Raw genomic sequence first — 66,425 nt, forward strand, 5'->3', positions numbered from 1 at the left:
AGAAAATCTTTCCTAAAATGGAGGACTAATTGTATAGCTTCTTCTGACTTGGTTTCTTTGGAGTTGTACTTGCTTCTTTAATATTCTTGAGCCTCTGGACCAATCCTTGATGTAATATAGAAAGAAGAAACAGGGAAAAGATTTCTTACAATGGAAGACTAATTATATAGCTTCTTTTGACTTGGTTTTTTTGGTATTTACTTGCTTTTTTAATATTCTTGGGGCTTTGGAATAATTCTTGAGGAAACAGGTTAAGAAGAAACAGAGAAAATCTTTCCTAAAATGGAGGACTAATTGTATAGCTTCTTCTGACTTGGTTTCTTTGGAGTTGTACTTGCTTCTTTAATATTCTTGAGCCTCTGGACCAATCCTTGATGTAATATAGAAAGAAGAAACAGGGAAAAGATTTCTTACAATGGAAGACTAATTATATAGCTTCTTTTGACTTGGTTTCTTTGGTATTCACTTGCTTTTTTAATATTCTTGAGGCTTTGGGATAATTCTTGAGAAAATAGATTAAGAAGAAACAGAGAAAAGATTTCTTCAAATGGAGGACTAATTGTATAGCTTCTTCTGACTTGGTTTCTCTGGAGTTGTACTTGCTTTTTTAATATTCTTGAGCCTCTAGACCAATCCTTGATGTAATATAGAATGAAGAAACAGAGAAAAATTTCCTAAGATAGAGGACTAATTGTATAGGCTACCTCTTTGGAGTTAATTTCTTTGGAGTTTTATTTGTGGGAATTTCTGTTTCTCTGTTCGTTCTCAATTCTTTTCCTTATATTGTACCCTTACACTATCCACATTGTATTACAAGGTTTCTTCTATTCCAAATAATAGTAGAGATAACAATATTTAAGAGAATACTACCATCTGGCAAAATTTGATAAATGGAGGTTGCAAGAGAAGTACAATAACATATGTATCCACCCAATATGTACCCTATTAGTGATCCTGTAGTTCAAAGATTGAAATTACTCAGGTATAACTACAAAAGATCCACATAAAGACGAGGTCAGCACACCTACTTTCCTACAACATATCATTAGCATATATTTCCTACATAAGATATAAAAATGCAGGGTACACAACGACTCCAGTCTCAATTCCAATCAAAATCTTGCCGCTAATCGTGGGGAGCGCCGTTTGGAAAAATTGAAGAGCAAGAGAGAGAAGACGTAGGAATCGAGAAGGATCGAAGCGTCAACAGGTTGGTCCGGAAAGTGGCACCCTCGAGTCGATCGAGGGTTCGCACAACTCCCTCGAGGAGGCTCGAGCCGGGCTTATACGTCCAGCCGGAGTTGTTTAAGCGGTTGTACAAATAGAATACAAAGCACCGTGCAAACAACGGCTAAAAGGTTTGAGTTGTAACGCGCTCGAACGCTCTTGACGCGGGCAAACAGTTATCGGGACTGTCGCGATCCGGGCGTTCGTCTTTGCCTCCCGTTCCCGCGACGATGTTCTGCCGCCATTTTGCTGTACCGGGGGCTACTATATATTTGCTCTTTCCGTCCGTCTTCGACTCCTGGTACATTTTCCTTTAACGTCCACGCCGGGAGGAAAGACGAAATATTCGAAAGGGTGAGGCCCGGGTTAGGGTATTATCGGCATAAGATCGAAGACGTGGCAAAACGCGCTCCATTATCGCCTAATTGGATGAAGATGCACATCCCTTTGTGGCAGCCACGAGTTCGCAGGTGATTCCTACGGGAGGTGTAACGACGAGTCGCGTTTAATTGTTTTGCCCCCGAGATAATTGGCGGGGGCAGCGGCTGACGATTGGCCGTTAAGATGACTTAAGCATTCGCGGCGTTTAAGTGCTCCATTGTTGCACGACATCGGCGAAGTGACGGCCCAGCAAGGGCGGAGGCGCCCTTTAAGTAAGAGTTAATCGCCACCAACCCCACCCCCTCTGACCCTATCCATTCGTTAAGGTCTCCCGGGGGGGATCCAGGCCTCCCCCCCTCTCGCCCCCGTTTCTCTGTCCTGACGCGCTACTCGCTCGTGGGATCGGTATGGAGAGTCCTCTCTGCTTTCTCACGAATTCCGCGCGAGCTCCTTTCGGCGAGCCTCTCCTCGCGCTCGTCTTTCTTTGCCTGCCGGAAATTTCGACGCGCGAAAACGACTGAATCGCCAAGCACCAGCTTTTGTTTGACCCCCCCATCGGAGGACCAACGGAACAGCCCCCCCAGGATACTCCAGTCCTCGACTTCTACTCTGCTCATCCAACCTGCAAGTGGACTGTATTAGAATGGGACTAGAGGCTAACTCTACAGGGATCTCACTTTGAGGCATCATGTTTGAGCAACTGGTCTCTGTAAATACATTTGTAGACTAATATCACTCTATGCACTATTGAGGTGTGCAATATAGTGATTGCTGGATAGTACAATAAATAAACTGGTGTTCAATTGTAACTTTAATGACCATGTGTTTATGTGAATGGCTTTTTATTAGACCTGAATGATGTCAACCCTTATCTTACAAGGATCTTATATTGAGGCATCAAGTTTGAACTAACCTCTACAAATACATATTATATGCAAACTAATATCATTTGGTGTATCATTAAGGAGTAAAATAAATTAAATTATGAAATGGCATTACTGTGTGAGTATGTATTATTGAAACCTACTATATGATCCTATCTAATACTTTAATTTTATCTTGTGTTTTCAGAACCAAATCCATTTCTAACCACTTCCAACATTAAATTTCAACAAAATTCTAAATCTAATGATCCAAAATCCCATTCTAAATAGGAACAGAGACTTCTATGATGCCTACTCATAAGGAAACCACTATACCCAATCAATTATTAAAATGGAGGTCCTCAAAATCCATCTCTATCCACTTACAACAATAAATTTCCATAAAATAGTAAATCTAATGAACCCAAACCCCATTTTAAATAGCACCTGAGTCTTCTAAGATGCCATTTGCAAGAAAATCACTATTTCCAATCATTTATTTCAAAAGATTACAAAATGGAAGCCCTCAAAATTCATCTCTATCCACTTGCAACAATAAATTTCCATATAATAGTAAATCTAATAAACCCAAACCCCATTTTAATTAGCAAGGAGTCTTCTAAGATGCCATTTGTAAGAAGATCATTATTTCCAAGTAATTATTTTAAAAGATTAAAAAGTGGAGGCCCTCAAATTCCATCTCTATCCACTTGCAACAATAAATTTCCATAAAATAGTAAATCTAATGAACCTAAACCCCATTTTAAATAGCAAGGAGTCTTCTAAGATGCCATTTGCAAGAAAATCACTATTTTCAATCAATTATTTCAAAAGATTAAAAAGTGGAGGCCCTCAAAATCCATCTCCATCCACTTGCATCAATAAATTTCCATAAAATAGTAAATCTAATAAACCCAAACCCCATTTTAATTAGCAAGGAGTCTTCTAAGATGCCATTTGTAAGAAGATCATTATTTCCAAGTAATTATTTCAAAAGATTAAAAAGTGGAGGCCCTCAAATTCCATCTCTATCCACTTGCAACAATAAATTTCCATAAAATAGTAAATCTAATGAACCTAAACCCCATTTTAAATAGCAAGGAGTCTTCTAAGATGCCATTTGCAAGAAAATCACTATTTTCAATCAATTATTTCAAAAGATTAAAAAGTGGAGGCCCTCAAAATCCATCTCCATCCACTTCCATCAATAAATTTCCATAAAATAGTAAATCTAATGAACCCAACCCCCATTTTAAATAGCAACTGAGTCTTCTAAGATGCCATTTGCAAGAAAATCACTATTTCCAAGTAATTATTTCAAAAGATTAAAAAGTGGAGGCACTCAAAATCCATCTCCATCCACTTGCAACAATAAATTTCCATAAAATAGTAAATCTAATGAACCTAAACCCCATTTTAAATAGCAAGGAGTCTTCTAAGATGCCATTTGCAAGAAAATCACTATTTTCAATCAATTATTTCAAAAGATTAAAAAGTGGAGGCCCTCAAAATCCATCTCCATCCACTTGCATCAATAAATTTCCATAAAATAGTAAATCTAATGAACCCAACCCCCATTTTAAATAGCAACTGAGTCTTCTAAGATGCCATTTGCAAGAAAATCACTATTTCCAAGTAATTATTTCAAAAGATTAAAAAGTGGAGGCACTCAAAATCCATCTCCATCCACTTGCAACAATAAATTTCCATAAAATAGTGACTCCAATGAACCCAAATCCCATTCTAAACAGTGACAAAGACTCCTAAGATGACCACTCACAGGACAACCAGTATACCAATTATTTCAAAGGGTTAAAAATGGAGGTCCCCATACCGAAGTCCAGGACACCCAAACCCCAGTATCTCTCTTTCTGTCCCTTCGATCTCATCGATCGTTACCAGTATTAGTATTAATCGTATTCTAGGAGATAACGTCTGCGCTCAGAGCGGCGGAAAAACGTCGGTCCTCACGGCGGCGACGTTTCATCGATGGGAATGGGCCTTCTTTGTTTTCACGGGGGATCCCGTTGGCTTCCAGGCTACGGATTTCGAGGCGTCTCGATTTCACAATCCCGTGGACGTCGCGTCGCGTTAAGAGACCCGACGATCGTCGCTACCATCGGCCGGATCTGGCGACGGGAGACGCAAGAGATGGTTCCTTTCAGTTCGGACTTGTCGACAGCGGGGAGGGCAAGAAGGTAGGAAAAGAGAGTAAAGATTTACCTGCACGGAAGGTACCAGGCCCTCTCTGGGAGCACGGACAGGTAGGTGGATAGCGGAGCGGACGATCACTAAATTAAGCCGGATTAGGCTAATCTGGCCCCGCGGATCGTTAATTAACGAGGCTATTAGTCAACGGCGTTGACTATTAATTCGAACGATAGTCGTGTCTCGGCGATACGTTATGGCAATATCGTGTATTTGTCACTATCGTCCCGCTCACAAATTGGTTACAGCGCACCTGGAATGTCGTGCTCCTTCACGGAGGGATCCGTGTTCGGTGTTCGGTGTTCGCCTACTCTCTCTCCTCCCCCTCCCGCGCTCTATCCAACGGGCCCAGTGGGACCCGTTTCGGTGGGACCCGTGCGTTCGATCGCGTCCCACTGTTGGCCGTTTTGCGCGAAATACCTGCCACCGGGTCGTTTGCATGGCGGTTTCGATCGTTATCGGGCCCTCATCAACGTCGTTTCGCTATTAATTTATCGTCGTGTCGCCCGGGGGACCACACTCGGGATACGCTAGCGGTCGGTCGATAAATTATGTCCGCGCACGGATCGATTAATTTCACGAAATTGGATACTTTATAGGCGAAATGCTTTTCGAAACGATGGGAAACCGATCGATCGCACGAACAGGGGATTCCGGTAGCGTTTCTGGTCCCTCGTGGGCTCTCCCTCGATCCTCCTGATCTTTTACTCTCGAATTCGAGTGCGTCGATGAATGGGGGGGGGGACGTTGAAACTGTCACCGAGACCGAAACAACTAAATAGCTCATGCGTCCCATTCACGGCCAGGTAGAGATGCACAGCGGGGGTCCCGGTGGGTGTCAGTCGAGTTTAAAAACGGTGAATTCCCCTTTGACCGGGGGCTCTTAACTAGCGTGCATCCGGGGAAAAGGAGTCGTCCTCTCACCTGGCTATGACAAATTCGAGAGATATTTGTGGGCACGAAGGTGGAGCAACGCGTACGTACTGTTCGAAAAGACGGTCTCAATGGAAAATCACCTGGGGATGGCTAATTCGGAATTCCGGTACCTTCTTTAACGTCCGAACACTCTTCGACAACGGTTTCTGGGTCTCTTACTTACATTTTCGGCCGTGGGTTTTTGAAGAACGAGACACCAGGGACGCCTTTACACGTTCAAATATTCGATTTGTTATGTATTTTTGATTTCTGGGAAATTTTAATTCTTGAAAAATTGCAGAATGCACTCAATGTACTAAAATATAAGAGATACGTGAGATACGAATTGTTGTATTTGGATGGAATATTGTGATCCAAGATGGCCGCCGAAAGTGACCACGTGGCGTCTTCTGAGACGAGTTGTGTAGAGTTATAGTTAATATATCTACTGTTTTCATGTTTTATTATTAGACTGTGGATGTTTATGCATTTATGGAGAAATTATAATGCCAAGAAATCTGCATAATATGCAAAAATATAAGAGATATGTACGATGCGAATTATTGTATTTGGATAGAATATTGTAATCCAAGATGGCCACCGAAAATGACCACGTGACGTCTTCTGAGACGAGTTGTGTAGAGTTATAGTTAATACGTAAATTAAAAAATACTCGTTGTTTCCATTTTGAAACATTAAAATCCCTCAATTCGTCCAAAAGTTATGATTTTTTAAAAATACGCAGGAAAAGAATTTTTTTCTCAAAACTGCGTTAGATTTCGAGGGTATGTGTATTCACCAAAAATTATTGCAATTGACTCCTGCAATCAAAAATAATTTTTTTAGAATGATTCAAAATTTTTTAATTTCGTCGAAAAATTTGTCCATTTACTCGAATTTTTTTCTCGAAACTGAGTAGAATTTCGGGGGTACATCTATTTACCAAAAATGATTCTAATTGGTCCCTGCGACCAAAAATAATTTTTTTAGAACGATTTGAAATTTTTTAATTTCGACGACAAATTTGTCCACTTACTCGAATTTTTTTCTCGAAAATGGATAAGAATTCGAGGGTATGTCTATTGACCAAAAATGATTATAATTGACCCCCTCAAATAAAAATAATTTTTTCAGAATGATTTGAAATTTTTTAATTTCGCCGAAAAATATGTCCATCTACCCCTGGTCGATTTTACTTGAAAACTAGTTTTGCATTTTTAATAAATTTGTTTGATGTCCTACGGAAATATTGTCTAATACTTTTTTATAGGTATCGATGAGCCCTACTTCAGAAAAAAGTTTCATTAAAATATATTCGCTATTGTAGGAGTTATGGCCATTTGAAAATTGAACCATTTTTATGGGGTTTTCGTCATTTTACGGGGTTAAAGACCAACTTTTTCTATATTTTTAGAATTTCTACATATTCTTCACCAAAATACGCGTTATTTGCCTTTTTAAACATTAAAATCCTTCAATCCGTTCAAAAGTTATGATGATTTAAAGATACGCTTGAAATTTTGGAGTGACATTTCTGGCCTGAACTTATATTTTCAGTAAGGAATTTTTTTCTCGAAAATGGTTAGGATTTCGAGAGTATGTCTATTGACCAAAAATGTTTGTAATTGACCCCTGCAATCGAAAATAATTTTTTCAGAACGATTTGAAATTTTTCAATTTCGTCGAAAAATTTGTCTACGTTCTGAATTTTTTTCTCGAAAATGGTTAGGATTTAGAGGTTATGTCTATTGACCAAAAATGATGGTAATTGATCCTCCCACCTAAAAATAATTTTTTCAGAACGATTTGAAATTTTTCAATTTCGTCCAAAAATTTCTGTACCCATCCCCTATTAATAACGATTTGCATGAAGATCCACAGTCTAGTAAATAGATATTGTGAGCTTATTATTCAACAAAATTATTTTTGCAAAGGGTCTAACATTATTTCAGCATGATTAGAACTTCTTATCTTAGTGTCGTAAATGTTTCGACTGTTGAATCACGATTTCTTGTGAAAGTTGTTTGAAAGGCGTTCTTTTTTTTACGTTCTTTGGCCCTATGTGTTTCGTGGAACGAATCGTGAACAAACTTTGCAGATTCCAGAGAGCTTCCGCCCGCCTTTGACGCTTCGATTCGCGTTTACGATCGTTTGCCCGGATCCCTGACCGTCCGCGACGAGATCGAACACGCCACACAGCTCATTTAGGTATTCCCATTAACGAAGATGACTCGTCAAGGCGACTCTCGCTCTCGTAAATAGTCGACCGTGCGAACGGTTTGCGGAAATGACGCGCGACCGAGTGAAACGCGTGATTTACGGACCGTGTCTCAGCCACTTCTAGGAAACCGACGCTCGATGACGAGTCACCTGCGTCTTTGCCATCGACTCCAATTGTTAAAACAATAAAAATCCATTCCATTTGCTCCTCATAGAGTTCAACATTAAATTGGTAGGCCAAAAATATCAAAACTATTCCTCATTTCGATAAAAAAACCCTGTTTTTAAAGAGACCTTCGACCCTAGACCCAACTACACTATAGCCAATAACACCTATTATTGTTTTAGGGTACCCTTTTTTTTGGTTTTATGGGGCCCCCAAGTGGTCGTGGTTGTGATCCAATTGTTGAAATCGCCAACGTTTCCCGCGGCCTCGAGGGATCGACGGTGCACGATCGATCTTGACGCGTTTGATCGCTCGACCACGGTGCTGGTAGTTCGAAAATCAGCCTCGATCCTACCGAACGGGGGCTTCGAGGGGGTCTTCGACCCTTTCGGCGGGGCCCACTGTGGGAATCGTAGATATCGATGACGGCACAAGAACGCATCCCGCGGAGCGCTAATGGATCGATCCTGGGTGGCTCGATCGGCCCCGCGATCACGATCTTCGTGACCCGGGGATTTCGTAGGGGCTCCAAGTCGAGTGCGTTGTTATTAAGTTCAGGTACAATGTCCGTTTCGATCTCCAACGCTTCCTATTCTACGAGATCGGCCCATAAAATGAAAGTGTTTCGTGGAACTAAATGAATATTATACATAGAGGTTACATTTTTGTTCACAGAGTAGCAGAGGATGACTGGGAAATCTATAAGGATCTACAAAAGCAGAGTCACTAATATTAGTCATACAAAATTCCCTAGTGAATGGTACACCTGCATTCTCACACATGTACTTATATAGGAAATAAAATTGTCTTTTCACACAAAGGAATCTGTCTAATTTTGTAAGTAACCAACCTCAGAAATTGGGCCCAAAAAGGCCCCCAGTGAATCGTAGACTAATATTCTTTCACATGCTCACATGCTTCTCACAAAGGAATCTAATTTTGTAAGTAACCTATCTCAAAAGAATTATATTATACATAAGGCCCAATGAGGCCCCGTATTATTCGAAAGGCTAATTTCCTCGTTAGATGTAATAGGTAATTAACAATTATAAATAAACCTTAAAAATGCATTATATTATACATAAGGCCCAATGAGGCCCCGTATTATTCGAAAGGCTAATTTCTCCGTCAGATATAATGAGTAGTTAACAACATAAATAAACCTTAAAAATGCATTATATTGTACAAGACCCAATGAGGCTCCGTATTATTCGAGAGGCTAATTTCTCCGTTAGATGTAATGGGTAGTTAGCAATATAAATAAACGTTAAAAATGCATTATATTGTATAAGGCCCAATGAGGCCCCGCAGCATTCGAGGGGGTAATTTCTCCGTTAGATGTAATGGGTAGTTAACAATATAAATAAACGTTAAAAATACGACTAGAGAAAGATGTTAGCGAGAGGTCGTGCGGTCTCGAGGACGCGGACGAGGGTCAGCGGGCCCCGCGAAAGGGCCCCTGGGGGCCCCGGGTCCCAGGGCCGCGATTCGCCGATTCGCCTCGCGTGTCGCGTGATTAACGCAACGTTATTAAAACGTATATATCCGCGTGTCCGCGGGGCCACGAGGAAACGTACGACCGGCCATTAGCCCTAGCGAAACCGTGGTGGCTAATTAATCGGAGCAATTAAGAGGAGAAGCGGGAGAGGTCCCCCCCTCTTCTTCCCCGTTCGCTCGTTCTTCGATCTTCATCCTCTCCGTCCTCCCTCCCTCCTCCCCCGCGTTGGGGCCCCGAACCACTGCATGGATCCCCGCGTGGATCGTGGGCCCCGCGACACGATGATCTACGCCCCGTGCGTCCACGCCGATTTATTAATGCGCGCCCACAGCATTCGTTACCTTTTTTTCGCCGTGGTTCCGCCCGAGGGAAACGGACGACGCACGAGGAGATCCGTTGAAAAGAGACGTCCGCGGTCGGGGAATAAAAATTCGATCCGGGGCCCGTCGCTACGGGGTGGTCCCAAAGTACGGATCATCGATCAGGTTCGATCGACGCGCGTAACCGAGAATGTACCGTTCCGACTTCTGTCCGGGTCACCCCGGCGGCCTCCCCCGAGTTGTCGACATTTATTTTCGTATCGATAATCGGTCATTTTGTTGATGGGTCTGGGTTAGGAATTGTGGAGAGTCATGTAACGAATGGAAATTAACAATTACTATTATGGGTGGTGTAATAGGTATATTTGAAGTTATAAAGTGCTAAAGTGCCTCTTTCAATTATTTTTTCATTTATTTTTTGGGCATTATTAGTCATTTGGAAGTAGGTACTTTTGTTAGGAATTGCAGAGAGACATATTAAAAATTACAAATTATAGAGATGTAATAGGTAAATATTGTGTATATTTAGAGATATAAGGTGCTTAAGGGCCTCTTTCAATTATTTTTTCATTTATTTTTTGGGGCCTTATTAGTCATTTTATGAGTAGGTACTTTTGTCAGGAATTGTAGAGAGACATATAACAAATACAAGTTAAAAATTGCAATTATAGTGATGTAATAGATAAGTATTGTGGATATGTATACTTGAAAGGTGCTTAGGTGCCTTATTTGGGAGTTAGGCAGAGCTACATGTGTCTGCATAGGTTAGGTCTGTACTTTCCATAAGTTAGCATTCGAGCTCATATCATTCCAAGTATATATACTATATCTAGACACAAGGTATTATCTTATATTACATTACAAACTTGATTTATGATATTAAATGTGCAAATTATACAGTAATACATAGCTAATTCTCCATCCTTTATCAGCTGGACAAAGTGGGAGACGCCATCTTGGAAAATACGAACGTCACAACGACATCTGTCGGAACAAATCTAATACAGGATTGTTCTTTACTTCTTCATTACCATTTCTACTCAGACAATTTTGTACAGACAAATTTTATTTTTTAATCAAGACTAATACAAAATATAAACACAGAAAAAATGACCCAATAAGACCCAAAATAAATGACCCAATAATTTATAATAAATAAGACCCAATAACGTTGACTAAAAATTCAAAAAACTAATGTAGAATATAAAACAAAAGAGGAAGGGGAAATAACAGAATAAAAAACCCCCGAATAACGTCGGTCAAAAATTGAGAAAAATTGCAAAACACGATTACCAGACGGCGAATGATCGAAGGGTACAGTGTGCTCCCTTACTTTTTAATCAAGACTAATACAAAATATAAAACACAGAAAAAAGGACCCAATAAGGCCCAAAATAAATGACCCAATAATTTAGAATAAATAAGACCCAATAACGTTGACTAAAAATTCAAAAAACTAATGTAGAATATAAAACACAGAGGAGAGGGAAATAACAGAATAAAAAACCCCCGAATAACGTCGGTCAAAAATTGAGAAAAAATGCAAACCACGATTACCAGATGGCGAATGATCGAAGGGCACAGCGTGCTCCCGGATGGTCGATTTCCAAGGGCGAGTAAGTCCCTGGGCAAAACCTTTGATCGATTCCCCGGCTTGATCATTTTTATCGAGCGGTTGGCGTCGTTTCCGTCGAATCGTGTCTTTGCGGCTGTCGCGACGAAACGAAGACGTCCGCGTCGGTTTCCGTCCCCCCACGACAGACGATCGACGCGTCGCGGCACGCGCGCGCAAGAAGCGCAATCTTTCCGGCGAGATCGGTTCGCGCGCGCGGGCCCCACCGCAGGGCCCCGCCTCGTAAATTTTTTTTCTCCCGATGCCGCGAATCGGCAGGCCCGCTGCGTTCGACGATACGTCATTTCTTGGCGGATCCGGGGGCCCCCGATCCGCCGATCGATATTAACGCGTCCCGTCACGCGAAGAATGCGTCGACGCGTCTCTATTTCTTTTTCTCCGGGGCTACCACCCTTCTCGGTTCCCTCCCTCCACCTCGCCGCCCGACGGGGCCCGATTCACGAGCGACGGGAGCCCTCGAGATTTATCGACCGGTTCCGGGGGACTCGTTATTGTTCCATATCGCGTCCTCCGCGGACCCCTGAGCGTCGCCCCGGATAATTGCAACAGCACGCGCGTCGAATCTCGATTAACCCGCGACCCGGTTACTGAATTTACGCGAATATTTCGGGGACAGGTGGAATCCATGCAACCTGGCACCTCAAACACGTGCCCCATCTCTTCATATTTATTTTGTGTATTCTTCAAACACCACGATTATTTCTCCTCTTGCATTCTCTAACCAGTGCAACCTATTCCCTTGCTTTGCAACAAAATCTAGTCCCAGAAGTAGGGGGGGTCAAAATTCCATAAAACAGGAACTCGTTTTTATTAATAATATTCATTTAAATAATACAGAAGCCTTAAGAGGGTAGTTTGCTGTATTATTTATACCACTGCAAGCCTTAATAAATTGATCCTTTGTTACGATTTTGAATTTGTAGAATAAACAATCTTCTACTTGACTCGTCCTCAGGGTTTCCCATTTTCTGATTTTTTGAACAAAGGGGGTAAGTACACCCTTAACAGTCGTTTTAATTGAATAATTTCGAGACTTTGATCGAAAACAACGGCACGAAGGAACCCTGTTCCGCGAGGTCACGCGCCCCAGGACGGAACCGGGCCGACTGGCTGGCTCGGGCCAACGGGATTAATTAATATTAGTAACACTGGGGGAGGCCGTAATTAATTACCGGTCCGGGGCAGCCATTCGTCTTAATACGTGCTCGCTCGTTTGTTCGGCCGGGCAAGATTCGCTCGTTTGTTCGCCCGGGCCCAGATAATGATCGCGACCTAATGAAAACATTACGTTCGGCGATGGACCCATTACAAACCAATTATATTCCTCAAGATTTACCTTTTTCTTCCTTTCCCCGACATTCCTTCCTGGTCCAGGATCCGTGGAATAATATTAACGCGAAATAGTAGAATTTTTTACAATTTTAGGACGTCTTTCCTACGCCTCCACTGGATCATCTTTTATGATCAGCGATGTACCCATTAGAAACCAATTATATTCCTGAAGATTAAACTTTTTACCGAGATTCCTTGATGGTACAGGGTCCATGCAATGACATTAATACGAAATAGTAGAATTTTTTACAATTTTAAGATGTCTTTCCTACGCCCCCACTGGATTCTTTGTATTTTCAGTGATGTATCCATTAGAAACCAATTATAGTCCTCAAGATAAACCTTTCTACTGTTCTTTCTCGACATTCCTTCCTCGTCCATGACCCAATCAATAACATTAACACGAAATAGTGGAATATTTAACAATTCTAAGACGCCTTTCCTACGCCCCCACTAGATCCCCTTTATTTTCGGTGATGTATCCATTAGGAACCAATTATAGTCCTCATGATAGACCTTTCTACTGTTCTTTCTTGACATTCCTTACTGATCCACGATCCAATCAATAACATTAACACGAAATAGTGGAATATTTAACAATTCTAAGACGCCTTTCCTACGCCCCCACTAGATCCCCTTTATTTTCGGTGATGTATCCATTAGGAACCAATTATAGTCCTCATGATAGACCTTTCTACTGTTCTTTCTTGACATTCCTTACTGATCCATGATCCAATCAATAACATTACCACGAAATAGTGGAATATTTAACAATTCTAAGACGCCTTTCCTACGCCCCCACTAGATCCCCTTTATTTTCGGTGATGTATCCATTAGGAACCAATTATAGTCCTCAAGAGACCTTTCTACTGTTCTTTCATGACATTCCTTACTGATCCATGATCCAATCAATAACTTCACCGCAAAATAGTGGAATATTTAACAATTCTAAGACGATTTTCCTACGCCCCCACCGAATCCCCGTAGCCAGTAGTAACGCGTATCGATCACGTCGAGGCTATTATGCCAGCCGTTTGTCCAGGCAATAAATACATAAATGTTTGGCCATAACAGAAGGGATAATTCGGCGTGCAGTCCCCGCGGGTGGCGTGCCCCAGGTACAGAGGCCAGGGTCCCAGGTAGAGGCACGCGTTTTCTTTCCCGTGGAAGCCTCGGAACGGTCACACGTTCGGTGTAACGTATTTATTAAGTCGAGTGCGGCAAGAAACGAACGTGGACGCTCGGCGTCGCTGGATAGAGCTCCGTGGCGAATCTCTTCATCCGCGAATGCCTGGAAGTTTTCCCAGAACCTTGGACGACCACGCGGCGTTCTTCGAAAAGGAACCGACAAAATCGGGAGGGGACGCGAAAGGCGCGCGTGTTTTTTGCGAAATCAACGACGACGGCGGAAAATCACGGACCCTGGAGTCGTTCGTTCCGGAATATCAGGGTAATTTACCAGTTTTGCGGCGTTTACGTGCCGGCATTTGCACGTCTTTAATGTAACGACACCGGGGGGAGCAATCAGCGGTGCTGGCCAGCTCGGTACCGCGGCGCAAAAACCGTTTCGGAGACCAACGGTCGGAATCAATTGCGTTGTGAAACGGTCTGTGTCTCTGCTCTGGGGATTTCTATACCTAATGTGCACCGTGGAACGTTTCTTTAGGCTACAATTTATGATTTGCTGTGTTTATTTTGAAAATAATGAGACTGGCTGCTTTGTAACTTGGGGGAGTGAAGGTTGTGATGGAAGATGGAGGCAAACTGAGATTATTTTTAAGAGATTGACTCTATTTACTTGATGTAAAACTATTGTTACATGAATAGAATATGTTAGAATGCCTAGAAAATATTTTATAAAAAGTCTTTCATTTGATTTTAAGAATATCTACCTTATTCTGCATATTTCAATTGCAAACAAATATTGGAGAGTCTAACATGAACTATAACAACTAAAATTAATTGTTTGACTTGTAACAAAAATTACATCTAATAGTAATATAATATAATATAGTGAGATATAAATTGAAATAAATTACAATAACCTCAAATATCCTGATTTTAAAAATACCCAATTAATTAAGCTGTTATATGAATATTTAACTATGTATATGAATATTATATATTTTTAAAAAAATTATTAATAGTGAGATATAAATTAATATTGTAAAATAGCCTTCCCATAATAATTGTTTCAGATTTGATATGGTCAAATCAGAGAGAAAGAACGTAGATAATGGGAAAGTGAGTCTGACATTGCCCCAATCTCTCTCACCGAGATAACTAATGACCAGGTGTTCATCTTTATTAAGTCTCCAGGAACTTTCACGTGGGAATACACGGCGGCTGCAGGTGTTACCTTATATTTATCGAATCAATAATGGATCGCCATTTATATTTAAATATTTCGATAGCTGTTCGAGCTCCAAGGCTTCAAAGAACGAGGACCAAGCACATGGCCCGTTCTGTGGAGGAATGGTAGTAGTCCTTATCAATGTCTCAAATTAACTCCATTGACAGACTGGATACCCAGATCCTATTGAGATATCCCATTGAGAGTCTGTGGGAAGAATTTAGAAAACAAACGGTACAGAACCTCTCTGGGGGAAGCGTTAATTGCAGAATGGAGCCATATAACACCAGACACAAAGACTCAGTGGAGTCTGCGTCCACGTCTCATGAAAACCAACATCAAAAGATTTAGTAAAATATCCAGATAGTCCATTTTGTTTAATAGAAGAATTCACAAATTAATTGTTGACTGTAATTATAAAATATAAATGTTTAAAAAGGTAAGTTTGCCTCCAAAGGCATTTTCATGATTCATTGAAAGCTAACCACCTCACTAAAATATTGATAGACTCCATTTTGTTTAATACAGAAATTATCCAAATTAAATATTGACAAAATTTATTACAATTGAAAAAGTTTTACTCCAAAACATTTGGGGTGTTTTCTTGCCTCATCATCAAAACCTAACCCCCCAGTAAAATATCCACAAACTCCATTTTGTTTACTGCAAAAAGTTCCCAAATTAAATACTGAACAAATTTACTCCAATTAAAAAAGTTTTACTCCACATTATTTGGGGTGTTTTCTTGCCTCATCATCAAAACCTAACCCCCCCACTAAAACATCCACAAACTCCATTTTGTTTACTCCAAAAATCCCCCAAATTAAATATTGACAAAATTATACTCCAAAAAATCTGTGTTGTGTTCTCTAAAAGGTATTGCCTCCCACAGAAACACTTAAATTTCCCATATTGTCTCACGGTAACCGCATCTTGCGACATCCTGAGAGACTCGTGGGAATTTCCTCGTCCTTGTAGCGGAGCGATTCCAAAACCTAGCGACCTTGGTACGCGTAGGATCTCGTAGGAATGCGAGACCGTGGAGAATCGCTCGTGAGTCGAAATGGCGTTCTCTTAATTAAGGGTGGCCGTAGGAAAGCAGGTCCGTCCATCCTCATCGCCCCTCGGTGGATGTCTTTCGAAAGAAAGCTGACTACAACAGAGGGGCGAAGGGGGGGGGGGGAAGGGTGAGAATGGCAGCGCCTATCGTGCGCCAGGCGCCACCGTGTTCACGGTTCCGCTTGGTCCGGCATCGAGAAACAATAATTACCTCTCGCGGGTCCTTTGATGTCCACCGACGCGTTCGCACTCCGCCCAGAAATTCCCTCGTAGGTGTCCCGGGTGGTCGTAGACCGCGGTCACGCACACCGAAACCCATCCAGGCCAGCCAACCCGGTGGCGTTACGCGTTCCTAGGCGACGAATCGCGTTTTTCTTATTTGCACACCCGGGTATGGCTCGCCCTGGGTGGTTGCAGCGACTCGCGGGGGATCTGCGCTCTTCCAGGGGCCACTGCAACAAAGAACTATGTAGGTTATGGCCGTGGGAAAACTCTGGCCAAGATGGCGGTGGGTGGTCCAGTCCAGCTTCGCAAGAAACCATAACCTGACTTTAATTATACAAAAGTAACTTGGGTTATTTTATTTTGCTATTTTTATGAGGGATTCTATTTTTATTAATGAATTATATATTTAGCAAGTGTGGAGATACAAAATGGCTACTTACTCAGAGAAATTAATTTTCAATGGTAGACAGAAAATTATATAATTGGGATATTGAAAAAATTGTATAAATATTCTATTTCAAAGAAGATTGTATGCAGGACAGGTTGACAAAGTCTGAAGAAATTTGGTTGAGTAATTCATTTGAAAAAAATATAGTTACCAAAGATTTTAAGACTTAAAAAGTCTTTATAAATATATTTTATATATAAACAATGTTTGGACAAATATATAGATGTCACAAGCAATAACAAAGTAAAAAACACACAATTAATAATAAAAAATAATACACAAAATAACAATGTGGTGCCTCAAAAGAATGCACAACAATTCCTCTTGAATGCTTACAAAACCTAAACAACCTGAAAATCACTAGAACCGTATCCCTAGCATAAGTATCGATTTGCATTCTCGAAGGTTTTAGAATTCTAAACAACAAGAGCTCGTCGACTGGACACGAATTACGAGGGTCTCGGTTTCATGGACGCAAACGCAGGGTAATTCGTGTACACCGATATCCTGGACGAGCAACTTTCGCGAGAGTAATCTTCGAAATAGGATGAAAGGCTTTCCGTCCCCCCGAAACGAAAGCGAACGGAGCTGCAGGGATCATCCGAAACAAACGAGGCCTCGTACTCGACGGACCTTGCGTCTCTTTGTTAAACCTCCTCGGTTTATTCGGTTAGTTAATGAGGATGAACGTTAACCTATATTAAGCTAATCCATCCTTCGAAAGGATCCGCTGCTAAGAATCCTTCCGTGCCCACCTGCCACTGCAGACCTCCGTTTCGCGAGCCTCCGTCGACTGGGTCGATTTATCGTGTCGCCAGTGCGAATCGGGGCCTCACTGACCCACTCCGCCAATAGAAATCGACGTAGATACATTGCACAGCTAATAGACATGGATATTATTTGTAGTTGAATATTTCTGGTTTTAATAGCTAATTTCATTCGTCGAATGTGGGGCCCAAGAATGGTCAAGCATCTGAAAATAGCCAATTTCGTTCAAATTAAGAAATTTCTGAGGATATATGTGAGCCAGTGACAGTAGAATGGTGTTTCTGTAAGTTAAAAATATTTCTAGTTTACACAAAATCGATAAGACCCAATGGGCCTGACTATTCTACTTAGGGGATACGTATAAGCTCGTGACTGTGTAATAGTGTTTCTATAACTTGTAAAGTATGTTTATAAGTATTTCTAATTTATGTAAAATAGCTAAGACCCAATGGGCCTGATGAGTCACATTTATTCTAGTTACAAGACATATATGAGCCAGTATCTGGTGTAATAGTGTTTCTATAACTTTCAAAATAAGCTTCCAAATATTTCCACCGAAAATGGGCCCAATTTGCCCGATAACTGAAATATTGAAAAAGCAAGGAATCCAAAATGAAACGATTTGCACCATTTCACAGGAACGTGGGCGCGATATTTGCAAGATCGCGAGATTTGCCATTCCGGCGGGGCCCGATAGGAATCGATTTGACGCGCGCACGGTTGCCCGTGAAATCGGATTACCCGCTTAAAGATTCCGGGATTGTCTCGGGGGGCCCCCCATACGTCGAGGGTGGCGGAGAAGAGAGGAAACGAGCAGGGCGACATTGTTATCGCTAAGTCAAAGGTAGGGCCCCACCGCGCGTGGTAGCCGGCAGTCGAGACGGCGCGGGGCCCGATGGGTACCGGGGGCCCCCAGCACGCACGGGAGACAAAATATGCGGGGTGGTCCGGTCGAGTTTGCGGCGGGCCAGAGGCCGCAACTTCATTTACACCTATTCAGGGCCTCCTTCCTTCCGAACACGGGGCCTTTAGATTTACGAGCTATCTCGCTCTCCGACTCGCCTCGCCTCACCTCCGCACACCACGCCTGCTCCACCATCTTCTTCCATCCGCCGCCCCACCTTCTTTCTCGCCACGACACCACCCCGGGGGCCCCCCCTCAAAGCGCTACGGACCGCTTCCGATTCTTTTTCGTCCAGAAAACCGCCGTTACTTCTCGAACGCGTCCTTCTTACGAATCGTCGTTCTAAATCGGTAGAGGAACCGATAACCGGCTTGATTTACCGGTTGTTCGTACGCGATGGGGTTATCTGCGCTAAAAGCCACGCGCCAGATCCACTCGCCGAGATTATGGCGGTACGCTTATTTTTATCTGCGCACGAGAAGCTTATTTTCGTCGTACACTGTCTTGGATCTACGTCCTGGTAAATTGCAGGGTTGAATCAAACTTTTAAATACGAAAAAAGTATTTACTTCTAAAGTTATGACTCAAACCTATTTGTTGCGACTCGAGTGAAATTTGTTTGAGTTGCCTGGTAACATCGGAGGAAAAAGAAACGTGTTTTCTGTGGAGTAGTGTAATTTACCAGGCGCGAAGGTTCTCCGGGGGCCGTTGGACGTCTAATTTGAACCGTAACGCGGGGAATATGTACGTAGTCGCGGTGGTTACCGGCATTAAGTCGTTACCGTAAGTGTCGACTCGAGCGGGCAATCGACGGATTTGTCCGTCACGCGAAACCACGGCCACGCTCACGGCGATCGTGCCAGCTAACGACTTACTCGCCCGTGATTCGTACGCGTGATTGTTTCAACGCGTACCGGGGGAACCACCGGGAGACCTCCCAAGCCAACAGGGGCTATAACGTCGCGATTAAAACCGAATCGGCCTTTTTACAACCCCACGATTGCATTCCATACTCTTGAGAACACATTCTGGGTAAAATACAACAAAGAAAAGTGGATAGAAACGTTCGTGGGGCCTTAAAACATCCGCCATTTTACTTAATTGGTGGTAATTTTCAATATCAGTATTCGAAACAATATTTTCGGGCGTTGAAATCTAAGATAAACACTGTTACATTGATTTGAATACAAATTGCAGTTTTTAAATTTGAAATTTCCTGCGTGAAACAATGCAGAAATGACCAATATGGCCGCCAGGGTCAGGGATGCAAGAAAAATAATAAGAACAAATAAAAACGATCATTGACCCTTAAAGCATCAGTTATTTTACTTAATCGCTATAAATATTTAGATTTAGTACTTAAAAACAATATTCTGGGCCCTTGAAATCCAAAATAAACATTGTTAGATTGTTTTAAATGACAATTGCACTTCGTAACTTTCGAAACTTCCCGCGTGTAGAAATGCATAACAGTCAATATGGCGTGCAGGCACGCGAGGTTAGACGTTTTTTTAGTCGCGTACGAAGGTGATACAGAACAGTGGCCAAGGTGAGCGCTTTTTCCGTCATCCGCGTCATTTCGCCGGCGTCGTCGAGCGATCAATTTCGAGCCGTCACCGGGCGAAACGAAAGAACGCCGGTACCAGAAGGGTTACGCGAGCTAAGGACGAGGCATTCCCCGCGTATAATTGCCTGGGATTTCGCCCGGCCGAGCCTCGTCTCCTTTCCCTGCTCGAGTTTCCAGCGCGGTCCGAACGGGGCACGCGCCGACAAAAACGTAATCGCGCTCTCGTCGCCGCGACGATTTACGCCGATCAATCTCCGTAACTCTTCGCCCATGGCTCCCCCCGCGACTGTTCCCTGACCTCGTTCCCGAATATTCGCCGCTCCGACCTTTTTGCCGGCGGCCCGTAAATTGCGCTTTCTCGTTCGCCGCGTGGCTCTCCACGCCCCACGTACTTTCGTTTTCTCCCCAAAATTCCCCTCTATATTACTCAAAACAATCCCCTAGAATCTAGGGGAAATATTCATAGGTCCAACATTCATGGGAACGATCTTTGATGGACGACGAATTTTCCCAAAATATTCATGGGTGTTTAATGCATAGACAGAGTCTATTGTAACTGTAAAAGATGAAACCAAATTTTCCAGAAAAGTATCCCTAAGAACTAGCAACAAGTACTTCGTCAAAAGTATCATTTTTCAGGGTTCGTTGGCGCCCAAAGTGGCAAGGGTGAAGGTATCGATGGAGGGTCGAGGTGGTCAATTCCGCGTTTTCCGTCGCGAGAGAGTGTCTGGCGGCGGAATTCGCGCCGGAAGAAAGGACGCTCGGGCGCGTAGGATCGGGAAAAAGCACGTCGGTGGCGGCGCGGTTCCATGGCTACGGCCGCTTCTCTCCCGCATTCCGGAGCCCGCGGTTCCCACACGGACGCTCGCGCGCGCGCGCCCGCGTCCAGCGTGTGCACCGCCGCCTTTCGATTCACGCATTCTCCGGCGACGTCCCTACGTCGGGAAGGAAGGGTGACGGAAACGGTCGAGCGAGACGGACGACGAGGAAGGAGCCCGCTCGACGGATGAATCGGAAAAAAGAGGAGAACGCGAGAAGAGGGACGCTCCCGGAGTCGCCGGGAGGAACTGACAAGGACGGAGCGCCCGGCGAGAGGCGAGCGGCTCGGTCGGAGGGAGGGGGCGGGTAGAGAAGTAACAGGGGGCAGAGAGAGTGGGAGATATCCGGGAAGGTTCTCGCGTGGTGGGAGACCTCCGACCGAAAGTTCCTTGCGCGCTGACCACGAGGCGAGTGGTGGGGCGGGCGGGGGGCGTAGCCACCGCGAGCCCCGCCCACCGTTTCCCCTTGAAAGCCACGTGCTCGTCGGTGAGGAGCAGAGAAGAGATTATCTGTCAGAAGGTGGCAAGGTCTCTGTTCCCAGCTACGATCTAGCAAAACAAACGCGCCGCGGTTGATACATCCAGGTCTCCACAAGTAGATCGTAGAGCTACGGAAGGGCAGAGGCTGGACCGTGGGGCGGGGCGAGATTCGATCTGTCTTGGGGGGGTCCAGGCCGATCCGAGGGGAAACGAAGAAAACGGAAGGGTGGAGAGGACGAGAAAAGGGCAGAGAAGACCGGGAGAGCCGTTGGGTGGGAAGGAGAACGAGTCAGAAAACTCTGGGGGGAGGGGGGAGAAAGAAACGAGACGAGACGAGGATTCCGGTGGGGGCGTAGAGGGGAGAAGGTTTCCGTTCTCTCTCTCTGAAGAGAGATCGGCTCTTCCGCGGACGAGCGCGTGCAGTCGCCAGCGGAGGCCTATACTTGTCCGTCGAAGGGTATTGGTTCTCGAAGACGCTGTACCCCCCGAGAGAAAAGGAAACGACGAGGGCTCCCCTTCGGGCGCGTTCTGTCCGCGGGTCGACGCTCGTTCGCCGATCGATCGCGCGCGCGAGGATCACGATACCGACTGTTACCGGACGCGTCGCCGCGCGTACCATCGGGCCCGAGTTAAAACGAAAAACTGGTAACCCCGTGGACCCCGAATTTCGGGGGTCGAGGCCAGCTCCATTATTATCGAGGAGGGTTGCCAGGTAGCCAGCGCCTCTCCCACCACCGATTCGCCAAGGGTGACACCCACCCCTCGAAAAAAGCCCTTCGGGGGGTGAGTTTCCGTGTGGCTCTCGACGTCTCGCCGCCAGCTACAGTCACTCAATTCTCGGACCGTCGACATTGCGGTTCTTGCGATCGGAACTGGCCGGGCTTTGACAGCTGACGGGATACGTTTCTTGCGCGTGGGAATTCCCCCGGTACCCGGGATGATTTAGAACGCCGTAAAATCGGTTCCTCGTTGTGCGCTACCGGACGGACGACCCTCGCTATGTGCGCGGCCGAGTAACGTGTGATGTCCCCGCTGGACCGGTGAGTGACGGATTGGTGTGTGGTGTTTCGCCCCAAAAAACGACGATAACTCGAACTCGAGACGCCCCCCCCTTGCACCGGGAACTATGAGGCTCTGGGTGATCGTCGGCGCCCTGGCGGTGGCGATCAACGCCTCCATCCCCGAAATCGCCAGGAACAAGAAACGAGGCAGAGGATCCATGTGGTGGTGAGTCCATTAACACTTATTTAATACGTAAACAAACACCCGGTATTAGATCTGAATTCTTCGCGAAAAAGCGAAGGAGAGACTCTGGGCCCCCCCAAGAACAAGAACCGCGCCAGAGAATCAGCGAGTCGATTAACACCTATTTAATACGTAAACAAGTCCCACGGGTATTGGGTCTGTTTTACGACAGAATTTTTCTCGAAATATTGATTCTCGCAACTAGTCGCGTATTACAATTAACCTTTTCGCGTTAATTACGCGCGGGAAACGGGCGCGTTAACACCTGTCGCGGCGGGGCCTTGCATCTGGGCCCGACCGGTGGCTCGCGCGCGCGCGCGCGCGCGCCTTCTTATTAACCCATTAATCATAAGCCACCGGGTCCCGGCTGTTTCGATCCGCCGGCGATTTCTCGTAGGAACAAGAAAACGCTGGATGGGATATTAGATAATGGCTAACTTCATTAGCCGGGCAATAAATAATGCTCGCGTGTGCAGCCGGCGTGTCCCGTTTACAACCGAAAGAGATAGTCGCGGAAATATCCCGCGTAACGATAAACCGCCTGGCGATAAATCAGCGTGCGGAAGGGGGGGAATCCCCCGCGACTTTTCCAACCGCGAGTTGATTTAAGACGCGGCCACGCGCTGGTAATTATTGCCTACGAATTAATTAATCTAATACGACGGTAAATTTCGCGGCGCACGACCGTACCGGGACAACCTGCCCCGCGGATTTCGCAGCCGGGAGTAATTTATCGCGGCTACCTCGACGGGCGAAAGGCACGGATTGACTTTTCGGTGAACGTCGGCGAACGGTTCTACCGGCGTTCTCCAAATAGATATCGCGATCCGATCGGCAATATATCCGGCCGTAACAGGGGGATTACTTATCGCGTTAGCGTACCTGGTCTCGATTCTGGGTGGTCCCGTCCGCGAACGATACGAACACGGAGCGAAAAGGCGAAGAATAAATGGGGAAACTGTCGATGAACGAGATCGTGGAGTCGCTGGTGAACGGTAGCGCGTCGCGATCCCGGAAATTGGAGGCGTAGGTGGGTCGATCTCGGGGAAAAACACGCGGAGGATTGTGAACGATGTCGCGAGAGATTAGATTCCGGGGAATCCAGGATAGAAATGTGGAAATTGCGAGATGGACGATTTTTAGGTTTGAGAATTTGATGTTTGGGGGATTTTTGAGAGGATGGGGATCTTTTTGCAATGGCAATTTTTATTTTATTGTTTTTGGAGGAATTTTAGTTGATAAATATTTTTACTGGTGTGTTAAATAATTATTTTTTTAGTGTAGGGATTTATTTGGCTATATGAAATTGGATAGGAAAATTTTATCTATGATTTTAGTAGTAGAAACCTTATTTGTACCCCCCCTAAAACTCCAAAGTAGGATGAGGACAAAGTTGAGTAGCTACATAATAAGATAATAGTCCTAATAAGAATTGCAAATCCAGATTAAAATAGAATTTGAAGACCTTCACTTTGAGGAGGAATTTCATTTGACAAATATTTTACCACTGTGTTAAATTATTATTTGGGAATTTATTTGCCTCTTTATAAAATTGAATAGAAAAATTTATATCTATGATTTCAGTACTAGAAACCTTATTTGTACCCCCCTAAAACTCCAAAGTAGGATGAGGACAAAGTTGAGTAGCTACATAATAAGATAATAGTCCCAATAAGAATTGCAAATCCAGATTAAAATAGAATTTGATAACCTTCACTTTGAGGAGGAATTTTATTTGACAAATATTTTACCACTGTGTTAAATTATTATTTGGGAATTTATTTGCCTCTTTATAAAATTGAATAGAGAAACGTAGATCTATGATTTGAATAGTGGGAACCCCCATTTAATTTCAACCCCCAAAAATCCAAAATATGCCATTGATAAAATTGAGTAGCTACAAAATAAAATAATTCTAATAAAATTGAGGTTAATTACAACCAAATAATAATTGTGAAACTCACTGATATCAACCAAATATACCATTTTTATTTGGGACTTTATTTGCCTCTTCATAAAATTGAATAGAAAGATTTGTATCTATGAATAGTAAACACCCAATTTTGTATCCCCCCAAAACTCCAAAATCTGAAGTAGAAAAAATTGACTAGCTACATAATAAAACAATCCTAATATCAAACAATTACACAGAGGCAAAGAAATCTAAATAACAAATCAATTAACCACCAAATAATAATATTGAAATTCCCCAATTACGACCAAATATACCATTTTTATTTGTGAATTTATTTGCCAACCTACAAAATTGAATAGAAAAATTTATATCCATGATTTCCATAGTGGGAATCCCCATTTAATTCCAGAGTCCCCAAAAAACTCCAAAATAAGACTTACAAAAAATTGACTACATAATAAAAAAAGTCTTAATAAAAATTGAATAAAAAAAGAATGAAAAAGTGAAATAAATCCAGATTAAAATCAATTGCAATTAAATAATAATACTGAAACCCACTGATTATGACCTTATACACCGTTTGTGAAGTTACAGCCTTCTAATAATACCGTTAGAGAGATAACTTGTTCCTAGCCAAGGATTCCAGACAAAAGTTAATTGCTGCAAACAGAAATTATGTCCACCGGCGCAAAGGTTACCCAACGAGTCTTGGAGGTTTTTACCGAACCACCTGTTCCCCCCATTGGAAGAACATCTCTTAAATCTTCTAAACGGATGATTATGTATCCGTTCAAATAAGCCGATTATTATTCAATGAGTTTCTCTATTTTTCCCAGACATAACTCGCCAAAGTAACCCGTACTTGGCACGGGGATTATAATTTGTAACCAGTTGCAGAAGTGCGTTGCGAAACGGCGACTTTTCTAGGTTCGTTTATTGCAGATTATTGCAAAATGCACTTGGGCAACGTAAACCGCGTCTGCTGTAGAGTTGATTAGATAATTATGTCGAGCGTGGAACTCGTCGAATTTTACACGTTTTTCTCAACCTTTTTAGCTTCACCAAAACGCCATTTTTATCAAATTAAATTTTTGCGCCCTTTACTTCCAATTCATTAATCAAATTGCAAAAAGCTTTGTCAAAAATTTTGCCAGTAAACTGATTGCAATTGAGCTATTTTTACTTGAAATCAAATTTTGCACCCTTTACTTCCAATCCATTAATCAAATTGCGAAAAGCTTTGTCAAAAATTTTGCCAGTAAACTGATTGCAATTGAGCTATTTTTACTTGAAATCAAATTTTGCACCCTTTACTTCCAATCCATTAATCAAATTGCAAAAAGCTTTGTCAAAAATTTTGCCAGTAAACTGATTGCAATTGAGCCATTTTTACTTGAAATCAAATTTTGCACCCTTTACTTCCAATTCATTAATCAAATTGCAAAAAGCTTTGTCAATTTTGCTAGTAAATTGATTGCAATTCAGCCATTTTTAATCGAAGTCGCCATAAGCATTCTTTCCCCAGTTTTATCTCTAGTGCAGGTATTATAAAAGCCAAAAATAGAATCATTGCACTTTATAGATGCAAGGTGAAATATGGCTGGGTTTCACGGAATGAGTTTTACGACCCAGCTCAGGTTAATCCTTATCTCATAATCCAACACAAACATAAGATCAACGGCACAATGCTGCACACGAGAAAAAAACGAAAGTGTGTCATGGGGAAAGGACAAAGAAACTGTGTGTTTAAAAAAGAATATATAAACCAGGGGGGTAAATTAAAATAACACATAGGAAAAGGAAGAATTAAACAATGTAAGGATGTCAAGGAAGAATGGAATGGAAGAGTAATGTGATCGAGTTTACGAGGACTGCAAGAATGTAGACGCTGGACAGAGAAGAAGGACAAGTACCTTCAAACCACGGTGATCAAACAAGAACGTACGAGTTCAAAGTGGGTTCAGAAAGCGAGGAGGACGAGAAGGTGGAGGACAGGTTGGACAATAAGAAAAGTTTCAAATAAACTCGAACAGTAGGGCACACACAGACATCACAGTGACATTTGACTCTTGAGGGAGCTTGGAGGAGCTTGGGAAACGTTGGAACATTTCTTTGAAGGGGCACGTTTTCCACCTGAAAGTCTCAACCAGTCCCAACACAAACGTGACAGTTATTACAAGCACGTGGTAAATCGCTTGCATAAATGCTAAATAAAGGGTCACAGAGATGGGATTCTGAAGGGACAGATGTGGATCCTAATATTAGAAAGAAAGGGTTTGTCGCGATTGAGCTCATCTTACAAGTTGCATTGGAAAATGTAGGGTTGTAGAGAAGTTGTAGTAATGGAAGATAGTAGACAGTACATATTGTAAATGTACAGGAATTTGTGATGATATTTAAGAGAAGAAAATACTGTTTGATGTACTTGGAACTTGTATCTTTATTGTACATAGTATAGTGTTGATAGAGTAATAAAAGAAAGGACAAAATTGATTGAAACAATGTAGATTATTCAAAGTATTTTAAAAGTACAGAAACCTTGTAATAATATTTAAGAGAAGAAAATACTGGTTAATGTACTTGGGACTTGTATCTTTATTGTACATAGTATAGTGTTGATAGAGTAATAAAAGAAAGGACAAAATTGATTGAGACAATATAGATTATTCAAAGTATTTTAAATGTATAGACACTTGTAATAATATTTAAGAGAAGAAAATACTGTTTGATGTAATTGGGACTTGTATCTTTATTGTACATAGTATAGTGTTGATAGAGTAATAAAAGAAAGGACAAAATTGATTGAGAAAATATAGATTATTCAAAGTATTTTAAATGTATAGACACTTGTAATGATGTTTAAGAGAACAAAATACTGTTTAATGTATTATTAAGACTTGTATTTGTATGTATTGTATTATACTTAGGAATAAATGCATCTTTTCTATTACTTTTGTATGTGAATTCATGTTTTCCTCTGCAATTATACACTGGGAGAATATTTGCAACACTTTGATAGAGAAGTGATGGGCAAAATTGTGTTCAAATAACGAAATTGCCCATCTAAAGCAGAAGTTGACAAATTCTAACTTCAAAATAATGAATAAGTAGATAATTTTCCAAACTTAATATAGTCAACTTGAGTTTTAGAAGTCTTCCAACATTTTGATAGTGAAATGATGGGTAAAATTGTGTTCAAATAACGAAATTGCCCATCTAAAGCAGAGGTTGACAAGTTATAACTTCAAAATAATGAATAAGTAGATAATTTTCCTAAGAAAATATAGTCAACCCCAGTTTTAGAAGTCTTCCAACATTTTGATAGTAAAATAATGGGTAAAATTGTGTTCAAATAATAAAATTGCCCATCTAAAGCAAAGGTTGACAAATTTTAACATGAAAATAATGAATAAGTAGATAATTTCCCTAACAAAATATTGACAACCTTAGGTTTAGACGTCATCCAACACTTTGATAATGAAATAATGGGCAAAATTGTGTTCAAATAACAAAATTGCCCATCTAAAGCAAAGTTTAATACATTCTAATCCCAAAATATTAAATGAAAAGACCATTTTTCAAACAAAACATAGTCAATCCCAGCTTTAGAAGTCTTCCAACATTTTGATAGTGAATTGATGAGTAAAATTGTGTTCCAGTAATAAACTTGCCCATCTAAAGCAAAGGTTAACAAATTTTAACCTGAAAATAATGAATAAGTAGATAATTTCCCTAACAAAATATAGACAACCTTAGGTTTAGAAGTCTTCCAACATTTTGATAGTGAAATATTGGGTAAAACTGTGTTCAAATAATAAAATTGCCCATGTAAAGCAGAGGTTCATAAATTCTAATCTCAAAATAATAAATAAATAGACCATTTTTCATACAAAACATAGTCAATCCCAGTTTTGAAGACTTCCAACATTTTGATAGTGAATTGATGGGTAAAATTGTGTTCCAGTAATAAACTTGCCTATCTAAAGCAAAGGTTGACAAATTTTAACCTGAAAATAATGAATAAGTAGATAATTTCCCTAACAAAATATAGACAACCTTAGGTTTAGACGTCATCCAACACTTTGATAATGAAATAATGGGCAAAATTGTGTTCAAATAATAAAATTGCCCATCTAAAGCAAAGTTTAATACATTCTAATCCCAAAATATTAAATAAATAGACCATTTTTCATACAAAATATAGTTAACCCCAGTTTTAGAAGTCTTCTAACACTTTGATACTGAAATAATGGGCAAAATTGTGTTCAAATAATAAAATTGCCCATCTAAAGCAAAGTTTAATAAATTCAAATCCCAAAATATTAAATTAATAGACCATTTTTCAAACAAAACATAATCAATCCCAGCTTTAAAAGTCTTCCAACATTTTGATAGTGAATTGATGGGTAACATTGTGTTCGAATAATATATTTGCCCATCTAAAGCAAAGATTGACAAATTTTAACCTGAAAATAATGAATATGTAAGTAGATAATTTTCCAAACTTAATATAGTCAACTTGAGTTTTAGAAGTCTTCCAACATTTTGATAGTGAAATGATGGGTAAAATTGCATTCAAATAATAAAATTGCCCATCTAAAGCAAAGTTTAATACATTCTAATCCCAAAATATTAAATAAAAAAACCATTTTTCAAACAAAACATAGTCAATCCCAGCTTTAGAAGACTTCCAACATTTTGATAGTGAATTGATGGGTAAAATTGTGTTCCAGTAATAAACTTGCCTATCTAAAGCAAAGGTTGACAAATTTTAACCTGAAAATAATGAATAAGTAGATAATTTCCCTAACAAAATATAGACAACCTTAGGTTTAGAAGTCTTCCAACATTTTGATAGTGAAATATTGGGTAAAACTGTGTTCAAATAATAAAATTGCCCATGTAAAGCAGAGGTTCATAAATTCTAATCTCAAAATAATAAATAAATAGACCATTTTTCAAACAAAACATAGTCAACCCCAGTTTTAGATGTGTTCCAACATTTTGATAGTGAAATAATAGGCAACATAGTGTTTAAATAACGAAATTGCCCATCCAAAGCAAAGGTTGACAAATTCTAACCTCAAAATACTAAACAAATAGACCATTTTCCAAACAAAATACAGCCAACTTTAGCTTCAGAAGTGCCCAAAGGAAAACCTTACAAGCATCTTAGAATAATATCCACTGAAACTGTGAACAATATCTTTCGAATTGGTTGCAATTTAGCAATAATTGCTCGAATCGCAAGGTTTGGGAGCGCGTGGCCAGGTCGTTATTAGCCCTCCGGGGTCGATAAATTATTTCGGTGGTCGCGGCGTGTCCGCTGGCAAAAAACACGTGGACAAGCTAGAAGGGGGAGCCCCCACCGAAGGGTGGAGAATGAGGGACAAGCACCGGGCAGTACCGTCCGGGAGAGTCGTCCCTGAGCTTTTCTGCCCGACGTAAATTACAAGCAATAGATATATCCTAACCGGTCCGGAGCGCTGCTTTATTTATGGGCATCGCTTATCGAATGCATCGTCGTATAAGCGTTCTCCGCGCGAGATTCGCCGATGCGTTCGCCCAAGGACGAGAAGAAATTACCGCCGTGCGAGAAACAACGCGAACCGCGGCGCGATGACGCCACGGGCCCGGCATGCGGCCCAAGTAATTACGTCCAGACTCGCGATCCGATCCGAGATTCCCCGATTTCGCCCAAATTCGATCGCCGGAACTCTCCTTCGCTCTCCTTCGCTCTTCTCATCAAATAATATTAGGCCCTCGATAGAAGTTTCATCAGAGATTGTCAGTTGGTTTCCGGTTGGCGTTAATCAGCTTCCTGTAAAAGAGAAATATATTAATATATATTCATTTAAATAAAGTCCTTTAAACTATATTTGGAACGACATCTCTGAAGTTTGTACTCTATATTGTTATTAACCTTCCATCCAGATGGCGCTTCAGAAATTCAAGATGGCCGCCCTGAAAGAAAACAATTTTCTATATTTTTCTACTCTACTTAAGCAATTTTCTGTCCCCCCAAATCTCTTTTCTCTATGAATTTATGTATATCATATCAAAATAAAATATTTTATAACCTATCTTGGTGACACAATTTTTTTTTTCCTTAGAAATTGATATATTACATAAAGATAAAAGAACTTACCATCTGTTTGTGGCGTATAAAATTAAAATTAAATCTTTTGTGTTAATAATCTATAGTTTACAATGGGGTTTCCTGCCTCTTAAAAAGTAAGGTTATGGATTATTTTGTATGAAGTGTGTTGAATCGAATATATCACATAAAGATGAAAAATCTTTCCATCTGTTTAGATTATTCTAGTCTTAGTGGCGTATAAAATTGAAAGTAAATCTTTTGTTAATAATCTATAGTTTACATCCTCTTAAAAAGTTAGGTTATGGGTTGTTTTGTACGGAGAGCGTTGAATCGAAGATGCTGGAGGCCCAGGAACCGAATTGGTGTGCTCGTTTCGACTCACCGGGCAGCCTACACTTCGCAGTGGAGCTTTTACGAGCCCTGGTGCATCGTAATTCGGTTTATTTACACGGCGCCGAGAGTGTCAACGAGAAATCTCGGCCGCGGCTGGCAGGCTTTTCGCGGTGGCATCGCGTCCGGGTTCACGTCTGTCTTGTCTGCCCGTCTGTCTCTGCTAGCCGTCAAGAAAGTCGTTGACAACGAAGCGTCGACGGAGACTCGACGACCGTGATTAGCTGTTTATTATGCTCGGCGACGAGAGATCCGATCCCTGCTCGCAAGGGATACACTAACCTCCAAAAGTAGATCGTTCTAACCTATACCGAAACTCTAATTCTCGCCACCTGGACCTCCACCTCTTCCATTTCATTATTATCACTCGAAAACATTAAATAAACTAGTAATTATAATAGTCGAAAAATTTGGACGCCATTTTCTATATCTGCAACATCTTAGCTGGGCCCTATAGTCTTGCCATCTTAAAGAGTTAATAGTGCATTCAGAAAAGAATTTAAAACAGAAACTATATTTTGTGGGGATTACCCAATTAAAATAATGGAAAACTTGATAGATCATTTTGTTTCATTTAAAGAAGGTTCTATAGTCCTGACATCTTAAAGAATTAATAGTGCATTCAGAAAACAATTTACAATAGGAACAGTCTATTTTCTGAGGATTAAATAAACTAGTCCACAATTAAAATAGTTGAAAAATTGAGACGTTATTCTGTTTCCTATAGTTGCAACAACTTAACAGGGTCCTATAGTCCTCACATCTTAAAGAATTAATAGTGCATCCAGAAAACAATTTACAATAGGGACAGTCTATTTTCTGAGGATTAAATAAACTAGTCCAGAATTAAAATAGTTGAAAAATTGAGACGTTATTCTGTTTTCTATAGTTGCAACAACTTAACAGGGCCCTATAGTCCTGACATCTTAAAGAATTAATAATGCATTCAGAAAGCAATTTAGAAGAAGAAAGCTACTTTCTCGACATCATATTTTCTAATCTATTTTCTGTAAATAAAATCATTCAGTTTTTTTAGGAATTTTTGAATGATAAAATTAATATTTCCTATTACCTATTTAAATTTGATCAAAAATGGCGTTTCAACAGTTACTTTTGGTAGGACAAATCAGAACAATGTTCCAATGTTTTTCCACCTGCATTTGCAAACCACAATTTGCAATGTCTTAAAAAGTAGTGATTGTTGAATGAATAGGTTTTGAAAAAAAAAATCCACGATGCTAGGGAAATACACGGCGTACCAAACCATGCAACATTTCAATCTACCAACTTTCCCTAGCTTAGAAAGGAGTCCGGCCCAGTTTCTGGAATCGCTTCGTGTGTAATATCGTCGACGAATCTGGCCATTTAATTGACCTTTTCCCGGGTCTGTCCCGGCCTTTAAAAATTCGTTACGTAACGCTCGTCGGTAGTCCGTGTTTTGCATGTATAAATAGAACGGCGACAACTATTTTTATCTGTGTACCAGGGACAGTGTACACCACTTACCCATGGACAAATAAATAAATCGTAACGAACAAACAAACGTTCTGCAACGGGAACGAGAATTCTACGAATCCGTGACCGGTAGGTGGTCCTGAACTTTTGAATGTTAGTATACCGATCTCTGCGTAGAACACGCTCTACTCTGGCAGGAAAAATAATTAACCGTTTTCCGTGGAACTACTGCACGGGGCTATAAAGATTGACCCTGAACGATCCTCGCTATGTAAATCAAATAAGTCTCTCCGATCGTAAAATCAGCTTCAATATTATTAATCCATCGCCTTGAGACTTCAAAATCAGGCGTAGAAGAAATAAGAGAAATAACCTAAACCATACCCTACAAACTTTCAAATGTCAAATAGAATTATTTAAAAAAATAAATTTATTTAAAAAGTTGCATTGTAGAATGACAGAGGCTAGTAAATTACGCAAAATTTTCCTTTGGAATTTTTTTCTAGCTCCACTCAGAGCGGAGTTATAGCCCGACGAAGAAAAAAAGCGACAAAAGTCGAGGCGTGCGCCAAGAATTTTTTACCAACGATTATTTCGGAAACGAAGCTTCCTACGAAAAAATGTCACTCCACGTTTTCGACGTATTTTTACGAGCTGTTTCGGAATATCGTGCGACTTTTTGATTCGGTGACACCGTTTACAGTTGGGACGAGGATCGCGGCCGTGGTCCCGCGCGCGATTCGATTCTCTAAAGTTTGCACGTTCTTCCCACGAAGGGACGCGAGCAGAACGCTGTTAAGCGTTTTTCTGCGCGACGCTCGATCGATCGAGACGCGAATTCTTTCGCAGGCTGAACTCGCGCGGCAGCTTGATTTATATATACCCGGCTACCGTTGACCGAAACTGTTGAACCAGTTTCGTCTTTCGAACTAATCCTTCCCCGTGCTCCTTCCACCCCTCTCCCCGCCCTCCTTCCTGAATTCCCCTTTGTCTCTCTCTTTCTCTCTCTCTGACGAGGGATCGAAGCGCGTAGTTTTTACGCGCAAACCAAATTAGCGTCGATCGAACGCACGAGAAATGCCGATCGCCCCCGGGGGCGATTGAGAAACGCGAAACTCGATCGAGTTTGCGCGATTCGCGCGAAAGAAACTTTTAATCGCGCTAGGGTCATCGAACTGTTTAACCCTGTCATTACAAAATCCCCCCTCCACGCTAGAAAAAGGTCCTTTTGCACTTTAAACAAGTGTTGGAGGTTGAGAAATTAATAAATATACGATTTCGTGCGAAAGATTCTCAAGTGAAACAGTAGGGTGTTAGAAGAATGTAATTACATGTCCGCCATGTTGGATTTTTATGACTTCTATTCGATTTGTGGAAAGATTGTATGTAAATGGAGGAAATTCATGTGGAATCTAGTATTATTATGTACAAAGTTTGAATTCTTTACGATAAATATTTTAATTCAAACTTGTGATGTTTATTGTTTGCTATATTTTGACACAAGTGCAAAATGATGAAAATTAAGGTTAGGATTGTACCACGAGCATCATGTGAAGAATCGTGGAGGTTAAGAAATTAATAAATGTACACTTTTGTGCGAAAGATTCTCAAATAAAACAGTAGGGTCTTGAAAGAATGTAATTACTACTCCGCCATGTTGGATTTTTACGATTTCTATTTGATTTATGGAAAGATTGCACAAAAATGGAAGAAATTAACCTGGAATCTGGGATCTAGTGATAATATAATCATAGTTTGAACTCCTCACAATAAATATTTGAATTCAAACTTGTGATATACTTGCTCTATTTTAACACAAGTGTAAAATGGTCCAAATTAAGGTTAGGATTGTACCACAAGTACAAAGAATCGTATCTGCATTCCAAATAAGCGGTGAAGGTAGAAAAATTAATATCTACATACTTTTGTACGAAAGATTCTCAAGTGAAACAGTAGGGTCGAATTAAAAATTACCTATATTCCTCATCAGAGTTAAAAATCAGCTATTTCCCAGAAGAATAAACATTTTAACCAGTCTATTACTGCTTCTAATGAAAGTATAGCGTGTCGTAGAGTCTCAAATTAAATCCTGAGGGGTTAAGACATTTCGTCACCCTAGTTGCCTACGGTGCAACGGTCTTCCCTCGCGTTTGGAGCTTTTTTTAACCGGTCTGAAAGCCCGAGCAGAGCCTTTCGGAGGATCTGAACGACTCTGTGACGTTTTTTTTTTCCAGGGGAATCGCGAAGGCTGGCGAGCCAAACAATTTTTTGCCGATGTCCCCGGCCTCCCTGCACATGGACCCGACGGTTTACGCGACCTTGAGGAGAAAGCAGAGGAAACTGGCCAGGGAAAACCCGGGGGTGCTGATGGCGGTCGCCAGGGGCGCGAACCAGGCGATCGCGGAGTGCCAGCATCAGTTTCGTAACCGTCGATGGAACTGCTCCACCAAGAATTTCCTCCGTGGGAAAAATCTCTTTGGCAAGATCGTCGACAGAGGTGAGCTCACATTTCCTTTCTCTTCGTACGCCGGTTTCCTTTTTTCTGGCCCGATTGGCTATTAGGTACCCCGAGAAAAGTAATTTACCCTTCTTTGGGCGAAGTCTCTTTTTCTCAGCGATTGTTTAATGGTATGGTGACATTACCCGCGCCGTTTTTGCCTCGATTGCAAAAGTCACTGGATTTATTGGAAATTGGATAATGAAATTGCTTGGACATCATCCTTCGTTGGTCTTGCTATGGCTCGTTTAGAATTTGTTAATTATTAGTAGCCAGAGCTTGGGATTGTTTCTTATTTTTTAATTTTATATTTGAATTTGGTATGGTTTTTAATATTTTAGGAGAAGTTTTTCTTTGTCTAACCCAGACCTAACTATAGTCACAGAGTTTAGAGTCTGTTAAATATAAATAGTCAACACTTGGGATTATTTTTAACTTTTAAAATTTGTATCAGATAAATTTGACATAATTCTTGATAAGAATAAAATTCTAGGGAAATTTTTGCCTTATCTAATCCAGATCTAACTATAGTCACATTAGAGCCTCTTAAATATAGTCAGTCAAAACTTGGGATTATTTCTAATTTCTAAAATTTGTATAAGTGAAATTTGACATAATTCTTGGTGAGAATAAAATTCTAGGGAAATTTTTGCCTTATCTAATCCAGATCTAACTATAGTCACATTAGAGTCTCCTAAATATAGTCAGTCAAAACTTGGGATTATTTCTAATTTCTAAAATTTATATCAGAGAAATTTAACCTCTTCACTCCCTTGGCCACATATGTGGACGTATAGTTTTTTTTTTTTAGAATTATAGTTACTGTCAATAATAAATAGACCAAAAAAAAAAGTAAAAATGCAAATTTAGGGAATATTAATGCACACCACATTGCAAAAGAAAAAATTATTTCAGAAAAAGATGTAAAAATACATATGTAGTTAGAAAATGGACTGAGAATTGAGAAAGTATATTGTTTGAATAGAGTTAGTATCCTACACCACTAAATAATCGCTTTAAAAGTCCCATTTTACTGAAAACGTAAATTGCCACCACCGATACCTAATAGTTTAATTCAATTATCGTTCGAAGATTACGTCCGATGCGAGCTCTGCTAATTGGACTGAGCAAAATACTTTTAAGCGCTCCAATAAGACCTAGCCACACAAACCTGACTTCCACGAACGTTCAATTTAACATTTATATCGAATTATTATACAGGAAAATCTCATCAAAAAAATATTAAATTCAACTCGTTGCACGATATGACTGCTTTTCCAACGCTCACTGGGGGTTTCTCGAATTTGTTGAAACGCCTGTTCAACTCTACAGTGAAGTGTTTCGACACTTTCAAAGGGCCCTGCGTGCTCTATAGTCTTCGAGTGTCCCATGTAAATGAAAATCCAATGAATGGCAGCCCCAACTGTTACTTAAAAATATCAGACATTCGTTTGCAAACAGTGGAAACAAAATTTCTTACAAAACATTGATACACAGTTAAAACGGAAGCTCCAAAAATAAGTCCCAAAATTGTTGGAATTAAAATGATTAATCAGATTTGACTAAATATAATATATTAATCACAAAACAAAAGCTCCATAAATTTCGTAAATAATTCAAATCCGGTGTCTATTTAAACGTCCATTTTTCAATTTGCTCGTAAGTCCCAAAATTGTTGAAATTAAAGTAATATTAAGGGTCGAAGTATTCTGAGATTTTCATGGTTGGGACGAACCATCGGATCGAGCTCGAAATCAGAGTTGCCAGGAAGGATCGAGATTCGTGATAAAACGACTCGCGTGTATATATAACGGACTATAAGGTGGACTCGTTTCACGTTCCAAAAAACAGCCCATTGTCCGTGGTCGTCTGCGACAACCGGTATTCCCGATAGAGATTTACAGGAGACGAGTCTCGAGAAAAGGGACGAGGATACGGACGACGAGGAGGATCGATCTCTCGCGCGATCGATCCCGGGACGCTCGAGCCTACATCCTTATCTCGCGCGATAGCGTGCATGGACCGCTTGGCAAGGGGGGTAATCGTCGAACCATACGCGGTGCTCGAGTTTCAACGCGGTAATATCGTTAGCCGATCGATTCGCGAAGCACCGTAGAAAACTAGCCCTTTAGCCGCATAATTAAAGTATGCGTAATTAGATTACGGGTTAGTTAAGTGTACGTGATAATTTCGCGTCAAATCGGTCACAACGTGTATCGAGGTTGCATTTGCTCGACAGGGTCGGGTTTGCGATTTTTTTCCGGAACACCTGTACAAGATATTAATTTGAAACTTTTTTCCCTAAATGGTGGACTCTTCAAGATATTGTATGAATTTTTCTGAGAATTTTGCTTCGATAATGGGGAAGTTGTCAGGGGACTTCCGGTGTGGGGGTCAAAACTGATGATTCCTTTGATTCTTGAGAAACCATGAATGAAAATAATTATTTTGCTATATAGAGGCGTTGTTCTATCTTGAGACACTGTTTTACTGTTTTTGGTTACTTTGGATAGTTAATAATAAATTAGTTATATAACTATTTCTAGGTCAGTTTTTCTCAAAGACACTAAAAGTCTACAAACAGTATTTCTGATGCAAGTTACTGTGTTTACAAGACCCATACATCTATTTATTATTAATTTGAAACAAAATGGAGGACAATATTTGCAACGAACGAAATAAATTGAGATGTTGTTATTATCTGTTATTTAATGGCGATGGATTAGGGTATGTGTATTGTCCTAAATGTCCCCAATCTGGTTTTGGAGTATTTCGCGGGCAGCCAGACCGGAAGATTACTCGAAGACGAAAGGGTGTCGGCCCCAGTGGGGTTGTAGTGGGGAGGGGGGGACGAGGGGATCGAAAGGGGCGTGCCCTTGGTCCGAAGGCCCCGGGCACGTGCCCTCCGCCGACCAGATGTATGTTTTGCAACCTGATAATGGACCTTCTCGTACCAGTTCTGGCTCCCCTGCGGCTCTTTTAGATCTCGTCGATGCGATTGTAAGCCGAGCTTTTTCGCTCGGGCCCGACTCCCCGCCCCGGCGCGTCCAGTGTCCCCATATGGCCACTTATCGCGGCAGTAAAACCGAAAAAAATAATATACGATAAAAGCACCAGGGATACAAAATAGCGAGAGGAAGAGATCGACGCGTTAATCCGACGAGTAACCCTTGCGCGACGCCACGCACCGACGCGCCCCTTCACGCACCCCCTATCGTGTTACGCGCCTTTGCTCCTAATAGTTTTCTCTATTATGACGACAGGGATTGGACGAATAGATTTTTTTTAAACGTCCCACAGTCGCAGATGCCACCTCTCGCATTTAAATCGCCGCTGGACGTATTAGCATCCCCCCCCACTTCGACAACCCCCCTTGTCAGAGCGATATCGTTGCATCTAATTTTTCTAATGAACCCATTCTTCGTACCCCCATCAGTACCATTTATAATAGAAGGAAAATAATTAGATTTTTTTAGAACTAATTTTCTGACATTTTTGGGGAGGTTTTTGGTGGGAGGGTTATTAGTTTGTTTGAATAGAATTTTTGTGTTGAATATTGAGTCGTCTAGGAGAATATTTTTTGAGTGTAAAATAAGTTAATTTTAAGTTAAATATTGAGAAATGGAGGAGGCCTGAAAATGATATAGAAAAGGGGATTTTTTTGTGGGGCACATGTATAAGATATTAATTTGAAACTTTTTTTGCTGAATGGTAGACTCTTGAAGATGTTGTATGAATTTTTATGAGGGTCTTGCTTCGATAATGAGGAAGTTTTCAGGGGACTTCCGGTGTAGGGCCAAAACTGGGATAGAAATAAAAGTGAAATTCTGATAAAATATAAGTGTATAACGTGGTCTAAAATTCAAAATTTTACTTTGAGCTGTCTCTTAGTAAATATTCTTTAACTACAAAACAGCTCCAAGTCAAATAATGAAAAATGAGAGAACTTGAAAATGGGAGTAGATTTGATCAGTTTCAAAATTCCAAATATTTCTTGAAATTAATTTGAAAACCCCCCAGTGCATACAAAGCCTAGATTTACTATACTCAAATAAATTTTTACTTTGTACTTCCCCAAAAATTGAAATGGGAGACCAAATAAATTTTTCCAAAAAGTAAGCTAGTAGAAGCGAATGGCGAGGGATTACGAAATAAATTTCCGTTTTTACCCCCTCGTTGGAGATTCCCCTGGTCGAGGACCTCGACCTTTCACCCTCCGCGATCGGGGAGTACCAGTTTCTCCGTTTCTCTCCCTCCCCCCGTCGCTTTGTATCTTTTGTCTTCGAGCCGATCTTCGAGATTAGATCTTGCACGAGGCTCGCGCGGGGTTAACGCAGATCGCAATCGTCGATCCGTAATGCTTGTACTCGTCGTATTTGGAGAATCGAGAAGGGGGATCGGGCAGACTGGTCGTCGCGCGTCGACTTAAACGGTCGTTTCCGGATTATGCAGGGCTGCGCGATTACAACGGCCGACAGGATCCTTCCGTTTCTTTTTTTCTCGACTGTCTGTCTTCCCTTTCGCGCACGTTCGATCTTCCTCGACGCCCAAAAACAAGCTAAAAAAAAGGGTTCAACCCCATTCACATTTTCCATATTTTCGAGTCGATGAAGAGTTTAGAAAATGGGGGGAAGCAAACAAAATGTACTACAATATATATATGAGTCGAAGTTAATTGCGTTTGCGTTATGAAAATAATAATTCGATCCTTCGATTTGTTGACCGTCATGGCGGACGATAATCGAACTGGACGCTGAATAAACAGACGTCGAAACAATCATGGAACTTTCATTATAGAAGTTGCAATTGGAAAAAAATATACAGGTTTTGAGTTTATATATGTGTCTAATTAAAGTGTTGTAAATATGGGTAGTAAGGGTTAATTCAAAACTGCAAAACACAAGGTCAAATTTTAGAAAAATAAAAACAGGTACTGATACGTAAAATTAAAATTGTGGACGAGAATTTTTTATTAATATTCACTCTTGTGGAAAATATTTATTAATAAATATTAAATATTAATTATTATTTTTATATTGAAAATATAATATTTTATTTTAAATTATATAAATATTTAATTAGAAATATAATAAATTAAGCTTCTAATTTAAAATTTAATGAAAATATTATTCGTTAATATTTCTTATTTAAAAAATTTATTTATCTTAATATTTTCAATATTATACTTTTAATTTAAGCTATTTAAATTATATTATATATATATAAAAAATATATAACTAATTTTAATTTTAATTTATAAAATTCAAATAAATAATAATAATATAATATATAAAATTTAATAACAATTATTTTTGGGTCGTTTGAATCGTTTCTGCGTCCCAAATGAGTGGTGGAGGTTAAGAAATCAATAAATATACGCCTTTACTCGAAAGATTCTCAACTAAAACAGTAGGGACAATGTAAATAGTAATCCGCCATGTTGGATTTCTACGATTTCTATTTGATTTGTGGAAAGATCGTATGAAAATGGAAGAAATTAATCTGGAATCTGGAATCTAGTAATAATGTAATCAAAACATGAACTGTTTACAATAAATATGAAATTTAAAATTTTGACCACCATGTTTACTGTTTGTTATACTTCCACACAGGTGCAAAATGACGCAAATTGAGGTTAGGTGAAGAATCATACGCCTCACGTTCCAAATAAGCGGTGAAGGTTAAGAAATTAATAAAGTAATTTGCCTTTGTTCGAAAGATTCTCAACTAAAACAGTAGGGTCTTAAAAAAGAATATAATTATTAATCCACCATGTTGAATTTCTACGATTTCTATTTGATTTGTGGAAAGATCGTATGAAAATGGAAGAAATTAATCTGGAATCTGGAATCTAGTAATAATGCAATCAAAACATGAACTGTTTACAATAAATATGAAATTTAAAATTTTGACCACCATGTTTACTGTTTGTTATACTTCGACACAGGTGCAAAATGACGCAAATTGAGGTTAGGTGAAGAATCGTACGTCCTGCGACCCAAATAAGTGGTGAAGGTTAAGAAATTAATAAAGTAATATGCCTTTGTTCGAAAGATTCTCAACTAAAACAGTAGGGTCTTAAAAGAATGTAATTATTAATCCACCATATTGGATTTCTACGATTTGATTTGTGGAAAGATCGTATAAAAATGGAAGAAATTAATCTGGAATCTTTCCTAGCAATTATATAATCAAAGTTTCAACTTTTTGCAATAAATATCGAACTCAAATTTCTGACTACTATGCTTAACTCTAGAACTACTGACAATTATGGTGTATTTATTCGTATCAAAGGAACTAAAACGACAGATACTTGAAGAACTGTATAATGCAATGGAAACAAATATTTATTCTCTCATAAAAAATTAAATTTTCAAAAAATTCCAATTAAATAAATTTGTTAAAATTTTTATTAGAAACTATGAGTCATTTTGACCAGTTCCAGTAGTTCCAGTGTTAATATTTGCTATAATTTGACACAAGTGCAAAGTGACGCAAATTGAGGTTAGCTTCTCTCATAAAAATCTAAATTTTCAAAAATCCAGTAGAACAAATTTCTCACAATTTTCATTAGGACTCACGAATGAGTCATTTTGACCATTTTGGTAGTTCCAGTGTTAATATTTGCTATAATTTGACACGAGTGTAAAACAACGCAAATTGAGGTTAGTATCAGTGAAGAATTGGGGGTTCCCAGGTTGTGAGAAGCGAATATCTCGCGGGTGTCCCCAGCTGGAGGAGCGGCACGATACTTTTGGAGGCGTTTGTACTCGATATTATAGCTGGTAGTGAGTAGGTTTGCGGCCTGTAATCATTTCGCCGCCAAGAGCCACCTACCGCATCGGTGTCTACCCTCGGTTTCGTTCGCTTTTCTTCTCGCTCGCACACGTTCCGCAGGCGTTGCGTCCTCTCGGGTACTCGCGTGGAAGCGGAGCCAAGAACTCCGCAGCCTAATTGCTCGGTAAACTGCGAATCTCGCGAGAGCCTCCGTGCAGATCGCGTTTCCGTCGATTTCACGGACCCCGGCGTCGATTCTGCCGCGGAACGAACCCGCGGCCGCGCGCATCCGGCTAATATTCCCCTAAAAAATGCTTCGAAGAATAGCCTCAGAAATCCCTAGCGAAATTCAAAGGGTCTTACACACCGTACGTGTCTTGACAAACTTCATTGAATAGCTAGGTTAGATCTGAAAAGAAAATTTCGAGGGAAGTTGATGTCCTTTTGGGGCTTGTAGAATTTATTTAATGTTGGTATACTTGTTTTTTAGTAATGTTGTGACTTGATGCAAGCATCTGTGATTTGTGTTACATCAATGTTCAGATACGGGATCCAGTAGAATTATTCCATGTTCGTTAGAAAAGTATAAAACGAGTTGCAAGAGATGAGCAGTCCAGTTTCATAGGGATAGAAATGTTCATTTTACGAATCATTTACGAATAACAGTAAGACATATCTCTTTGCGTTGAAATTTTAAGTTAGAATGCTCTAATCTTAGATTAATGTTCTTAGTCTAAGTGAAAATGTTCAATTTACGAATCATCTCTGAAACTTAAAATTACGAATAATAGTAAGACTTCCAAAGTTATCGCCCCAAAGAAGTTCAATTTTTCTTAATATTTCGATTATATTTATCGTTCAATTCACGAACCACATACGTTCATTTTACGAATCATCACTGAAAATTCAAATTACTAATATTAGTAAGTTATATATCTCTCTAAATTATTACTGCAGGTAAAGGAGGTCAATTTTTCTTAAAATTCTGATCATATTAATTGTTCAATTTACGAATCATTTCTGAAACTTCAAATTACTAATAATAGTAAGAATCAAATCTCTCTAAGTTATGGTGCCAGATGAAGTTAAATTTTTCTTAAAATTCCGATCATGTTTATTGTTCAATTCACGAACCACGTACGTTCATTTTACGAATCATCACTGAAAATTCAAATTACAAATAATAGCAAGTTACATATCTCTCTAAGTAATCGCCCCAGATGAAGAGGATCAATTTTTTTTTTTAAATCCTATTACAGCTCCAGGCGTAAACAAACGTTTGAATTTCGCGCGCCTCCTAAAAAAGCGCGGGCGTTTTAAGTATGTGGAACCCGTACGGATCAATTTGAGTATTTCACGAGTGTTTGCGTGACTTTTTCCCCATCCCGTTGACCGTTATCTCCGCCGTCGAGCTACCTTTTTGCGTACAATGGAACTTTCCCGCGGATAAATAAATAAATAAATTCGATCGATAGCGGAGCAGCGTGGCGCGGGTCGCGTCTTATACGGAGACCCGGTTCGGGGTTTTTGCGACGGCGTTACACCGCCATAAATCGCGGCCTATGATGGGCTACATGTGTCGACGGCACGCCACGATTTCTTGCGAAAACGTGAGCCGCGAGCCAATGGGCCTGTCCTCCCCATCCATCGGTCCCCCGTGATTTTTACATCTTGTTTGCTTCCACGGTCTCGGAGTACGAGTTCCCCGCGAGTGACCGAGGCCTATATGGCGGTCGCGTTTTCGCGCCCCTCCTCCTGCCCCTCGTAACCCTCCCCCTCTCCCGCCCCCTCGTCATACTACGACCAACGGAGTTTGCATTCAACCAGTCGATGCAGTTTTTCGAGGATCGACGTCGATCCGCGCGCCACACGACGACGACGTCGTTTTACCCGGTCACGCTCGGCGGTAGCTATAATTCCTGGCGATGCTATCGCCCCTGGAATTTCACCGCGGACGACGAACAACGTCCGTCGTAAACTTGCGTCGCGATCATGTCGCTCGGACCCATCTCGAAGCTGACGAGTCGACGGCGCTCGTTTCGCGCGGATACGGAATCCAGTTTGCTCGAGATTCCGTGAAAACGATGCATGGAAAGTCGATTTTTAATTTTGTCGTCCGAGAAAAAGGGGGATTCCATATATTTTGGTACTTAATTTTTGTGTGAATTTTACATGAATTCTAATTTTATTTATCGATGAGTGTTTGCCCTTAAGATTCCATGAAAACGATGCATGAAAAGTCGATTTTTAAATTTGTCGACCGAGAAAAAGGGGGATTCCATATTTTTTGGTACTTAATTTTTGTGTGAATTTTACATGAATTTTAATTTCATTTATCGATGAGTGCTTGTCCTCAAGATTCCATGAAAACGATACATGGGAAGTCGATTTTTTATTTTGTCGACCGAGAAAAAGGGGGATTCCATATTTTCTGGTACTTAATTTTTGTGTGGACTTTGCGTGAATTTTAATTTCATTTATCGACGAGTGTTTGCCTTGCGACAACGCCTCCGCCATATTTGCACGGGCCAGATAAACCACAGAATGGCCTCTGCCCCGGGATTATCGAGCCTCGCTTTCCTCTTTCTCGAACTCCTCGATAACGATTTTTTCGCTCCAGGAATTGTGCTCGAGGCGAACTCTTATCTCCGAGTGTTTGACGATCGTAAAATCTTCGGGGAAAAGGATCGACACGCTTCGAGGCCTCCACCATTCTTGGTTGGGCAATGATCGATTCTGTATTTGGGTACGAAAAATTCTATAGAAACTTCTTGACCCGAATATAGTGTTTAATTTGACTCGATCGAACTGTGATGGGGGCGGCCATCTTGAATACCTCGAACGAGACTCTGACCGACTCTAGCTTTAACAACTGAATTATTTAACACGTCGACTCTTCGACATTCATTTTACAAACAGATGAACACCGTAACTAACGATTATTTATTGCTTCATTGCAAAAATATATATCTAGTATCTGCAACAAAGATGTACACGTTATAATCATTCCATGATTAATGACGAATAAATTAATACTTTCCAGGCGGTTACATACTAGTTATTGGTTAATCGCGACGTCTTGACGATCGTAATCATGCCCAGTGCTATAATCATAATCGATCAGATTAAATCGTCCCTGAAAGACCTGCTCGACGCGTTCCCGGGGCGACAGTTTCATCGGTTCTGACGGCCGGGGATTCCTCGTGGCGCGTTTTTGCGAGAAAAGCTCCCACCAGCCGTGTAATCCGCTCCGTCATGCCAGTCCCGTAGATGATGACGAATAATATCTGGAACAGGCGAAATTTAGACGAGACAGGTCGGGGAACCCGGGCGCGTTAACAGAGTGGAACGGCGTAAATCTTTGGCCTACCTTCGAGCGAACGCGACGTTCGTTCGTCCTAAGGTATACACGTGTATCCCCGATCCTGGAAAGGACTCGCTACCGTCGACCGCTTTTCGCCCCCGGGCTTCACCTTGGAACCGGGGATTAAGGGAAAATCGTTCCTTTCTTACCTCGCCTCGCCTTTCTTCCGGTCGTTTCGCCCAAATGGCCCACCCGAGCGCGGCGGCGGAAAACACTCGTGACGAATCGCGGATCTCGCTTCGAAATTGGACAGGGTCGATTATCTCTCCCGCGCGAAACGTTCCCTTTCTTTCGGACCACCGAGCACCCGGTTTGACGTCTCATTTCCACCCCGATTTCTCCACGCCACCTGGCGCACCTGGGGGGGGGTGTTTTTTTTTAAATCATCCTCGAAAGAAACGAGTCTTTGGAAGGAAATAAAAGTCGTTCGATGGGGGCGCTTCAATGGCGATCATGGGGCAGGATAGATTGGTTCCACTGTTTGGTAATTTGGGGTCGCGAATTTTTTGGAGCAGGCGCCAAATGGAAATTAAAAAATTTCAAATCGTCTTGAAAAAATTATTTTTGTTCGTGGGGGTCTATTACGATCATTTTTGGTGGATACACGTACCCTCGAAATCCTAACCATTTTCGAAAAAAAAATTCGAGTGGAGAGCAAATTTTTCGTGAAAATTAAAAAATTTTAAATCATTCTGAAAAAATTATTTTTGATAGCGGGGGTCTATTACGATTATTTTTTGTGAATACACGTACCCCCGAAATCCTATCCACTTTCGAGAAAAAAATTGGAGAATATGTAACATTCTTCGACAAAATTAAAAAATTTCAAATTGTTCTGAAAAAATTATTTTTGGTTGCGGGGGTCTATTACGATCATTTTTGGTGGATACATGTATCCCCGAAATCCTACCCACTTTTGAGAAAAAAATTCGGTAGTTGGACCAATTTTTTGACGAAATTGAAAAATTTCAAATCGTTCTAAAAAAATTATTTTTACCTAGGGGGGTTAATTACAACTATTTTTGGTCAATATATATACCCTCGAAATCCTAACCATTCTCGAGAAAAAAATTCCTTACCGAAAACATGATTTCAGGCCCGAAATGACACTCCAAAATGTTATGTGTATCTTTAAAACGCCATAACTTCTGAACGGATTGGACGATTTTGATGTTTCAAAATGCAAACAACGCATATTTTAGTGGAGAATATGTAGAAATTCTAAAAATATTCGAAAAGTTCTTCCTTAACCCCGTAAAGTGACAAAAACCCTATAAAAATGTTTCAATTTTCAAACAGTCATAACTCCTACAATAGTGAAAAAATTTCAATGAAATTTTGGGGAGAAGTAGACCTCCTATATACCTACAAAAAAGTATTAAACAAAATTTCCATACAGCATCAAACCAATTTACTAAAAATGAAAAACGAAATTCTAAGAAAAATCGACAAAGGAGGGCTTCCCTAAATTCGCCGAAAAAAAAAAAATTTCAAATCTTTCTAAAAAATTATTTTCGGTTGCAGGGGTAAGTTACAATCATTATTGATGAATAGGAACACCTTCGAAATCCTAATCACTTTCGAGAAAAAAATTCGAGAAGGTATGAAATTTTTCGACAAAATTAAAAAATTTCAAATGATTCTAAAAAAATTATTTCTGGTTCCGGGGGTCGATTACAATCATTATTGGTGAATAGATATACCTCCGAATTCCTACCCATTTTCGAGAAAAAAATTCGAGTAGGAGGCCAATTTTTCGTCAAAATTAAAAAATGTCATATCGTTCTAAAAAAATTATTTTCGTTTACAGGAGTCAATTAGAATCATTTTCAGTGAATAGATATACTTCCGAAATCCTACTCAGTTTCAAGAAAAAAAATCGAGTAGATGGACAAATTTTACGCCCAAAAAAAAAAATTCCAAATCGTTCTAAAAAAATTACTTTTACCTAGGGGGTTAATTACAATCATTTTTGTTCAATACACATACCCCCGAAATCCCACGCACTTTCGAGAAAAAAATTCTTTACTGAAAATATAATAAAGAAAATCAGGCTAAAAAAGTACATTGGATAATAACATATGTATCTATACTCCAATTTTCTGCCATTGCTCCCGTCCCGAGCAATATATATATTTTTCAATTAATATTTAACCGAAGCTCGAACCGTTCAGAAGACAATGAAGAAATTAGGGTGACCGGTCACGTGGGTCACCGTGATACCGTTCATCGAACTTCCACGTCACGGATCGCGATAACGTCGCGCTATCTGCACGGATGATAAAGGTGGTAATTTGCGAAACGGCCCGTCCTCTCAGGTGGCTCGCGATACCTCGGAGTCGGCAGGTCGCAAAAGGTGCCGGCAGGCACCTGCGCCTCATGCAGATAAGGTCGAGGTGCCTCTCGGGTCAGCCCACTCGGGGTTAAGGTCGAGTTCTCTCTCCTCCCCCCATTTCTCCGCGTCTCTCTCCCTCTCGTTCTGGATTCCTCGTGCGCGTCCTTCTCCGTTCCACTCGCGGGTTCCTTCCACACCTGCGCGCACCAGAGATCCCGCAGGTAGTCCATGGGGGCGAAGGATTGAGACGTTCCCTGACGTCACCCCTCCCTCGCTCGCCTCCCACGTTACCCTCCACCGCGAAACTTTTGTCCAGCTCACCGGAAGCACGTTGCATTTCCACTTTTTGAAGCATACTGTCTTCTTGGAGCCTCACATTTTGGCTCACAGAGGAGTAGATACAGGTCATTATGTGGATACTCTAAAACTTCATTTTGTAACGTTTGTAAACAACTGTATATCAAAGTGAACCTATTCTGATTAGGTTAACACACCTTGGTATACTTTAAAGCGAAACAAACAATAAGATGACACAACTTTACCTTTTGATCCCCTTGGCACACCCAGTACCAATGCATCAACCCTGTTGAAATTGGGAAGCTTCGATCAATTTCCCCAAACTGTCATGTACCCGAGCACAGATTAGAGCTCACGGAGGACATCTGTGCGTGGTTTGGTTGCAGGTTTTCGCGAGACCGCCTTCATCTACGCCATCACGAGCGCGGCGGTGACTCACAGCATCGCGAGAGCGTGCAGCGAGGGCAGCATCCAGTCGTGTTCTTGCGACTATACCCACCAATCGCGCGCACCATCCGCGTCGCGGGACTGGGAATGGGGTGGCTGTTCGGACAACATCGGCTACGGCTTCAAGTTCTCCCGCGAGTTCGTCGATACGGGCGAGCGCGGGCGTAACCTGCGCGAGAAGATGAACCTGCACAACAACGAGGCAGGCAGAGCGGTGAGCTAACCACCATCATCGTCCTCCATCGCGATCCCGAACTCTTCCTTATTGTTTCATTTGTCTCTAGCACGTGTCATCCGAGATGAGGGAGGAGTGCAAGTGCCACGGTATGTCCGGCTCGTGCACGGTGAAGACTTGCTGGATGAGGCTGCCCAACTTCCGCGTGGTGGGTGACAACCTGAAGGACCGTTTCGACGGGGCGTCGCAAGTGATGGTCAGCAACTCGGACCGCGTACGTGGAAACGGAAACGCAATTGTCAGTAACTCAGCCAGCAACTCTGTTCACGGTCACAGAGACGGCCTGGGTCGTCGACACAGGTACAACTTCCAGCTGAAGCCCTACAACCCTGAACACAAGCCTCCAGGTCCTAAAGATCTTGTTTACTTGGAACCATCGCCGCTATTCTGCGAGAAGAACCCAAAGTTGGGGATTCTGGGCACTCATGGCAGACAGTGCAACGGTACCAGCATGGGTGTGGATGGCTGCGACTTGATGTGTTGCAGCAGGGGCTACAAGACCCAGGAGGTGACCGTCGTCGAGAGATGCGCCTGTATCTTCCACTGGTGCTGCGAGGTCAAGTGCCAGCTCTGTAGGTTCAAGAAGACTATACACACGTGCCTCTAGGTTTCTCCTTTTCCTCGAAGAGACTACCTCCTTCCTGGCGAAGGACGTGAACGTAGTCTCTCTTGGTTGTCCGAGACAAGGTGGTCCAGGTGATCCTAATAGAGGCCTCGTTCCCCAGTATTACGTCGAAAAACACGATCGATGACCATGTATGTATCCATTTACGACGTTCCACGGACGCGTATCAAAGACTGAGGTGAGCGGTTCGCGATCGTGAGCTTAGAATCTTATTAATGTAGTTAAGGAAATCCTAGTTTCGCTGTACATAATTTAACCAGAGATGGTCGACGTTCTGCGATTCGAGAATTTTTTCGATTTCCGATCAAGGGTAAATTTTTTATGCAGAATTTTGCCCATCTCTGGGCCCCAAACCCATTGATTTTTGTACCCTCCGGACTCGCCTCGCGTCGTCTTTTCCCCCCCAAACGAGCGCGAGGTACATTAGACTCGTTATTTATTCCGATCCTGAACGGATCGCGTACTTGTATATACGCATAGATTATAGCTATATAGATATGAATATACAGATGTATAAATATATATGTATATTTTTTTTTTTCGACACCCGCGTTCGTCAAACCGTCGCGATTAGGAATACTCGTTTTGTAAATAATCGACGCTCCTGTTCGCAGAGGGAGGGGGGGGGGCGGGTAAATTATTTTTTTAATGCGTCTCCGCTGCACTCCCCTCTCTGGGATGCGTACGCCCCCGATGAGCGCGGCGATGTCTAAGCTTAGGGAGATCCCCAGTGTTAGATCCTACGGCGAGAAAAAAACGGTGATTATGATTCTTGCACGCACAATACGACGGCTTGTCTGGAAGATTGTTTCTTGTAATTTATAAAGATGAATAAGAAGTGGACAAATAAAGACTTAGTCGAGTTTAACTGCTCGGTGGTTGTTTCATTTTTCCTCCCTTGGTCCCGGAATCCTGGAATTTTAGAAATAATATTAATTTGGGTAAATAAATTTTGGATGCAAATATAGGAATCGTTTTCGAAATTTTTTAATTGCAACTTCTTAGATTTATCATAAATGATGTTAGATTTATTTTTTGGGCCTTGAGGAAATAGGTAGTGACATTTTTCCAAGAAGATTCACTGAAATAATTAGCAAATTTGGGACAAACAAACATAATTTTATCAAACAAAATGGTGTCACTTATCCGGGTAAGGTACTTCTCATCCATAACTCCCACAATTTTTGAAATTTGTAAAGGAACTAATAAAATATCACGTGTGCCCGGATAACTGAAATGAAATAGTGTCACTTATCCGAGTAAGGTACTTCTCATCCATAACTCCCACAATTTTTGAAGTTTGTAAAGAAACTAATAAAATATCACGTGTACCCGGATAACTGAAATTAAATAGTGTCACTTATCCGGGTAAGGTAATTTTCGTGCAGAATTCGAGCAATTTCTTCTGTAAAAGAGCTAATAAAGATCGATAGATCGACAAAAATCCATTCGATAAGAATCGGAGAGGATTCTAAGGCCTAGCGGGAGGAGGTCGCGAGACGATTGGAGGACGAAGCGCGCACCACCGGCGGGGACCTATCCCCGCGAAATATAGCTGACTGGTTCTCCACAGCTGGACGACTTCATAACTCCTCGGCGAGGCGAATATCGTGGGAGGCCCGTGCCCCGAAGAAGACTGGTTCGACTCTTTCTCTCTTCCTCCACGTCTGGGGGCTGCCCCTTTCGCCCCCGCGGCCGTTTCCCATCGCGTTCCATCCTCCTACGTTTCTGCCTTGTTTCGTTTCACCACGGCCGCGCGCTGTGCTGCACGCGATGATAACGAACCGAGGAATCCCGCAGGAATCTCTGTACGGGATAAAAGGATTCTGACCGCATACGAACAGGCATCCGCGCTAATGGTTCCGACACTCCCGCCTCCCCCCGACCCACCCCCTTCACCGCGATTCTTTCTCCTTTTTCCACGCTCCTGTGTCCTCGTTCCTTCCCTAACGATCGGTATTTCCAGTTGTAAGCGCATTCCGCGGGTCGATCGCGACCTCGCGCCGCGCTTCGATCGATTCCCGGGGCCCCCGAAGGACGGGGGAACAGGCCCCGCCGATTCGAATCGATCCTCCGAGTCGCAACGTACGCGCGATGGAATCGGTTGGCACCAGGAAGGGTGGAAGTTCGTCCCCCGCGATACTAAAACAAATTCTTGGTGGAGCTCGGGGGCTCCCAGCGTGTCCCGGCAGACAAGAATCTCGAGCAGCCGGGCCCACTTCTCACGGCGGCGCGTTTGATCTCGTCCGACCACCCCCTCGTCTCCATCACGGTCACTCGAGCAACGGCAGCGACCACGCTCTCGCCCTCCCTCGGGAGCTTTTTACCCGCTGCTCATCCGCCCCCCCCCCACCCTCTCCTTCCCCCGGACGCGTCGACAGGACTGGTCCCGGAGAATCACCGAGAGATATGCCGCGGGGACCAACCCGTGAATTCATTCAGTTTTACTATTATTACGCATACCGTCACGCGTCCAGCTCGTTCCACGCTACGGAATGTTACACGGACGCTGGACCGTCCCGAGGGAGCCTGCCACTCGAGTGTCTGGGCCCCCGAGCTCCACGACGATCTCTCGCGTTAAGTCTCGACTTTTATTGCCGCCATGTAGGGCCCCAAAAATTAATCCGGGGTAAAAATCGGTACCACAAAGGAAAACTGCGTACTTTCTTGGTCCTAGCACTTTCTTCCATCGGAGAATACTTTGGGACTATGATATGGTGTATTAGAAGTCTATAGTTGGACCATCTTAACGATTTATATAGTCCATACTTCTTAGCTTGCATTGGTTTTAACCTGAACCTACGAATTTCTTTCAGAATCTTTACAAGGGAAGTATAACATATTCTGTAAGTTTTTAGCCTATAAGTCCTATAGTCTAGTCCATAATTTATAGTCTATTCCATAGTATTTCTATAAATCTAGTTCTATGAGGCTAGTGCCACAAGTCTATACGTCTATCCTATAGTCTAGACTATAAATCTAGTTTTATAAGCCTAGTTTTTTAAGCCTATAAGTCTATACAGTTGCACCACCTTACCAATGTATAGTCTACACTTCTTAGCTTCCTGCATTGGTATCAACCTGAAGCCACAACTTTCTTTTGGAATTTTTTGCAAAGGAACTACAAGACTTTTTGCAGTCAAATTTACAGAGTTTACTCACACACGGTTGACTGATATTCCAAAATTTTTTGGGCCCAAAATAGTCAAAATTGATAGCACCACATCCCTTCAAACTCAGTCCCTTTTAACCAAGCTTCTTCCTACTCATCTAACACATCATTCTGAACATTGCAAAATAATTTCACTATAAAAACCTCGTAGAGAAGATTGCAAAGACCACTTCTAAAGCTACCAATATAAAAAATATCGTTAAGAAGATTATAAAGTTACCAAACGATCGGTGCAATTGAAGTCGTGGATCCAGGACGTTCGCGACCTTTCGATTCAATGGGGAGCACAGGGGAGTAGGGAGGGGGGCTGTCAGGATGAGGAACACGGTTTAATGCGAGGACGGGCAGCGGCGTTTCGGGAAAAAGGGACCGGGGAACGGACGGGGCCCGATGGACGAGGTGTTCTCTCACGGTCTCGCGAGAGGATTCGTCTTCTTCGAGGGGGCACGCATCTGGGCTCATTATGCCCGACGAATACGAAATTCAGTCCACGAGGTTGACAATCGGGGGCCCCCGGGAGACAGGGGCTCGCGTCACTCGGTGAACAGGGCCCCATCAGGGATGCCACGCGCGTGTGATCGGCCGCGACGCGCCGCGTGCCGTTTCGCCCGCCTTCCTGCCCCGATTTTATCGTTCCTACCGACTTCTCCTAACCCTTAAAGTTTACTTCGTTTCGCCATTTCACCTTCCTTGTCCCCCTTTCCACCTACGAAAGCTCCTGCACGTTGCAGTTACTCTCTTTAAGCTAGCAATTTTTACTTTGTGGGTCTATGGTTACGCCATGTTAACCATTTATACAGTCTGCACTTCTTAGCTTCTTACATTGGGTTCAACTGAACATACAAATTCGTTGCTGAGGAACTATAACACCTAGGAATCTATAGGTGTAGCTTCTTAAGGATTTATGTAGTCTACACTTCTTAGCTTTCATTGGTTTGAATTGATGCTACTAATTTCTTGCAAAGGAAGTATGACACCTTCTGGAAGTCTATAGCTACACCATCTTAACGACTTATAGTCTACAATTCTTAGCTTCTTCTATTGATTTTAACCTCAAGCTGCAAACTTTCAGAATTATTTGCAAAGGAACTATAAGAGCTTCTATAAATCTATAGCTACACCATCTTAACGACTTATAGTCTACACTTCTTAGCTTCTTACATTGGATTCAACTGAAGCTACAAATTCCTTGCAGAGGAACTGTAACACCTTCTCTGAATCTATAGTTGTATCTTCTTAAGGATTTATGTAGTCTACACTTCTTAGCTTTCATTGGTTTGAATTGATGCTACTAATTTCTTGCAAAGGAAGTATGACACCTTCTGGAAGTCTATAGCTACACCATCTTAACGACTTATAGTCTACAATTCTTAACTTCTTCTATTGATTTTAGCCTCAAGTTACAAACTTTCAGAACTATTTGCAAATGAACTATAACACCCTCTATAAGTCTATAGCTACACCATCTTAACGATACACTTCTTGTACAATTTTCACCTAAAACTGAACTAAATAACGTGTAGATTGATATTACTCTTGAGTTGTAATGAATATAAAGCTGCGATTGGAAGGTAAAAAACAGCTATTTTCGTCTGGGGGAATAAACATAGTGTTCGAGGAGGAAGTAAAGGCCACCCAACACACCGAACCCTCAAGCTAACCCTAATTTCCGAAGCTAGTGGTTACGATTGAAAATAAAATTATAACTATTCAGGGAAGAGGAAACTTCCCGAACGAAATGAGCAGAGATCTCGCGTGTGATCTTTTATTAAACGACGTTTTGGGCCCCTTCAGGTATTAACTAAATGATCACCAAAACGGGGGGGGGGAAATGAAGCATAAAATTACGCACCAAATTGGAAAATAAAAATAATGAAACATCGAAGACTAATATTTTAAAAATAAAACTAGCCTAAACTATACTCGGTTCTTTGATCCTCCAGTTAATTTTTAACTTTGATTTTGTCTGTACGTTTCTTTCAGTGATCGATTCACTGGTTTTCGTTCGACCTCTATCTTTTTGCGTCCAAAATCTCCACGTGTATTCTGAGAATTTATGTCCAGACGTCGCTGATAAACTGCAGACTAAATATTCACTGGATCTAAACATTTGTCATTCACATTCGCAGATATATCATTCGAGTTTATACCAGTGTCTCTAATTAATTTATTGTGCATTTCAAAGTCTCCATCGTTCAGATACTCATCATTCCTAAGATTGCTAGGTACTCTAACGATGGTCGATTTATTATTTTACGTGAGACAAGTTTGGAAGCTCTCAAACGAGTGACTCGAACGTTCTGACTCTTTAAATGTTTATTATTCGCGAGATAACGAAACCGTCTCTGGACCTCCTCGATAATCTCTTGTTTGGACTTGGGTTAATTGATGCAAGGAGTATCAGTTCTGATATTAATTCGTTTAGATCGTTTCGAAGGTTAACAGAATTATCTTCGATGGGAGGAGGATTTAGAGAGTCGATGTGTAATGAATATTGCTACGTTTGAAAAACAATGGATATCTCGTTAATGAAGAAGTGAAAGCAGACCTGAGGACGTCATTAGACATGGACGTCAACGTGTTAAATTGATATGTAGTGATTATTATTTTCTGGCTATAATAACTTGACGAGATCTAAAAATATATTTCATTAATAATAATCTAGTATTTGCTAGTAACAGTACTGGAGCTTGAGAACTCAGTGTTGACCCTTTGCAAGGTGGCCATTTTGTGACAATTAATTTAGTTACTGTAATAAAAATTGTGATGCAATATCGCCATTAAGAGACAATATTTCATGCTGGCCAATTGTACTAGCTAATAACTTTGCACATTTTATAATTTTCTTAGCTAAAAGAACCCGGACCTAACCCTAAAAATCTACTGTTCAACGTAAGAGCTTAGAAACTCAGTGTTGATCCTTTGCAAGGTGGCCATTTTGTAACAATTAATTTAGTTACTGTAATGGAAATGGTGATGCTATATCGTCTTTAAGATACTACATTTTACAATGTTTTTAGAAGAAAAAGTCCAAACATAACCTAAAAATTTACTGTTCAATGTAGAAGCTTAGACACTCAGTGTTAATCCTTTGCAAGGTAGCCATTTTGTAATAATTAATTTAGTTCTGTTATTCAAATAAAAATAGGCAAGTGTCAACTATAATAATTCTGTATGTTTTACAGTTTTTTCAAAAAAAAAGTCCAAACATAACCTCAAAATCGACTCCAGAAAGGGAATGATGTCCAAATAACAATATTTCATACTGGCTAACAGTATTATCAATAATTTTATACATTTTACACTTTTCTTTCTCAAAAAAAAGTTCAAACATAACCTAAAAATCGACTACAGAAAGAGAATGACGTCCAAATAACAATATTTCATACTGGCTAACAGTATTATTAATTACTCTACACATTTTACAGTCTTCTTTCTCAAAAAAAAGTTCAAACATAACCTAAAAATCAACTCGAGAAATGGAGTAACGTCTGTATAACGATATTACATACTATCTAACTATGCTATCAATAACTTTACATGTTTTCCAATTGTCTCAGAAAGAAAAGTGCAAACATAACCTAAAACTCGACTCCAGAAAGGGAATGACGTCTAAATAACAATATTTCATACTTTCTAACTGTACTATCAATAATTCTATACATTTTACAGTTTTCTCTCCCAAAAAAAAGTTCAAACATAACCTAGAAATCAACCCCACAAATGAAATAACGTAAGTATAACAATATTACATACTACCTAAAACTATGCTATCAATCACGTGTTTCCCAATCGCCTCAGAAAGAAAAGTGCAAACATAACCTAAAAATCGACGTCCCAGAAAGTGAACAACCTCCCCCCAACCCAGCAAACCGATAAACCAGCTCCCCGTACCGCCAGGATCGCGTTTCTTCCGTCTATGGAGGCGCTGGGTCCCTCAGCAAAAAGAAATGGCGGCGATTAATTTCGTGCGTCGGTCCAAGGTTGCAATTTCGCGAAGAAAAGGCCGAACAGAGGTCGCGGCAAAAACCCCGGGGGCAGAGAAGTTAAAGTAAACGATTACGGTGACGGGGTTGGAAGAGGAGCGAAAGAAAAGGGAACAACGCGTTTGAAACGAAAATACGAGATAAAAGAACGAAAAGGAGGGGAGGCGGAGAAGAAGTCCGGGCGTGCTTCCTGTTGCGCTAATCTCGGGAGGGGCCCTGTCCCCCCTCTCTCCTTCTCGTTCCTACGGGGCCAGGAATTATTTCCGATAAAAAACGGGCGAGTAAATCAACTAATTTATCGTTTTTGCGATTGGGAGGAAGGTGGGTCCCCGGACGTATTTGCCGGGGCACGGTCTGCCCGGGAATGGCAGGAATCCCTTTTGGCGGGTCCTGGATCGTCCTTTCCGAAGGGCCATCCGTGGGAAAGAATATCGGCTGACGTTCGGGACCACACGGTCGAATTATCGGTGTTTTGGCATGTTATAGGGCTCCCGACGATTCTCTCCCGTCTCCCTTTGGCCGAATTCGCGCGAGTCCGGCTCTCCCGCGCGCACGTCTCCGCCCGTCCCTCCCCCGTCCACGCTTGACCCCCCTCTCGCTGCGTCTTCCGCGGAACGAGCAAAGGGAATCTCCAGCGGAATCCACGTCCCCGTCGACTGTGGGAACGAAAGCACGAGATCGCGATTCTCCGTACACCGTGTTCCGAGGCGTTCATCGACAACCAGATTCCTATCCTATCTAGCTTTATCTCTCTCTCCCTCTTGCACCGTAACGGCTACCACGGACGTTCCAGGGCTCTTTAAAGCCCAAGTTAGACGGTAACGAGATGGAATTCGCCGGTGTTTTCCACCCCCTTCGGTCCGCTAGAACAATCTTTGCGTCGTCCGCGTGGAGGTTACAATTTGGGCCCGTTCTGAGAGCGATAGACGACCACCTGGGGTTCGCGAATGATCGGTTTCGTGTGAATTGGTCTAAAAGTTGATGATGTTATGCATTTTAACTTGGGTGGTGATGACAATTAATCTGAATGGGACTCTTGGGGCCTGATAAGGTTATCAAAGTAAGTTCTGTGACAAATTTTTAGTATGCTAGACAATTTGAGGGGTTTGGTATACTATATTCAAAGATTTGGCTATAAACAATGGTACCCACGAGTTTAATCCACTATGAGTTTCTAGACTATCATTACAATTTTCGTATACCGAATGGGCCTTATCATTATAGCGAATAGAATATTGGGCCAGCTGCATGGATTTCAATTTTCCTGTGCCTTTGTTCGCGTCTCAAGATTAGATGTTGAAGAAAGTAAATCTAGACAGGATTCTTGAATTTTAATTAGGCTGCAAAGATAAGTCCCAATTGTCGTAGACAATTTGAGGGGCAACAAAGATCATTTCATACAGGGGAACTGAGTAAAAAATGGTTCCCAGGAGTTTAAGAATTATTTGACTGTACCCTCCATGAATTTGAAGATTGTCACTACAATTTTCGTATAGCAAATGGGCCCTATCCTTATAACAAATAAAGTATTGGTCGTTATTGTCTGCGTATGCCAGCTTCTGACTTTCTATCTTCACAGATTCTTTTATAGAGGGAAGCAAACATGATGTTGCTACAATGGGCCCTACGAGTTTAAGAACATTTTGACTAAACCCTCCATGAATTTGAAGATTGTCACTACAATTTTCGTATAGCAAATGGGCCCTATCCTTATAACAGATAATGTATTGATCGTTATTGTCTGGGTATGCTAGTTTCCAATTGTAGTGGACAATTTGAGGCGTTTGGTACACCATCTTCAAAGATTCTTTTATAGAGGGAAGCTAATATGATGTTGCTACAATGGGCCCTACGAGTTTAAGAACATTTTGACTAAATCCTCCATGAATTTGAAGACTATCACTTCTGGGCCTTACTTTTCTGGGGACTGGGACCTATCCTCTATGTATTTCAATTTTCCTAGGCCTTGGTAAAAAAGCTCGTATCGAGGAATCGAGACGACGGTCGATCGCTACCAGAGGCGGAGGCGAACCTTTCGTTTTGACGCCTGAGCGGAATCGGCTCTCCCGGCTGCTCGCAAGATATTTCCAATATCGTAAAACCATTAATTACCAGGTGGACCCGGTGTCGGTGTATCGGCTCTGCCTCCGAACGAACCTTCTTCTCTTCGAGCCTCCTCCTCCTCCATCGGTCGACTACTTAGGTGGCCGTCGCTGGTCGGATGATGTATTTCGGTGTTTTTGCTCGACATTAATAATAACGTCGCTCGGACCCGGCCCCGGAGTTCTCCTGGTGAAAGGACCTCTTTCCTCCTCGGTTCATTACCGGTACCCCGCTTTTCGTTTCCCCTGCCCCCTCGATCTTTCTCGCGCCACGATTAATCCCCACGACGATAGGGAGCCTATGCAACCGGAAGTCCCCTGAAAAACTAGCCAAAATTACACTTTGGACCTATCAAAATTCGATGTTAGAAACTGTGTACCATACGATTGATAAAAATCTGAGCCAAGACTTGGACAATCGATCTCACAAATTAGTTTTCACTATTTTTATAATTCTATTCTAGGCTCGATATTCTTCGACTTTGATATATTTTTTTTGGGTGTCTTTTGTGTTCAGAATTTTGTTTCTAGAGCCACTCTATGTCTCTGCATTGATTACAAACGAGTTACATAATAAAAGACTTGATTTGAACGAACGAGAGACTATGCAACCGGAAGTCCCCTGAAAAACTAGTCAAAATATCACTTTAGACGTACCAAAATTCTATGCTTGAAACTGTGTACCATAAGAACGATAAAAATTTTTCTTAACAATTAATTTTCACTATTTTTATAATTTTTCGCCCGTCTTTTGATCCAAACGACTTAAATGATAAAATACCGGATTATTTGACCCGAATTGCGCGGGGCTAATGAGCGCGTACGCGGGTGACTGACCCGAATCCGGGGCCCTATGGAGGGCGATTTAAAGGCTGGCGTGCACGAGAAAGGAAGACAGGTATTCTCGAACGCAAGAAGCAAAACTCGAGGAAAGACGGGCCATATACGACTGCGGGGCGATAATCAGGAAGGGAAATCGCGAAGGATCGAGAAGGAAGGAGCTTCTGGGAAGCAGATAGGAGATCGTTTAGCCGGAGCGGAGAGTCCCACCGGTCAGCGGATTCGATTCGACGTCGAGATCATCGGGAGCTCCGGCGAACCGAGGGAAAAAGAGTGGAGGGCACTCGGGTGTGTACGCGCAAAGAGAGGACCACCTGGTCATCCGAGGACTCGGCTCATTCTTCTGTCCGACGTTGGACGAACAAGAGGGAGAGGCAACAGAAGAAGGAGCAGAAGAACAGGGATTCCTGGTAAATTAGCATACACCGGTCGGATCGGTGACTCCGGAGGAGGTACCCAGCCTCTTTGTTCTCACTCCTGAGGAACGCACGAACGACCGTCTCCCGGTTCTCCGCGAACGAGAAATCGCGGGGCCCGCGACCGCTCGAACGGGGCCCTCTTTCTCGCGCCTCGGCTCCTCTGCCCGCGAGGGGCAAACACCGAGGGGTGGAGAAAGCTGCACCGGACCCGAGAGAAAGATCCTGGATTCGAGAAGGGGTAGGGGGGAGTGGGACGAGGGGAATAGGGCCCCGACGGACCCACCGCCGCGTTCCGCGAGCCTCGTAATTACGAGCCGCAAGGCCGCCGCGAAAGAGAGGCGTCAAAATCGTCCTCTTCTCTCGCTCCGGGCCCCGAAGCTCGCGCGCGATCGGGCCCCGGCCATTATCGAAATTGATATTTTATCGATGGCCCGCGCCACGCAATCCACGGGGCCCCCCTTTATTGAGTTATTTCCCGATAATTACGAATCGACGATAATTCCGGGCCCCGTAATGCGTTACTTATTACCGCGAGGGGCCCGCGGGCCCCGATCTGTCTTTTTAACGTCTACGAATGTAAATATTCGCGGCTAATTTTATGTAATTGGGTTTCGGGACACCATCGATAGCTTCTCGCTTTAATGGGGCCCGAATTGTAAATCTACTCGTGGCAAGTTTACGAAGAGGACGATGAAAATTAGGCAACTCGGCGGCCCCGGATAATTTGAAGGTAATATCCGAAATTAAAACGGGCATCAAATCGGGGCCCGACGGTGCTCCGCGGGTCCGTCGTCGGGGGCGAGAGGCGGGAGGAGTTTCGTAGCGACGCGCGAGGTCGGAACGGAGGCGAGGAAAAAATCCCCTGCGGTCGCAAAACAAAATGTCACGTAATTATCGCGGTAGGTGTTCCATCGAGGGGCCCGCTGGCCCTCTTCGCCGTTCGCCGGTAGGTAAAGCTCTCCGGGTGCAACGGGGCAAAAAGTGCAGCGAAAACCACCGTTGGGATCGTAAAACGGGGCCGTTTATGAGACCAGGGACCAACGCGTCCAGAGGTAGGGCCCCGTTTCCACCGGGCCCGCGGTGCAATAAACGTTCTCTAGCCGTTCCCGGTGCTAGAGACCCACGGAGATCAAGCACCTGCGCGAAACGCCGCTTCTATCCATCGGTTATTTACGTTTGCTCGATGGATCGAGGCCCTACCGTCGGCGACAACCCCTCCACCCGTTTTTACGCACTTGGCTAGTCCGTTTATTAACGGATTAGTGTTCATTAGTATACAAAATAAAGTAATAATAATAACGTCTTTATTGCACCGTGCAAAAATTAAATATTATACCGAACGGTGCAAATGGGCCCCGGGGGCCTGACCGCCATTAAGGACAACCGATTCCGGGCGTGTGTTTAACGGACTACGGAAAGTACAGCTGGGGGAAAAATATTTATATGGGGTAAATCGTGTTGAACATTTCGAATTTGACAGTCAATAATTTTTTAAATTAGAATATTCATAGAATACACTATACACTTCGAGTCAAAATTGTGGAATTTTGTAAATTTTGAAAAGTGTACATATTTCGTATATAAATAATTCAAATATACTCTGAGGAAAAAATTGAATAAATCCACTAAAATTACTTTCTGAAAATCAATCTTGACTATGAAATGCTCTATGTATTTTATGAAAATTTATAATTTCTATTCTCTACGCATCAATAAGAAAGAATCGTAGTTTGAAACGATGATTATTTAGTAATAAATGCACCAGGGGGCGGAAGCTGACGATTGGTAACGGATGCAAGTAGCCGGGGAACGTCCGCCATTCGTCAATGGAGAACAGAGAGATCACGTCGCTGCCGTGGACGGCGCAAGAAGGGAACCGGGAACGCGTTATCGCGAGGGCAGCGATGATTCAACCGCCCCGCCGGCTAACTGCTCGCATCCATATCCTCCCGATCGTGGGTGGACGCGCGACATGAGCCAAAACCTGGGGGGACAAGCCACGAGACATGTCGCGCCGTTCCCCGTGGATTTTCATAACCGACCGCCGCTCCGCCAGCGAGAAAAATGCCCCGCGATTAACGAGTCCTCCAAAGGAACGCGACGCGCGACTGTCCTTTGCCCGAGAAAACTTCTGACTTTCAAACCTCATCGAAACGCCAAAGAAACTTCTTTAATAAAAAATCAACGCCCCTCGAGTGTGTTTCCGATGCAATCTAAATTGGAAAATTATTTTTTTGCAATGTATATATTGAGTAAAATTTTTTTCAGGATTGTGTGTTTTGTTGCAATTTTAATTGAAAAATTTTTGGTGATTTTAATGTCTTCGATTTGACAAGAATTATTCTTAAAAGTGGAGAAACTAATTTTAAATTTTTGTTGGAGAATATCGAGTGTGTTAAATGGGACACTGGGTATGTAATCAGGAGTCGAGGTCATCTCGTAAGACAGTTGGGAAATCCCGGGCTTAATATGTAGTTGGTAGGGTCGCAGGAAAATGGTGACATCCGGCACGACTCGTGTCTCGCGCCCCGGTTTATGGCCGTCATTGTTCTTTCCAGGCGGTCGCAATAAAGCCAGGCCTCTGCACGTGTTCTCCAGAAACGCAGAAAAATTTGGAACAATGCAAACTCTTCTGCGTTGGTCCGCCGTTACCTTAAAAACGGTCAATATTTTCACGAAGGTGGAGCTCTAGTCACGTACAATAAGGTTAGGAACGCGATTACTCACTTTTCTTTAAGACAGTTTCGTCAAGATGGCGCTTTTATCACCTCGATCGAAAGAGGAACATAACCTAAATTAAATAGAGCAAAAGAACAGAGACTCGAGAACAATAACTGTGAAATATTTCTGGGATTCCCTAACATATTATATCTACGTTTGATGCTGAGTACACTAGAATCTTTAATAACAGTAATCACTAAACCACCTATGTATTTCTGGATTACTTTGGCAAAATTAAAATATGATATAGTCCAAGTGAAATAAAGGTGACTTTAAGTAATCGTTTTACCCATTTCAAACTCGTTAAAAAAATACAAAAAGTTGAATCTCATCGATTTTTTGAGAGCTCAAAATCTGAAAACTGTCCCTTCTAACCTACCAATTGCGATCAAAATATTGCAAATGGCGACTTCCATTGACCACAGAGCACCCCATTTTGATAATTCTAAGGCCCCCAACTTGCTAAACTTTTATAAAAAAAAATTGTGGAAGGTAAAATCGACATAAATTGTAGAGTATGAAGCTAGCCTAAGAGAGGAGAAGAGTGAGAGACGAAATTGAAAGCGTAGGCGCGGCAGGGCACCGGGGCCCGTTCGAGGAGGTCCCCGGACGACGGGAGATCGTGAATTACGTTCGAGTTCCATCGGGGATCGATAGCCGATATACGGGGCTTGAACGTCGATCTCAGATCGAGCAATCGCGATAAAGGAGAACGATCCACGCTCCCACCCGCGGGACAACGGTGGGTCCGTTCACGAAAACGGCTTCATTAGGGCCTCTACGGGCCCCCGCCGTCCCTCCCTTCTGATCGAAAACCCCCTGACGTTCTTCTCCTCTCGTTATCCGGGCGTTCCCCGACGAGCTGATCGACGCATCTCGCGAATCTTGCCATCTTGCGACTCGAAAGACAGAAAAGAATCGGCTGAAAAAAGGAGGGGGGTCGATTCATGGCGTGTGAGGCCCCTTTCGTCTTGAAATCATTTCCCAAAGCTTTATACTCACTCTATTCCATCGCTGCAACTCTTGTTTTCTTCAGGAAACCAGATTCAAATTTTAGAAATTTGTTAAGAAATTTTTGGATTATTGTCAGAAGAATATTTTTGAAAATAATGTTTGGGGTTGTGGGAGATGTAGAAGATTAGAAATACCCTGCAAATAATAAATATTTCTGTAGAATGGAACTCATTGACTGCCCAGATTAAAATTGTACAATTTTCCAATGTCAACAAAATTTTGATTTTAAGTAATAAAATTTGTTTCTTCCAAATATTTTCCATCTCAGAATTTGGACTGAAGTATTATCTAATTGTTAAATGCAATAAATGAGTTTAAAAAAGGTTACAATAGTTTGGGCCTTAGTCGGGGCCTGACTGCAAACGGTTCCACCGTTAGTATTTGCTTTGCCTCGCATGAGCGAGCGATTACCACGTAAGTAGATAAATAAAAAAGTCAAGGGACAAGGGGGAGGAGAAGCAGAGAGGGCCCCGGAGGCTCGGAAGTAGCGAGGCGCAGGTCCGCGATGGCTCTTTTATCTCGTGCCCTCATCGTTCCGTCGTCGCCCCTCCTTAATTCACAGCCAGCTCCGGTCATAATTCGCGTTTTACCTCGCGGTGTTTATGTACTTTTAATAATGCCTGATATCTCGTCCAGGCGCTGCTCGGACCCTCTGGGCCCCCTCGTGGTCCCGAGCACCCTGCTGCGCGACGATGCGTGCTCCAGCCCGACGGAGAAACTTTCGACCGGGTCCACGACTTCCTCTAGCGATATCTCCTCCAACATTGGCGTCCCTTTGTCCCCAAATACATTTTCAAAGTCTCTGTTTTCCAACAAAGCTCCAAAACTTGGTCCCCAAAGTTCTTGGGGATTTTTGTTGCAATTGGGCCCAAAGTTCCTAGATTAAAGAGTTTAAGATGTTGAGAACAGTTTCCAGGTCTCCATCTTCCAAACAAAGCTCCAAAACACTTCTCCAAAGCTTACAAGATCTCAGACTCTGAATCGTCCTGGGGATTTTCGTTACAATTGGGCCCAAAGTTCCTAGATCAAAGAGTTTAAGATGTTGAGAACATTTTCCAGATCTCCATCTTCCAAACAAAGCTCCAAAACACTTCTCCAAAGCTTACAAGATCTTAGACTCTGAATCTTCCTAGGGATTTTTGTTATAATCAGGTTCAAAACTTCCTAGATCAACCAGTGCCTGTGTGCAGGACATTTTTCAAGTCTCCATCCTCCACCAAAGCTCCAGAACTTGTTCTCCAAAGTCCACCAACGTCTCAGACTCGCAAACTTCCTAGGGATTTTTGTTGCAATCGGGTAAAAAGTCCCTAAATCGACTAGCATACCATCTTAACCTATTTTTTAACTATGACAAAGTGTGATTCCCGGAAGTTGAAGGTTGATTTTGAGTCGGAGAACGCGAAATTCCGGGGCCTCCAACGTCGAGGCAATACTTGCTCCGCCTCGCGACTCCGTTTCTTCCTCTTTCGTTGTCCAAGCCTGGTCGTCGTCCCACCCTCCGAGCACGGTCTCTCTCGGGCGCGTTTCGCCGTCACCGCCACCCTCCGGCACATGTTAACAGCACTTTAAACTTTTATTAATAAGGATAAATCAGAGGCGCCCCGCGGATGAAGTTGTCGGTGCCACGGTCCAGCGCGTATAATCTGGCATCGGAAACACACGACCACGGAGTCTCCGCGGGGAGGAGGAGGACCGGGGGCCACGGGAGGGGTCGGCAACACGTCGGTTTACGACCATTGCCCACAATGTCGTGTGCTCGCAACGCGACCGCACAGAGATATTTATCGTCCTGCTGCCTTCTGGGCTCCGAGACTCCGTCCGCCGCCTCGTTCCTCCTTTTCGGGACAAGCTACGCGATTTCCACGGGATTCGCTGGGGATCTACCGCGATGGACGCCATTTTTCGTCCGGACGACCCACATTTTGTGCGATCGTCCATCTTCCTGCTTTTGGGGGACCATTGAAACTGAACGTTTTGGGGAATTTTTTTAGGTCCAAGGGGGTTTATTCTCTATATAGTGGGTCGAGGAAGGATTTGCAAGGTTAGGTTTTTGGAGATAAACTACTCTGAAAATGGTGATGTTATTTGCACGCAAGTAACCCCTATTTGCATTGTTCAGTATGAGATTTCTGATATTGTTATTTTTATTTTTTATAAATTTTGTCGTTTTGAGATGCAATTTGCATGAGTCAAAATAGACCCAGAGTCCAATATAGGGTTTCTGATCTGATTCCTGCGCCATTTTATCTCTAAACTCTTTGGCCATTATTATTCTTTATTTTTTACAAATTTCACGATTTTTAAATACATATTGCACTGGTCAAAATGGACCCAGACTCTTCTAAGGGAAGCATAAATGGTACTTTTCTGAATCCTATTAAAAGTAAGTCTTCTGAGTCTCTCAATTCTAAATTAAGAAGAATCAACCCTTAAATATACCATTTTCATTGTAAATCAACCACCCCCAAAACTATACATATATGCTTCCTTTCAAATAATTATTTTTCTATCAGACTTTTTATCCTGAATGAGGTATTTCGTAAACAATTTGTGCATCTTCCTCAACAATTTAACTTCATTATTTGCCAATCAAAAAGCATTTATCCCAAAAAAATGGTACGATTTTCGACGAATCGAGGAAGATCGAATGCACAGTAAATGCGAAAGTTCATCGCACCGCGGGTTCTGGGAATCGACGATAACATTTTCAGCCCGAAGAATAAAAGCAAGTTCGAAGGAGAGGGACGAGATAGGTTCGCGGTGTCGATCGCGATAAATCAGAAACCGAGGCGCGGCGTTCGCGCTGGTCGAGTTCCTCCCGTTCGGAAACCCCCGGCTCGCGTTCCTGGCGAGAGTGCCGTACCGATAAAACGAAATTCCTGGCGGTCCGAGAAAAATTCTTCGGAATAAACTCGCCGATATTATGCGACCGCTAATTACGGCTCGCCTCGCGTCAAGTCACCGCAGAAATTACGACCGCTCGCCACTCGTATTTTCCATTCTGCCGTTCTACGCGCAGGGAAATCCCAGCTTGGTCAATAAATAAAATTAATACAAAAAAGTGTTAGAAAATTGGAACTGGTAGTTACTTTTTTGCAAATATC

General features: G+C 42.0%; 1 protein-coding gene across 1 annotated transcript; it reads left to right on the top strand.

Moving 5' to 3' along the window:
- The first annotated feature begins 21,883 nt into the window (after positions 1-21,883).
- Positions 21,884-49,049, top strand: LOC122399808 (protein Wnt-1). The gene is made up of 5 exons (XM_043400778.1): positions 21,884-21,891; positions 22,511-22,612; positions 34,725-34,987; positions 48,147-48,421; positions 48,492-49,049. The coding sequence occupies exons 2-5, from the start codon at positions 22,512-22,514 to the stop codon at positions 49,047-49,049; spliced, it is 1,197 nt and encodes a 398-aa protein (XP_043256713.1). The 5' UTR covers positions 21,884-21,891; position 22,511.
- The last annotated feature ends 17,376 nt before the right edge of the window (positions 49,050-66,425 follow it).

This window comes from Colletes gigas, unplaced genomic scaffold (assembly GCF_013123115.1).
Source record: "Colletes gigas isolate AHSC1104 unplaced genomic scaffold, ASM1312311v1 Colletes_gigas_Sc00015, whole genome shotgun sequence".
Lineage (NCBI taxonomy): Eukaryota > Metazoa > Arthropoda > Insecta > Hymenoptera > Colletidae > Colletes > Colletes gigas.

Bases quoted from the DNA above. Each gene is read 5' to 3' on its own strand.
- LOC122399808 (XM_043400778.1), top strand. From the start codon at position 22,512: ATGAGGCTCTGGGTGATCGTCGGCGCCCTGGCGGTGGCGATCAACGCC. The intron at 34,988-48,146 runs GTGAGCTCACAT...GTTTGGTTGCAG, and splicing joins TGGCAAGATCGTCGACAGAG to GTTTTCGCGAGACCGCCTTC. The intron at 48,422-48,491 runs GTGAGCTAACCA...ATTTGTCTCTAG, and splicing joins ACAACGAGGCAGGCAGAGCG to CACGTGTCATCCGAGATGAG.